Source organism: Hemiscyllium ocellatum, chromosome 41 (genome assembly GCF_020745735.1).
Source record: "Hemiscyllium ocellatum isolate sHemOce1 chromosome 41, sHemOce1.pat.X.cur, whole genome shotgun sequence".
In the NCBI taxonomy this organism is placed as follows: Eukaryota; Metazoa; Chordata; class Chondrichthyes; order Orectolobiformes; family Hemiscylliidae; genus Hemiscyllium; species Hemiscyllium ocellatum.
Genome location: NC_083441.1, coordinates 6,523,715 through 6,595,803, shown reverse-complemented (window position 1 = coordinate 6,595,803; position 72,089 = coordinate 6,523,715). Strand labels below are relative to the sequence as shown.

Below are 72,089 nucleotides of genomic sequence, written 5' to 3'. Positions count from 1 at the left end.
CAAAGTAATCGATGAAGGAAGAACACAGAAACCTCTCTGTAATCTCACAGCGGCAGTTGGCGATAACAGGCAGTCTGACAAGAGAGTTTTGGGAACAGACATTCCATATTTTATCGTTTAGCAAGAATTAAATAGGAAAGTATGATCTCACAATGAGACACACTCTTTGGGGAAATGGAGTCTTGAGAAATTAAGCAATGCAATCTCTGCCCAAGGTAAGAGCTTTGCTCCAATTAGTTTAATACAAAGGTCTGTAGTTAATGGAGAGGAAGCCTCATCCCGTTAACATTGGGGACAAATAGGGAAGCAGATGACCTCAAAAGCTTGAATTAGAGATAAAATAAATAACGGGAGCTTCCCAACCAAAATTATCATTCTTCCATCCAACGATCGCAGTGGCTCCGTGGTTACCATTACTGCCTCACAGCACCAGGGGCTTGGGTTCAATTCCAACCTCGGCCGACTGTCTGTGTTGGTTTTCTGCAGATGCTGTGTTTTCCTTCCATAGTCGAAAGATATGGGAAGATTGCCTGTGCTAAATTGCCGAGAGTGTCCAGGGATGTGCAGACTAGGGTGGAGTGGACGTGTCAAATTGACCCACTTATCTAAGGATGTGCAGGTTAGGGTGGATTAGCCGTGTGTAGTTGTCCTGTCATGTCGAGGGATGTGTTCGTTAAGGTGGATTGGCCGTGGGAAATTGCCCCGTAGTGTCCAGTGATGTGCATGTTCGGGAGGATTGGCCAATGGAAGTTGCCCCGTAATGCCCAGGGAGGCCCAGTTTAGGGTGGATTGGCAATGATAAATTACACATGGTGCCCAAGCATGCGCAGGTTAGCGTACATTGGCCGTGATAAGATTCGCGGGAATTGGCTGTGCTAAATTGTCCCACAATATCTAGGGAAGTGGAGGTGAGAATCGATTGGCCGTGCTAAATTGTCCAGTAGTATCCAGTGATGCACAGGTACAGCAGCATTGGCAGTGCTAAACTATCCCTGAATGTCCAGGGTTATTGGAGTTTGGATGGATTGGCATGTTGAATTGTCCCGGAGGTTCCAGGAATGTGTAGGTCAGTATGGATTGGCCATGGAAGACTGCCTCTGCAGTCTAGTGATATGCAGTTTAAGGTGGATTAGCCATGCCAAATTGCCCGCAGTTCTGAAGACTGTGCATGTTAGGATGAATTGGCCACGCTAAATTGTCCCATAGAGCCTGGAAATGTATAGGCTCAGAGGATTAACCATGAGAAATGCAAGGCTTGGGTGGGATGTTCTTCTGAGCGCCAGCGTGGACACAATGGGCTCATTGGCCTGTTTGCACACAAAGGGGTTCTGAGATATTGTGTGCAGTTCTGTTCGCCACACTTACTGGGAGGCTGTGGACAGATTGAAAAAGAGGTTTAACAGTATGGTGCCTGGATTGGAGTGTATTAGTGAGAAGGAGAGATCGGACAGACCTGGGTTATTGATGCTAGTGTAATGAAGGCTGAGTGGCGATGAGATAGTGTACATCAAATAATGAGGTACATGGATAGAACATAGAACATAGAAAGTAGAGCATAGAACATGCACTTTGGCCCAAGATGTTGTGCCGAGATTTAATCCTAATGTAAAATATAGTACCAACCTACACACCCTTCAACTAACTGTTATCCATGTGCATGCCCAGAAGTCGCTTAAATATCGCTAATGACTCTGCTTCCACCACCACCGCTGGTAACGCATTCCATGCATTCACAACACTCTGTGTTAAAGAAAACTACCTCTGACGTCTCCTTTATACCTTCCTCCTAATATTTTCAAACTATGACTTCTAGCACCAGTCAATCCTGCCCTGGGGAAAAGTTTCTGGTTATTGACTCTATCTATTCCTCTCATTATTTTGTACACCTCGATCAGGTCTCCTCTCTACCTCCTTCTCTTCAGAGAGAAACGTCCGAGCCTATTCAACCTTTCTTCAACAGGCAAGCCCTCCTGTCCAGGGAGCATCCCGGTAAATCCCGGTAAATGTGTTGACATTGCATTTAGCATGCGCTTTCCCTTATCCTTCTAGTCGGGGTAGAGATGGCCGGATTAGAAAGTACTCTCGGCGAAACCTTGGCTGTGTGTCTTGTCTACAGGACACACTGCTGCTGCTGTGCTTTGGAGGGAGTGTTTGTGAAGATGGAGATCAGAATCTCGATCTAGCAGGCGAGGAGGCATCTTTTGTACTGCATTGTGTTGAGCGTCTTCAGTGTTGTCAGATCTTCCCCCATCCAGGCAAGTAGGGAGAATTTCATCAAACCCCTGGATCATGCCTTGTCGACAGCGGGAGAGGCTTTCAGGGAGTGGGAGGGGAATTTTAAGGGAATTACTCGCTGTAGGATTCCCAGCCACTGATCTGCTCTTGTAGCCACAGGATTGACATAGGGTTGGATCTGGTTCAAATTCCGCTCAATGCTAACCACCAGGATGTTGATAGTGGGGAGAGGGGGGTTTCAGTTATGGTAACGCCATTGAACGTCAAGGGGATGGTGGTTAGATTCTCTCTCAGTGGTTCTCCCAAGAGGTTGAAAGTTGCAGGCGATTCAGTGGTAGTAAAACTATTGAAAGTCAAGAGAATGATGGTTAGTTTCTCTCCCAATGGTAACACCGAGGGTGTTGTTCGTGTGTAGATTCAGTGATGCACATTGCATTTTACAACAAGTGACCATAGTTTGATTCTCTCTCAATGGCTAATGACAGATTTTGATGCTGGGGCAATCAGTGATCGGGAAAACATTGAACATATTGGGATGAAGCTTGTATCACACAGTTCTGATTAATAGTCCCACACTGCTCACCCCCACCCCAAATTGCATACTCAGCTCTTTCAGAGAGTTTTAAGTTTTACAATGTGGTCTTACTGATTAAAAAGTAAGTCATTTTACTTCCCACAGAGAATCAAATGGTTTTCTTTTATATGTGTTTGTGTACTTGTTTCAGCCACCACCAGCAATGAATGAACAATAGATCCCATTCAGGAAGCATGGAATCACGTGTTCTTGTGTACTCCACGCCAGATCTATGGAGGGTTGACCTCCGCTCCTCAGAGATTCGCGACATTTCCTACCCTCAGTGACCCTCACAACACCGCCTCCAGACCGACTGAGTTAACTTTCAACAGAAGTGTGTTAGAATTAAAAACAAAATGCAAGCTTGTTAAGGTGTTAAGAAGGGCTGAAGAAGGGCTTATGCCCGAAACGTCGAATCTCCTGTTCCTTGGATGCTGCCTGACCTGCTGCGCTTTTCCAGCAACACATTTTCAGTTCATAAGGTGTTAACCAAGTCTGTTTGTTTCAATGACTGGAATTAATCCCAATCCCTGCGGATCCTAACTGTGCCTTTGGAGAGTTCACAGCCTGGTTTATGTTAGCAATATCTTTCAATGGTCGAGCAAATATTGTCAACAGGAACATCACGTCGGACATTAACAGGGATCATCTTTTAGAGAGAAGGAGCGAGAGCCCGATCCGACAGTAATAGACTGAAGTGTTCTCTCAATGGAGTCAAACCTGAGATCAATGGGAGTCAAACCTGAGATCAATGGGAATCTCACAGCAATGGGACGGAGTATATCCTGGGCGTACTATATGCTTGAACATTACTTTGGCTTCTTCCCATTATCCTTATCCGATCGAATATATTACATACTGCAGATCGCTCAAGCTGGCTACTATCCTATCCTGGCTGCAATTGGAGTTCCTGGTGAGTATATCTGCCTCCACTATCAACACTGGAAATTATTCAAAAATGTATGAAAGTGTTGAAATTAAATATGTTCTGTATACTGCTGTCACTTTCTCGTGACAAAGCACACCTCTATACCCAAGTGTTCACAGCATTGACATTCACTTTCTGTATGATGGTCTCAATGTGACCCTGAGGTCAAGTAAATTCTCCCATTCTCATGATCGAGTTATGTGGTGCTCCTTAATTGCGGATTTTTCGGATCCCAAAATGTAAAGTTTAATTTATGGAAAATTTTATTCCAATGCATTGTCTCCCATCTGCAGCCAATGGACAGATTCAGGCATGTCAGGGCTGGATAAAGTAAAGTGTTTCAAAATGTCAACGATGACTCTATCAAACTGGTAAGCTTGCACTGATTCTGAATGTATATCAATATTGTGCTTTCTCGTTCCTCACAGTTAACGTCCTGACGATTCTCATTATGTCTCGGGGAAAGTGTGGTCTCTCGAAGTGTATCACTCACTATTTGTTGGCCATGGCAGTTGCGGATCTTCTGGTCGTCATACTGGATCTGATCTTGAGACAGATCCCTGTTGTATTTCGGGAACGCTTCTCCTTCCTGTTTCATATCCCCGTGTGCAATATACACGCTGTCCTGCTTTATGCAGTCACTGACTGTTCTGTCTGGTTCACTGTCACTTTCACCTTTGACAGATTTGTGGCCATTTGTTGCCAGAAGCTAAAAACTAAATATTGCACTGAGAAAACAGCCACAGTTGTTCTGTTAATAGTGACTGCACTGAGCTGTTTGAAGAACATTTTCTGGTATTTCATGTTAACAGAATGGTATCAACTTCAGAACATGCCTTGGTTCTGCTATGTTGTAACTGATGTCAGGTATTCAGAGGCTTGGATTGCTATTGAATTTCTCCATCACATTCTAACGCCATGTGTCCCATTTGTCCTCATCCTGATGCTCAATGCATTCACCGTCAGGTACATTTTGGTGAGTAGCAGAGCCCGTATGAGACTCCGGAATCGCAGCAACGGGGAGGGTCCTAGAGACCAAGAGATGGAGAATCGAAGGAAATCCATCATTCTACTCTTTGTTATCTCTGCTAATTTCATCCTGTTATGGTCAATGCTGATGCTGATTTCTATATATACCCGCATGACATTTGTGACACGGGTGGCTATATATATACCAGACTTTGTGCAAGAATTGGGATTCATGTTGCAGTTACTGAGTTGCTGCACCAACACTGCAATTTATGCAGTGACCCAGACTATGTTCAGAAGGGAATTGAAGAATGTGGTGAAATATCCCTTCGTTCTGATTGTGAATGTCATGAAACGATAAGGAGGCAAATGTATTTGCATCAGCGGAGCACAAGACCCCCATTATTCCTCTGATTGCAGAGATAAGCCAATTCTATATTTGTTTGTGATGACCGTAAGCTGCAGAACCGCTGAGCTCCCAGACTGACACCTGGTTTCATCGAGCGCATTTTGTATTCCTTTTGGTCTTCACTGAGATGACTCTGAATGAAACAGTCAGACAATGCGGATCAATTAAACCATGCTGCGAAGTTTATTGACAAATTAAATTAAGTTAAACAGTTAAAGCAAATCCATCCTATTTAGATATTAGTTTGAAGACATTCAGAGACAGATTTGAATAAAATCTCATTGAGGCTTGAGCACAGGACACAAAACACCCACCAAGACTGTACCCAAAACAACTATCGCACAACACGTATCGTTGAATCTGTGTATCAATACCTCAGTAGGTATAACTCATTTGTGTTTTCAACTTTTCAATACAAATTTAGACAGCTTTTTTCTCCATATTGTACACATGACCGTCAATGTATTCAGTTCTAAAAGGTGATCTCTCAGGGTTTAACTCAACGCTTCTGTTGATGACAACCAGCAACTCTTCAGTAGATGTTGATTAATTAATGAATTATCTTTATTGTCACATGTACTCAAATGCACTCCGGTGAGAAGTTTATGAGTCACTGGATACAGTGCCACAATGCATACTTACACCGGTACTGAGGAACATCTTTCCTCAGTGATAACATTAGTAACTGAAATCGGGTATTACAGGAACAATGTTCATGTTTCGAGTTTGCTGAAAACCAGTTTGTTGAAAAAAAATGCGTGCTTTTCTCTGCAATTGCATGTAACAGAAATATTAGCAAAACTAACCGCAGGCATGAAACGTCTGTTATATAAGTCAATGGACAAGTGCTGTGCTAAGAGGAGAGAGAACCTAGATTCTGTAGGTAACTGGGACAACTGTGCCTGTCATGGTAACATACTGTTCCTGTTGTTGTAAGTAGTGGTATGATAACAGCGAATCATCTTGCTTCAGCTTGTTGCCGATGGGAATATGTTGTGACTGACCAAGGACTGGAACAGCCTGAGAAACATTAAGAGGAAAAGCATTAATGTAATCGAACCTACATGCTTTGCCAGGTCAAAGGTATAAAAGAATGATGATTGTTGGACTTGGGGAGATTGGCTGGTTGGAATACAAATCTTCGGGTGACCGTGCATCTCCCCAGAGGATTTTGGGTAATAAGCGGTGTTTTGACTTGCTCTAAATTTGCGTCTTGAGTAATTTTTGCCACCAACATTTTCAGTGTGACAATGTCATCAGCACATAGTGCCATTCCCAGATTCCGTGTTCAAGGTTAAAGTAAAGAATTGTTGCTCAGCTACAAGTTGCGGTTGTTCTGGGTATGCTCGCCGAGCTGGGAATTTGGTTTACAAACGCTGCATCCCCTTTCGAGGTGACACACTGAATGCTGTGGAGCCTCCCGTGAAGCGCTGCGGTACTCTGTCATTTGGAACTTATTTGGTTGCATTCCTACTGCTTCCACTTGCCGATTCCAAATGTTCATGGCAGTGTTTGATATGTTGGGTCTGAGCCAATGAGTATATTGTTGGGGAACGTGGGTGAGTGGTTTGCTTCTGGAAATTCCATGGCTGTCCTCTGTTTGGCCCGTCCTATTGTTGCAACGCTGTCCCAGTCAAATTTGCGACACTTGCCCTCTGTGTGGACAGCCAATAGGGACAGCTGGTTGTGGTCCCGAGTCGCTAGTTGAATAGCATGAAGTCACTTTGAAATCAACAAATGCAAATTTAGTTATCTGACTCTAACAGTGAGCAACTTAACTAAGCTGTTAACAAACCAAATAAATAGTTGTCCAATGAGTGGCTATTTCGGAATAAAACAAGATTCTAATGATATGCTGTTCCAATAAGCACAAGTCCCACTCATGCACCAAAAGTAGGATTCAGTCTCTCGAAATTACAGCATCCACGGAGCAGGAGAATCGATGTTTCGGGCATAAGTCCTTCTTCAAGAATGAGGAGAGTGTGCCAAGCAGGCTGAGATAAAAGGTAAGGAGGAGGGACTTGGGGAAAGGGCGTTGGAAATGCGATAGATGGAAGGGTATTAAGGTGAGGATGATAGGCCGTAGTGGGGGTGGGGGAGGAGAGGTCAGGAAGAAGATTGCAGGTTAGGAACGTGGTGCTGAGTTCGAGGGTTGGGACTGAGACATGTTGGGGGGGACGGGAAAGGAGGGAACTTGAGAAATCTGAGTTCATCTCTTGTTGTTAGAGGGTTCCTAGGCAGAAGATGAGGTGCTCTGCCTCCAGCCATCGTGTTGCTATGGTCTGGCGATGGAGGAGTCCAAGGACCTGCATGTCCTTGGTGGAGTGGGAGGGGGCGTTGAAGTGTTGAGCCATGTGGTGGTTGGGTTGGTTGGTTGGTCCGGGTGTCCCAGAGGTGTTCTCTGAAACAATCCGCAAGTAGTCGGCCTGTCTCTCCAATATAGAGGAGGCTGCATCGGGTGCAGCGGATGCAGTAAATGATGTGTGTGGAGGTGCACGTAAATTAGTGGCAGATATGGAAGGATCCCTTGGAGCCTTGGAGGGAAGTAAGTGGGAGGTGTGGGCACATGTTTTGCATTTCTTGCAAAAGGGGAAGTTGCTGGGAGTGGAGGTTGGGTTGGTGGGGTGGGGGGTTGTGGACCTGACAAGGGAGTCACGGAGCGAGTGGTCTTTTCGGAACGCTGATAGGGGAGGGGAGGGAAATATATCCTTGCTGGTGGGGTCCGTTTGGAGGTGGCGGAAATGACGACGGATGATATGATGCTTGTGGAGGTTGGTGGGGTCGTAGGTGAGGACCAGTGGGGTTATGTCCTGGTGGCGGTTGGGGGAGGTGGGGCTCAAGGGCAGAGGAACGGGAAGTGGAGGAGATGCTGTGGAGAGCATCGTCGATCACGTCTGGGGTGGAAACTGTGGTCTTTGAAGATGGAGGCCATCTGAGTTGTTTGGTATTGGAACTGGTCCTCCTGGGAGCAGATGCGGTGGAAACGAAGGAATTGGGAATATGGGATGGCGTTTTTACAGGGGGCATTCCAACGCCCCTCCCCCAAGTCCTTCCTCCCTACTTTTTATCTTAACCTGCTTGGCACACTCTCCTCATGCCTGAAGAAGGGCTTATGCCCAAAACTTCGATTCTCCTGCTCCTTGGATGCTGTCTGACCTGCTGAGCTTTTTCAGCAACACATTTTCAGCTCTGATCTCCAGCATCTGCAGTCCTCATTTTTTTCTGGAAATTACAGCCAGGTTATGTGTCTTCCAGAATGTACTGTCCCTTCTACATCGTTAATCCCGTTGTTATTTAACTGATGCTTTCTCCAAGACAGAGAGGAAGCTGTCCGAGTCAACGATTCTCTCCTGAGAGCTCAGGGCTCTGAGCTCAAGCAAACGACAGTTAGCTCTGGGGTCTTCCTTCAACTGTCTCCATTTTTTATACGCGCAATGACGTATTTATATTTCCTCCAATGAGATTTGTCCTACGGAATCAAAACCATCAGATTGAAATTTACTCGGGTATTGGTACCTTAGTAGCTGGTTCAAACTACTCTGCAGGAAATAGAATGAAAGCCTTGCAAAATCCAATTTGTTTTCTTCCTGGAGTTGTTGTGAGCTACGGCGCTTCATTGACAGGGAGGAGACTCGATAAATTGAGGGTGTGACCTCAAAATAAGAAAACTTGATAAAGAGACGATGAGGGATTTTTAATCTCTGTAAAAGTCAGTCTCTGGGATTCTTTTCTGCAGAGATCTGAGAGAGCAGGAACAGAGAGAGAGAGAGAAAGAGAGAGAGAAGGGGAGCGGCGGGGTGGAGGGGGGCGGGGAGAGAAAGAGAGATAAAAGATAAAGAGAGAGAGATAAACGGCACAGGGGGAGAAAGACAGGAGAACGGAATTGAGGATGATCAGGTCAGCCATTTTCTCACTGGATGATGAAGCAGACTCGGTGGGCTCGAGGGTATCCTAATGCTCCTTGTGATCTGTTAGAGTTGACAATAATGCGCTATTATTAGGTATGAAATGGAAATAAGAGAGAATGCAAATCAGGTCAGATGGATGAACTGAGCGTAATAACAATTTAACTGAATCAAAGGTCTGTGGATCATTCTTTATAAAGTATTCAGAAGAAGTAACCAGTGGAATGTTCACAGTTGAACTGTCAATTGACAGGTTCCTGATTGATTGAACTTCCTCTATCCCATTCTATATTGATTGACTGACTGGATTCCAGCACTCAGAGCAGGATGCTTCTTTCCCTGCCGTGCAGGTGTGATTAGTAGACGCTGATTCAACGACACTGGCAGCCAGGCCAGCACGCAAGATTGTCCCAGCTTGGGAGTGCACATAGCCAGGTTTGAGGTGGACTTTAACACTGGACCTTGTGGTATCTTGAAAGGGAGCAGGCGCAGCGGTAAGGATGTGGGAAATAGGTGGCATTGCTGGAATCGAAATCCAAAGGAGTGACGTGAAGGAAATCATCTCAAATCATCCTGAGGCTACTGCTGAGAGTTAAATTTAAGATAGGGAGCCTGATGTGATGAAACGTTTGAGTCTATGCTTTTACACACCAGTGCAAGCAGATGAGTTGAGGGTGTTGGTAGTTTGAGGTAATGTCTCAATGATATTGTTGGTGGAGGGTATAGACAAGCGTCTCAATAGCTGGGGATGCACAATCTTCAGCTGAGAAGGGAAGTGCATAAAGGGGGTGGGCGAAGCAACCACAATGTCATGTGATATGAGTAGAACACAACACAGAGGGCAACTGCGTTGATGGGCGTGTTCTATAAACGCTGATGCAGTCACGAAGTCAAAGCAGGACACACATGTTGGCAAATCACAGAGAAATGTAAAACTAGTTGGGTAATAATTCTAGGATATTTCGAAGTCCCCGGATGTAATTGGGATGCACAAAGGGTAAAACACTCAGTGGGCATGGAATTCTTAAAACAAATGTGTCCTGCAGAGAGTTTTAAGTCAGCTTGGAGAAAGTCCTTCAGAGTCAAAGGGTGGGGCTGGATTTGACTTTGAAGATGCGAAATTGGTCATTTTGGAACTGACAACAAAGGAACAGAACGTTATTCGAAGGAAGAAATCTGGAGCACAGAAGGAATTGTGTGAAACACGGAGAGCTAGCACACAGTGTCAGCAGGAAAGCACACGGAATGTTGGTTTTTATTTCAAGGAGTAGGGAAGTCTTCCTGCAAGACTGGGTGGAGTTTTATTTAGTAAACTGTGAGGTTCAGCATTTTGGAAATGCATATTTGGTAAGGACTAATACACTTAATGGGAGTATTTTGGGGAGTGTTGCTGAACAAAGAGAGCTTCGAGCTCACGATCATAGTTCCGTGAAGGTTTAGTTATAGGTCGACATGGTGGTGAAGAATTATTTTGGTGAACTTAACATTTTTTTTTGTACGATGAGTATAGGAGTTGGGATGTCATGCTGCAGCTGTACATTGGGTGGGCCACTTTTGTGCTTTCAGTTCTGCTCCCCCGTTGTTGGAAATGTGTTGCTAAACTTGAAAGTGTTCAGAAAAGATTTACAAGAAAGTTGGAGAGTTTGAGCTTCAGGGAGAGGCTGAACAGACCGGGGATGCTTTCACTGGAGCGTCTGAGGCTGAGGGGTGACCTTTCGAGATTCACAAAATCATGAGAAGTACAGACAGGGTGAAGAGACAACGTCTTTTTCCCTCGGGTAGGGAAGTCCAAAATTAGATGGCACAGGTTTAAGGTGAGATGAGGAAGATTTAAAAGGGACCTGAGGGGCAATGTTTTCTCGCAGAGGGTGTTGTCTGCATGAAATGGGCTGCCAGAGGAAGCGGTGGAGGCTGATACAATAACAAAATTTAACTGGAATCTGGTTGGGGGCATGAATAGGAAGGGTTTTTAGGGATTTAGGCCAAATGCTGGCAAATGGGATGAGACTAATTTAGGATACCTGGTCGGCACAGATATTTTGTACTGAACACTCAGTTCCATGCTGTAAAACTCTAAAACTCTAAGACTTTATGAAGTGTTCGTACATGAAATCTGGAGTACTGTGAATAGTTTTGGTAATCTTTTTAAAGTAAAGATACGTCATTAGGGGTAGTACAGGGAAGACTCACTCGTGTAATCTCTGATGTGGAGGGAATCTCTTATGAACAGCTCGGGACTCTCCTCCATGGAGTTTCGAAGAAGTGAGAAGTAATCTCATTGGAACGGCCAAGTTTCTCAAGGGGCTTCTCAGGGCCAATGCTGAGAGAGTGTGTCCCCTCAGGAGAGAATCTAAGAAGAGAGGACACAGTCTCAGAATACAAAGTATTAATTTAACATTGAGAGGAGGAAGAATTTCTTCTCTCGAGGGTTGTCATTCTTCAGAACTCCTTGGTACAGAAAGCCGTGGGGCAGAGTCATTTCGTCTTTTTAATAGAGTGTTGATCAGCAGGGGAAATTAAGTGTTGTACGGAATGGGGGGGGGGGGGGGAAGTATCCGCGAGAAATGTTGGATCGTTAATTATCCTGGGCAATGCCGAAACAGACAGGAGGGTCCGAATGGCCCCTTCTTGCTCACCTTGTGTATTCCCAAATGGTGTTTCACAATGCCCCTGCATTTTTCTGTACACTGACTGGTGTCTCTGTTTTCCCTCTCTCAGGGAGCTGGCTGTGCACTGATCATTGTTTCTCAGTGCCCTCTCTCTTTTCAGGGCGATATGTGTGCACTGATCGGTGCCTCTCGGTCCTACCTCTATATCACAGGGCATATATGTACACTGGTTCTTTTTCCTCTATCGGTTCTTTTCCCTATGGTCTTCTGGACCTTATGCATTCTGAACACTGGCAAATAAAAGTAGAAATTATAAACTTATGCTCAGTCGAACCAAAACCTCTTCTTCAACATCCACGCACGCATACAAATGGTCACATAATTGTGAAACATCCATGTTCTAGTTTTAAGAGATATGTTGGGGAATCACAGTTGAATAGTACAGTTCCCCAAACTTCGATCAAGTGTCCCCCTTTTGTGGATATGACTCCTTCTAATCCTTAATCTACGTGTTTCCATATTGTTTCAGCTCCTTGAAGAACGCATGAGGAAATGGATATCATCATTACTCGGTCCTCCAGCCATTCGCTATTACCAACTGCAAAAAGGGAGAGTGAGAGTAGCTGGATCTCTGTCAGCTACTGCGCAGCAGAGAAAACCTACCTATTCAGCAAGTGCACACAACATCTGTAGCTGCCCAATAATGCAGCAGAGAAGTCTTCTGTGATGAATATGTTGTGCCGAACCTCTGCTCCTTTGTGAAAAATCATCACCTGCCTGCCCCACCGGGAGACACTTGCCCTGAACGATTTCTCGCACATCCCTCACCACTACAGGGTCTCAAACATCTTTCCCCACTGTGCCAATCAAGCAACAGTGTAAACTCAACTCACAATGAGCTCCACGTCCTTATTCTTTAGGTGGCATCAACTTTGCAGGTTTATGTTTTCGAGAGCATTTCAGGGTAAAATTTGGTAAGTGATGTTCCAGCTGTTTTAAACTTCAGTGAGTCCACATTTGGAGCATTGTGCGCGTTTTTGATCGTCAGACCATAGAATAGAATTTAAGGAATGATGCTTCTTTATCAAGGTTATAATGTGATTGATTTCTTTTCAAAGAGGTCGTAAAAGACACAGATTCTCAAATGTCTGAATCGACGGTTTTAAGGCCAGTTTGGGTATAGCTCACTGCCTCAGGACAAAGGCATTCAGGTCTTTTGTGAAAAAAATCCACTTGCACAATGGAAGGAGACTGGCCAGTCCTCTAAGCTCAGCCTCACTCTGGTTTGGTTTGGTTTTAGCACAGCGGTGTTCTGAAACTGCTGAACTCAAACAAGCAGGCTCAGGCTGGGAATTTCCCTCTCTCTCTCACACACACACACACTGTCTAGCTCTCTCTGTCTACCTCTCTTTCATTTCTCTCTCATTTATCTCTCTCTCTCTTTCTCTGTCTTTCTCTCTCTGTCTCTCTCTCCTCTCTCTCTAACTCTCTCTGTCTCTCTCGTCTCACTCTCCGCTCCTCTCCTCTCCTCTCTCTTTCTCTCTAACGTCTCCACTGTTAGACCCTGGGTTTGATTATACCGTTTGTGGCAAGCGGTATTCATGGGAATTGTGTCTCTCACTCTCCTCTCCCGATCTCTCAGGGCGAGATCTGTACACTGACTGGTGTCTCTCAATTCTCTCTCTTTCTCTCTCTCTGATTCTCTCCTGTCAGATCCTGGACTTTCATTTCCCTTTTCTTTCAAGGAGATTTTTGCGAGTATTTGGAAGAACATCGGTACATTGGTGTGCTCTGTCCGGTTTTCGGATCGGGTCGTAATTCTGTTTTTTTTATTGTGTTGCATTCTGTAATCTTGTGAATAAATTCTGTTTTGCTTGAAGCTACGTGGTTTGATCAGCTGCATCTCTCGTGGAATATCCCCCCTGCACCTACGTAAAACTACAAGCAAATTTGGGTCCCGTCTATTTTCTAGAAACGTTTAAGAGGGTTTTTCCTTGTCCACAACAGACTTGGGACTCCTTGAGAAGGGATCAAGTTGGTAGTATTAGTGTCCTTTGCTCTGGGTCTTGAGTTGGATTGTTTTCAGCAGTGCTTGGGATAACAATGGCTCTTTACGTCACCCAGGGTTTTCTGGTGGTGGAAGAAATGACTTTGAGGGTTTTGCGAAAGGCAATGAAGGCCAAGCTGCTGGAATTAGCCATCAAACTGGAGCTGGAGCTGCCTCCTCCCCTGAAAAAAGGAGAGATAATTGCAGCAACAGACGAGAATTGTGAGTTGTTGGGAACGCCATCAGAATCTTTATTGATGGCCAAAATGCAAATTGAAAAGAAAGCATCTTGAGTTGGAGGAGCAAGGCAAGGTGTTACGGATAAAGGCAGAGGAAAGAGAACGAGATGGAGAGAAGAGCGAGAAAGAGAGAGAGAAGTGATTGAAAAAGAGAAGGAGGAAAGGACAAAAAGAGAGGGTCTTAAACATCAGAAATTGGCGGTTAGACAGGAAAGTCACCTGAAAAGGTTGGAAATGAAGGATGAAGTTTAGCTGAGCGAGAATGAAGAAACCCAGGGTAGCCAAAGCCCTGGTGAGAAATGTTTCATGCTAGTCAAAAGGCCTTTTGAGAAACCCTTTAAATATATTCAAGCATTGCCTAAATTTGACGAAAACGATCTGGAAGTATTTTTAATGTCATTTGAAAAGGTGTCCAAACAAATGCCGTGGCCAGAGACCATGGGGGTGTTGTTTGTCCAAACAAAATATGTAGGCAGAGCTAGTGAGGCCCTCGCATTACTCTCACATGAGGTATCTGGGGTATATGAGGAGGGGAAGAAAGCCATCTTAAGTGCACATGAACTTGTGCCAGAAGCCTATGCATAACTTTTCAGTAATCTAATTATGGACCCTGGTCAAACAGACACTGAATTTGAAAGGATCAAACAAAGTAATTTGAAAAGCTGGATAAGTGTATAAATTATAGCGTTAACCTTTGACACTTTTAGAGAGACGATTCTTTTGGAGTAGTTCAAAAGTGCACTACCTGAAGTTGTGAGACCTGACGTGGAAGAGCAGAGAGTTAAAACGGCAAGATTAGCAGCTGAAGGGGCTGATGGTTATGAGTTGGTCCATAAATCAAAAGATAGGCTTCCGAAATCAACTTCAATCCATGAGCGAGAATGAGAAATGCACGCGTGGAAAGGGAAAGGTAGATTTTTATTGATGATCATCAGGATGACTGATCACAGGGTAAAAGGAAACCGTTTGAGGGGAAAGAGAAGGTAAAATGCTCCGGTGTTTTCACTGCAATACAGGAAAGGCACATGAAATGACAATTTTGGTCGGCTCAGAAAGGGACTGGGAAGCCAGATGGAGGAAAACAGGATCAGACAGTGAACTTTGTAGGAAAGCACAGTGGAGGTTACAAAGCTGCATCAGAATGTTCAAGCTGGTCGGAGGTTGGTCAAGGAGGAAGTGCAAGATCTTCTAAATCCAAATAGTAGCCAAGGTACAATGTATTCACATAGGCCAGGAGCAGCAGCTGCAGAGGTTACAATAGTAAGAGACACAGGATGCTCTCAATCTGTGCTGTTGAAAGATGAGGAGGTATGCACCTCAGAACGACTATTGGCAGAAAATGTGCTAGCAATGGGAACTCACGGTGAGACAAGAAGTGCTCAATTATGTGAAGTGAGGCTCGTGTGCCTAGTGTACAGTGGAGAAGTCTGGGTAGGAGCACTGGACAAACTCGCACCTCCAGGAGTTCAATCTGCCCTTGGTAATGATACAGGAGGAAGTGTGGAGTGCAGGTGCAAGAGATCAGAGTCGAGAATTTGTCAATGCGAAATGAACAGCAGGTCAAGCAGCATCCGAGGAGCAGGAGAATCGAAGTTTCGGGCATAGGCCTTTCATCAGGAATGGCAATGATACAGCGAATTCATCGGTAGGTGTGCTGCTGACTGTGATCGAAAAGCCAGTGGGAATTTAGACAATTGAATTATTGCAGGCCACGTATCCTGGGATTTCTCCGGAATGTGTGGCAAGGAGGTTGCAAAGTCAGAAAATTGCTTTTGGCGGGATGTTACTCATGTACTCCTACACATTATCAGCACAGAGGTGGAACGAATGGAGAGTGTCAAGCTCCTGGGAGTGGTCATCCACAACAAGCTTTCTTGGACTCTTCATGTGGTTACAAATGCCCATCAGCGCCTCTTCCTCCTCAGGCAGCTGAGGAAATTTGGCATGATGGTGAATACCCTTGTCAGCTTTTAAATGTGCGCCATTGTGGACATTCTGTCTGGGTGTACCATTCCCTGGTATGGCATCTGTACATTCAAGATTGTGGATGGTTACAGAGAGTGGTGAACTCGGCCCAGACAATCACAAAGTCCAACCTCCCATCTATAGAATCCATCCACCAGGCTGGCTGTCAAGGAAAGACACCAGCATTCCCAAAGATCCATCCTACCCAGGCAATACTTTTCTACAGACTCTACCATCAGGGCGAAGGTACAGAAGCCTGAACACACGCATCATCCGGTTTCATTAAAAAAAATCCAACCTACTCTTGTTGGAATACTGAATGTACTCATAAACTGTAAGCATTTGCCTGTACCTATGTTTTTGTTTTTCCCGCTGTTTACCCATTATTAAATTATCTACGCTACTTAAATCCGTGATCTGCCGATATTGCTCACAAGACGTAGCTTTTCACTGTGCCTCAGTACCCGTGACAATAAACACAATTCAATTCAACTCAACCAGATGAAACAGGAAAGGTCAAAGAGCACAGAAAAGGAAATTGAAGTGGAATTTTCACATACTCTTTTTGATCAAATGGATGACACAGGCATGAGAGGTAAATGACACAGCAGACATCTTTAGCTCAGAGAAATTAACTGAGTTACAGCAGAAAGATGAAAATTGAAAACAACTGTGTGCAAAATATAGTCTTTGTGGACAAGCCAATTTTCCATAAATCCTGGGGAAGTAAACACGTTGTTGTGCTTTCTTGAACATTGAGTCGATGTGAGTGTAAACACGGTTAAAACTGAACCAAAGATCTTCGGACGGTTCTTCATTCACTAAGAGTGAATAGCAGAACATGAGCAGTTGAACTCTCGATTCGTGAGTGAATTTCTGGTGTTCTTTTCCCTTTTCACTGACTGGCTAGCTGCCAGCATTCAGAGCGAGCCGCCTCTTCACCTGCAATGCAAAGGGTGACTTGAGCACGTTGAGTCAACCACGTCTCAATCCCAGAGTAGTACACGTGAACAGTTCGACAGCAGGAGTGCAGTGAGGTGAGATATCCAATAGATTTTGATTGTGGATTTTGACTAGATTTTTTAAAGGGGACACATGCTGTGGGAAGAATGTGGTAACGAGGTGACATTCCTGGACTCGAAATCCAAAGATTCCAGACTGAGGAAATGGGTTCACATTCGACCGAGGGAGCTGCTGAGAATTAGTCTGAAGATAGAAACAGCCATTCATATTATCCTTATTGGGCTAGTGGTGCATTGAAATTGATGATGAAAAAAAAAAATTTTAGCTGCACTAACCGAATTTGTTTGTTGAATTCAGAACTAGAGTGAAATCATTCGTTAGGCCGACGGTAGCTTTCAGAATGAGATTAACTCAAAGTCATTGATTAAGGAAGAACACAGAAACTTCCCTGTAATCTCACAGCGGCAGTTGGCGATAACAGGCAGTCTGATAAGAGCTTTGGGAATAGACATTCCATATTTTATCGTTTAGCAAGAATTAAATAGGAAACTTTGATCTCACAATGAGACACACTCTTTGGGAAAATGGAGTCTTGAGAAATTAAGCAATGCAATCTCTGCCCAAGGTAAGAGATTTGCTCCAATTAGTTTAATACAAAGGGCAGTAGTTAATGGAGAGAAATCCTCATCCCGTTAACATTGGGGACAAATAGGGAAGCAGATGACCTCAAAAGGTTGAATTAGATATAAAATAAACAACGAGAGCTTCCCAACCAAAATTATCATTCTTGCATCCAATGATCGCAGTGGCTCCGTGGTTACCACTACTGCCTCACAGCACCAGGGGCTTGGGTTCAATGCCAACCTCGGCCGACTGACTGTGTGCGGTTTGCACATTTTCCCTATGTCTGTGTTGGTTTTCTGCAGATGCTGTGTTTTCCTTCCATAGTCGAAAGATATGGGAAGATTGCCTGTGCTAAATTGCCGAAAGTGTCGAGGGATGTGCAGACTAGGGTGGAGTGGACGTGTCAAATTGACCCACTTATCTAAGGATGTGCACGTTAGGGTGGATTAGCCGTGTGTAGTTGTCCTGTCGTGTCGAGGGATGTGTTCGTTAAGGTGGATTGGCCGTGGGAAATTGCCCCGTAGTGTCCAGTGATGTGCATGTTCGGGAGGATTGGCCAATGGAAGTTGCTCCGTAATGCCCAGGGAGGCCCAGTTTAGGGTGGATTGGCAATGATAAATTACACATGGTGCCCAAGCATGCGCAGGTTAGCGAACGTTGGCCGTGATAAGTTGTCTCATAGTGCCTAGTGCAGCGCAGGTTCGCGGGAATTGGCTGTGCTAAATTGTCCCACAATATCTAGGGAAGCGGAGGTGAGAATCGATTGGCCATGCTAAATTGTCCAGTAGTATCCAGTGATGCACAGGTTCAGCAGCATTGGCAGTGCTAAATTATCCCTGAATGTCCAGGGTCATGGGAGTTAGGATGGATTGTCATGTTGAATTGTCCCGGAGGTTCCAGGAATGTGTAGGTTAGTATGGATTGGCCATGGAAGACTGCCTCTGCAGTCTAGTGATATGCAGTTTAAGGTGGATTAACCATGCCAAATTGTCTGCAGTTCTGAAGACTGTGCATGTTAGGATGAATTGGCCACGCTAAATTGTCCCATAGAGCCTGGAAATGTATAGGCTCAGAGGATTAAACATGAGAAATGCAGGGCTTGGGTGGGATGTTCTTCTGAGCGCCAGCGTGGACACAATGGGATCATTGGCCTGTTTGCACACAAAGGGGTTCTGAGATATTGTGTGCAGTTCTGTTCGCCACACTTACTGGGAGGCTGTGGACAGATTGATAAAGAGGTTTAACAGGATGGTGCCTGGATTGGAGTGTATTAGTTAGAAGGAGAGATCGGACAGACCTGGGTTTTTGATGCTAGTGTAATGAAGGCTGAGTGGAGACGAGATAGTGTACATCAAATAATGAGGTACATGGATAGAACATAGAACATAGAAAGTAGAGCACAGAACATGCACTTTGGCCCAAGATGTTGTGCCGAGGTTTAATCATAATGTTAAATATAGTACCAACCTACACACCCTTGAACTAACTGTTATCCATGTGCATGCCCAGAAGTCGCTTAAATATCGCTAATGACTCTGCTTCCACCACCACCGCTGGTAACGCATTCCATGCATTCACAACACTCTGTGTTAAAGAAAACTACCTCTGACGTCTCCTTTATACCTTCCTCCTAATATTTTCAAACCATGACTTCTCTCACCAGTCAATCCTGCCCTGGGGAAAGGTTTCTGGTTATTGGCTCTATCTATTTCTCTCATTATTTTGTACACCTATATCAGGTCTCCTCTCTTCCTCCTTCTCTTCAGAGAGAAACGTCCGAGCCTATTCAACCTTTCTTCATCAGGCATGCCCTCCAGTCCAGGCAGAATCCTGGTAAACCTTCTTTGCACACTCTCCAAAGCCTCTGTACTTTTCCTATAGTAGGGAGACCAGACTGGACACAATATTCCAAGTGTGGCCTCACCCAGGGACTTGAAGAGCTGCAGCAAAACCTCACAGCTCCTAAAACTCTACCCTCCCCTGTTGATGAAAGCCCAAACACCATATGCTTTCTAACAACCCTATCCACTTGGGTGACAACTTTGATGGATCTATGTAATTGCACACCTAGGTCCCCCTGTTTCTCCACACTGCCAAGAATCATATCTTTAATCCTATATTAAGCATTCGAGTTCAACCTTCCAAAATGCATCACTTCGCATTTATCCAAATTGAACTCCATCTGCCATTTCTCAGCCCAGCTCTGCATCCTGTCTGTGTCGCTCTGCAGCCTGCAGTAGCCCACTATACTATCGACGACACCTCCAACCTTTGTGTCATCTGCAAATTTACTAACCCACCCCTCAACCTCCTCATCCAAGTCATTTATAATAACTACAAAGAGCAGAGGCCCATGTATAGAGCCCCGCGGGACCCCACTCAACACTGTCCTCCAGGCAGAATACTTTCCATCTGCAAACACTCTCTGCCTTCTGTCAGCCAGCTAATTCTGAATTCAGATAGCCAAATCTCCCTATATTCCATGCTTCCTGACTTTATGAATGAGGCTACCATGGAGAACCCTATCTAATGCCTTACTGAAATCCATATGCACCACATCCACTGCTCAACCGTCGTTGATTTGTCTTGACACATTCTCAAAGAACTCAATTAGATTTATGAGACATGACCTGCCCCTCACAAAGCCATGCTGACTGTCTTTAATCATACTATGCTTTACCAAATAGCCATAAATCCTATCCCTCAGATTTCTTTCCAAAACTTTGCTGACCACAGACGTAAGACTGACTGGTCTGTAATTGCCAGCGATTTCCCTATTACCTTTCTTGAAAAGAGGAACAACATTCGCCTCCTTCCAATCCTCCGGTACGATAATCGCAGTCTTTTTTCCAGGGTGGTAATACCAAAGGTTATCAGTGGAAAAAAATTGGAGAATGAAAAAAAGAATTGATCACCCGTGACGGAAACGCAGAGCAGACTTAATGGACCGAATGGGCTAATTTCCGCTTTCATGCCTTGTCTTAGCATATCTCATCTCAACTTATCTTAACTTATATTACATTACCTCATCCATGTTCCCGTCCTAAACGTTTGCAGTCCCTTGTGTGTGGTGTAGGGACACTCAATGCAGTGTCGTTAGGGAGGGATATACCCATGAAAATGTGTTGCTGGAAAAGCACAGCAGGTCAGGCAGCATCCAAGGAGCAGGAATCCAGAAGAAGGGCTCATGCCCGAAAGGTAAATTTTCCTGCTCCATGGATGCTGTCTGACCTGCTGCGCTTTTCCAGCAACACATTTGCAGCTCTGATCTCCAGCATCTGCAGTCCTCACTTTCTCCCAGGGATATCCCGTTGTTTGACTCCGGAGACACTGAAGGAACAACTGACATTGCGCCAAATCGGGATGGTGTGGTATTGATCGCAGGGGGACTTGCAGAAGGTGATGTTCCCTTCTGTTTGCTGCCCTTGTTCTTCTCGATTGAAGTAGCCTTTTATTCAGAAGAGCCTTGTTGAATTTCCAACGTGAATTCTGTGGATAGTACGCACACTACTGCAACTGAACATTGACTGTGCAGGGAGTATGTGCTGACATTGCGTTTCGCATGCGCTTTCCCTCAGCCTTCTCTTCGGGGGAGAGATGGCCGGATTGGAAAGTACTCTTGACGAAACCTTGGCAGTGTGTCTTGTCGACAGGACACACTGCTGGCGCTGTGCCTCGGTTGGTGGAGGGAGTGTTTGTGAAGATGGAGATCAGAGTCTCGATCTAGCAGGGGCGGAGGCATCTTTTGTACTGCATTGTGTTGAGTGCCTTCAGTGTTGTCAGAGCTGCCCCCATCCAGGCAAGTGGGGAGAATTTCATCAAACTCCTGGCTCATGCCTTGTCGATAGCGGGAGAGGCTTTCAGGGAGTGAGAGGAGGAATTTTAAGGGAATTACTCGCTGTAGGATTCCCAGCCACTGATCTGCTCTTGTAGCCAAAGGATTGACATCGGGTTGGATCCAGTTCAGATTCCACTCAATACTAACCACCAGGATGTTGATAGTGGGGAGAGGGGGATTTCAGTTATGGTAACGCCATTGAACGTCAAGGGGATGGTGGTTAGATTCTCTCTCAGTGGTTCTCCCAAGAGGTTGAAAGTTGCAGGCGATTCAGTGGTGGTAAAACTATTGAAAGTCAAGAGAGTGATGGTTAGTTTCTCTCCCAATGGTAACACCGAGGGTGTTGTTCGTGTGTAGATTCAGTGATGCACATTGCATTTTACAAGAAGTGACCATAGTTTGATTCTCTCTCAATGGCAAATGACAGATTTTGATGCTGGGGCAATCAGTGATCGGGAAAACATTGAACATATTGGGATGAAGCTTGTATCACACAGTTCTGATTAACACTCCCACACCGCGCAACCCCACCCCAAAATGCATACTCAGCTCTTTCAGAGAGTTTTAAGTTTTACAATGTGGTCTTACTGATTAAAAAGTAAGTCATTTTACTTCCCACAGAGAATCAAATGATTTTCTTTTATATGTGTTTGTATACTTGTTTCAGCCACCACCAGCAATGAATGAACAAGAGATCCCATTCAGGAAGCATGGAATCACGTGTTCTTGTGTACTCTGAGCCAGATCTAAGGAGGGTTGACCTCCGCTCCTCAGAGATTCGCGACATTTCCTACCCTCAGTGACCCTCACACCACCGCCTCCAGACCGACTGAGTTAACTTTCAACATAAGTGTGTGAGAATTAAAAACAAAATGCAAGCTTCTTAAGGTGTTAAGTAGGGCTGAAGAAGGGCTTATGCCCGAAACGTCGAATCTCCTGTTCCTTTGATGCTGCCTGACCTGCTGCGCTTTTCCAGCAAAACAGTTTCAGTTCATAAGGTGTTAACCAAGTCTGTTTGTTTCAATGACTGGAATTAATCCCAATCCCTGCGGATCCTAACTGTGCCTTTGGAGAGTTCACAGCCTGGTTTATGTTAGCAATATCTTTCAATGGTCGAGCAAATATTGTCAACAGGAACATCACGTCGGACATTAACAGGGATCATCTTTTAGAGAGAAGGAGCGAGAGCCCGATCCGACAGTAATAGACTGAAGTGTTCTCTCAATGGAGTCAAACCTGAGATAAATGGGAGTCAAACCTGAGATCAATGGGAATCTCACAGCAATGGGACGGAGTATATCCTGGGCGTACTATATGCTTGAACATTACTTTGGCTTCTTCCCATTATCCTTATCCGATCGAATATATTACATACTGCAGATCGCTCAAGCTGGCTACTATCCTATCCTGGCTGCAATTGGAGTTCCTGGTGAGTATATCTGCCTCCACTATCAACACTGGAAATTATTCAAAAATGTATGAAAGGTGTTGAAATTAAATATGTTCTGTATACTGCTGTCACTTTCTCGTGACAAAGCACACCTCTATACCCAAGTGTTCACTGCATTGACATTCACTTTCTGTATGATGGTCTCAATGTGACCCTGAGGTCGAGTAAATTCTCCCATTCTCATGATCGAGTTATGTGATGCTCCTTAATTGCGGATTTTTCGGATCCCAAAATGTAAAGTTTAATTTATGGAAAATTTTATTCCAATGCATTGTCTCCCATCTGCAGCCAATGGACAGATTCAGGCATGTCAGGGCTGGATAGAGTAAAGTGTTTCAAAATGTCAACGATGACTCTATCAAACTGGTAAGCTTGCACTGATTCTGAATGTATATCAATATTGTGCTTTCTCGTTCCTCACAGTTAACGTCCTGACGATTCTCATTATGTCTCGGGGAAAGTGTGGTCTCTCGAAGTGTATCACTCACTATTTGTTGGCCATGGCAGTTGCGGATCTTCTGGTCGTCATACTGGATCTGATCTTGAGACAGATCCCTGTTGTATTTCGGGAACGCTTCTCCTTCCTGTTTCACATCCCCGTGTGCAATATACACGCTGTCCTGCTTTATGCAGTCACTGACTGTTCTGTCTGGTTCACTGTCACTTTCACCTTTGACAGATTTGTGGCCATTTGTTGCCAGAAGCTAAAAACTAAATATTGCACTGAGAAAACAGCCACAGTTGTTCTGTTAATAGTGACTGCACTGAGCTGTTTGAAGAACATTTTCTGGTATTTCATGTTGACAGAATGGTATCAACTTCAGAACATGCCTTGGTTCTGCCATGTTGTAACTGATGTCAGGTATTCAGAGGCTTGGATTGCTATTGAATTTCTCCATCACATTCTAACGCCATGTGTCCCATTTGTCCTCATCCTGATGCTCAATGCATTCACCGTCAGGTACATTTTGGTGAGTAGCAGAGCCCGTATGAGACTCCGGAATCACAGCAACGGGGAGAGTCCCAAAGACCCAGAGATGGAGAGTCGAAGGAAATCCATCATTCTACTCTTTGTTATCTCTGCTAATTTCATCCTGTTATGGTCAATGCTGATGCTGATTTCTATATATACCCGCATGACATTTGTGACACGGGTGGCTATATATATACCAGACTTTGTGCAAGAATTGGGATTCATGTTGCAGTTACTGAGTTGCTGCACCAACACTGCAATTTATGCAGTGACCCAGACTATGTTCAGAAGGGAATTGAAGAATGTGGTGAAATATCCCTTCGTTCTGATTGTCAATGTCATGAAACGATAAGGAGGCAAATGTATTTGCATCAGCGGAGCACAAGACCCCCATTATTCCTCTGATTCCAGAGATAAGCCAATTCTATATTTGTTTGTGATGACCGTAAGCTGCAGAACCGCTCAGCTCCCAGACTGACTCCTGGTTTCATCGAGCGCATTTCGAATTGCTTTTGGTCTTCACTGAGATGACTCTGAATGAAACAGTCAGACAATGCGGATCAATTAAACCATGCTGCGAAGTTTATTGACAAATTAAATTAAGTTAAACAGTTAAAGCAAATCCATCCTATTTAGATATTAGTTTGAAGACATTCAGAGACAGATTTGAATAAAATCTCATTGAGGCTTGAGCACAGGACACAAAACACCCACCAAGACTGTACCCAAAACAACTATCGCACAACACGTATCGTTGAATCTGTGTATCAATACCTCAGTAGGTATAACTCATTTGTGTTTTCAACTTTTCAATACAAATTTAGACAGCTTTTTTCTCCATATTGTACACATGACCGTCAATGTATTCAGTTCTAAAAGGTGATCTCTCAGGGTTTAACTCAACGCTTCTGTTGATGACAACCAGCAACTCTTCAGTAGATGTTGAGTAATTAATGAATTATCTTTATTGTCACATGTACTCAAATGCACTCCGGTGAGAAGTTTATGAGTCACCGCATACAGCGCCACATGCATACTTACACCGGTACTGAGGGACAGCTTCTCTCAGTGATAACATTAGTTACTGAAATCGGGCATTATGGGAACAATGTTCATGTTACGTGTGTATTTTGGGATACTTAACCAAAACCAGTTTGCTGAAAAAAATGTGTGCTTCCCTCTGTAATTGCATGTAACAGAAATATTAGCAAAACTAACCGCAGGCAGGAAATCTCTGTTATGTAAGTCAATGGACAAGTGCTGTGCTGAGAGGAGAGAGAACCTTGATTCTGTAGGTAGCTGGGACAACTGTGCCTGTCATGGTAAGATACTGTTCCTGTTGTTGTGAATAGTGGTATGACAGCAGCGAATCATCTTGTTTCAGCTTGTTGCCGATGGGCATATGTTGTGACTGACCAAGGACTGGAACAGCCTGAGAAACATCAAGAGGAAAAGCATTAACGTCATCAAAAGTATATGCTTTGCCTGGTAAAAGGTATAAAAGAATGATGATTGTTGTACTTGGGGAGACTGGCTGGTTGGAATACTACTCTTCGTGTGACCGTGCATCTCCCCAGAGGTTTGTGGGTAATAAGCGGTGTTTTGACTTGCTCTAAATTTGCGTCTTGACTAATTTTTGCCACCAACATTTTCAGTCTGACAATGTCACCAGCATATAGTTAAAGTAAAGATTTGTCGCTCAGCTATAAGTTGCAGTTGTTCTGGGTAAGCTCACTGAGCTGGGAATTTGGTTTACAAACGCTGCATCCCCTTTCTAGGTGACACACTCAGTGCTCTTGAGCCTCCCGTGAAGCGCTGCGGTTCTCTGTCATTTGGAACTTATTTGGTTTCATTCCCACTGCTTCCACTTGCCGACTCCATTTGTTCATTGCAGTATTTGATATGTTGGGTCTGAGCCAATGAGTATATTGATGGAGAACGTGGGTGAGTGGTTTGCTTCTGGAAATTCTATGGCTGTCCTCTGTTTGGCCCGTCCTATTGTTGCAACGCTGTCCCAGTCAAATTTGCGATCCTTGCCCACTCTGTGTACAGCCAGTAGCGACGGCTGGTTGTGGTCCTGACTTGCTAGTTGAATAGCATGAAGTCACTTCGAAATCAACAAATGCAAATTTAGTTATCTGACTCTAACAGTGAGCCTCTTAACTAAGCTGTTAACAAACCAAATAAATAGTTGTCCAATAAGTGACTATTTCGGAATAAAACAAGATTCTAATGATATGCTGTTCCAATAAGCACAAGTCCCACTCATGCACCAAAAGTAGGATTCAGTGTCTCGAAATTACAGCATCGAAGGAGCAGGAGAATCGATATTCCGGGCATGAGCTCTTCTTCAGGAATGAGGAGAGTGTGCCAAGCAGGCTGAGATAAAAGGTAGGGAGGAGGGACTTGGGAGGTGCATTGGAAATGCGATAGGTGGAAGGGCGTTAAGGTGAGGGAGATAGGCCAGAGTGGGGATGGGGGCGGAGAGGTCAGGAAGAAGATTGCAGGTTAGGAAGGTGGTGCTGAGTTCGAGGGTTGGGACTGAGACAAGGTGGGGGAGGGGAAATGAGGAAACTGGAGAAATCTGAGTTCACCCCTTGTTGTTGGAGGGTTCCGAGGCAGAAGATGAGGAGCTCTTCCTCCAGCCGTCGTGTTGCTATAGTCTGGCGATGGAGGAGTCCAAGGACTTGCATGTCCTTGGTGGAGTGGGAGGGGGAGTTGAAGTGAAGAGCCACGGGGTGGTTGCGTTGGTCGGTCCGGGGGTCCCAGAGGTGTTCTCTGAAACGTTCTGCATGTAGGCGGCCTGTCTCCCCAGTATTGAGGAGGCCACATCGGGTGCAGCGGATTCAGTAAATGATGTGTGTGGAGGTGCAGGTAAATTTGTGGCAGATATAGAAGGATCCCTTGGGGCCTTGGAGGGAAGTCAGGGGGGAGGTGTGGGTGCAAGTTTTGCATTTCTTGCAAAAGGTGAAGGTGCCGGGAGTGGAGGTTGGGTTGGTGGGGGGTGTGGACCTGACAAAGGAGTTACGGAGGGAGTGGTCTTTCCGGAACGCTGATAGGGGAGCAGAGGGAAATATATCCTTGGTGATGGGCTCTGTTTGGAGGTGGCGGAAATGACGACGGAGGATACGCTGTGTATGGAGGTTGGTGGGGTGGTAGGTGAGGACCAGTGGGGTTCTGTCCTGGTGGCGATTGGAGGGGCGGGGCTCAAGGATGGAGGAGCGGGAAGTGGAGGAGATGCGGTGGACAGCTTCGTCGATCACGTCTGGGTGGAAACTGCGGTCTTTGAAGAAGGAGGCCATCTGGGTTTTTCAGTATTGGAACTGGTCCTCCTGGGAGTAGATGCGGTGGAGACGAAGGAATCGGGAATATGGGATGGCGTTTTTACAGGGGGCAGGGTGGGAGGAGGTGTAGTCTCGGTAGCTATGGGAGTCGGTCGGTCTATAGTAACCTCCTTCCACTTATTGCATTTCTAACGCCCCTCCCCCAAGTCCCTCCTCCCTACCTTTTATTTTAACCTGCTTGGCACACTGTCCTCATTCCTGAAGAAGGGCTTATGCCCGAAACGTCGATTTTCCTGCTCCTTGGATGCTGCCTGACCTGCTGCGCTTTTCCAGCAACACATTTTCAGCTCTGATCTCCAGCATCTTCAGTCCTCACTTTTTTTCTCGAACTTTCAGCCAGGTGATGTGTCTTCCAGAGCACAGCAGTTCTGGTAGCATCCAAAGTGCTGCTGTGCTCTTCCAGCACCACTAATCCAGAAGCTGGTTTCCAGCATCTGCAGTCATTGTTTTTACCTATGTGTCTTCCAGAATGTTCTGTCCCTTCTACATGGTTAGTCCCGTTATTATTTAACTGGTGCTTTCTCCAGGACATAGAGGAAGCTGTCTGAACCAACGGTTCTCTCCTGAGAGCTCAGGGCTTGGAGCTCAAGCAAACAAAAGTTAGCTCTAGGGTCTTTCTTCAACAGTCCCCATCTTTTATTCACGTAATGACGTATTTACATTTCCTCTGATGAGATTTGTCCTATGAAATCAAAACCATCAGATTGAAATTTACTCGTGTATTGATACCTCCGTAGCTGGTTCAATCTGTTTGGTTGAATTGAAATGTCTGTTGGCTTAGTAAACACTGCTCCTTGGCCTGCTAACTGTCCAGCTTTTGGAGGAATTGTTTCAGTTCGGAGTTTGTATGTAGTTGCATTTAGCTTCCCGGCGTGGGAAAACTGTACGGCCTTTGGATAACAGGTATCAGTTTGGTGTTTGATTGCTGTTGCATTTTAATTTCTAAGCATGGGAAAAACACCATCTTATAAAATGCTTTCCTCCGCAGCACTTTACAGTTTCATGAACTCCAAATTCTAACTTCCGGCCTCCAAATCGACAATTACTCTATCCAGTTTCACAACAAGAGGTACCATCTTCCTACTCTGCAGGAAATAGAATGAAAGCCTTGCAAAATCCAATTTGTTCTCCTCCCTGGAGTTGTTGTGAGCTACGGCGCTTCACTCTCAGGGAGGAGACTCGATAAATTGAGGGTGTGACCTCAAAATAAGAAAACTTGATCAAGAGACGATGAGGGATTTTTTATCTCTGTAGAAGTCAGTCTCTGGGATTCTTTTCCGCAGAGGTCTGAGAGAGCAGGAACAGAGAGAGTGAGAGAGAGAAGGGGAGTGGGGGGGTGGGGAGAGGGGGAGAGAGAGAGAGAGAGAGAGAGATAAAAGATAAAGAGAGAGAGAGAGAGTGATAAAGGGCACAGGGGGAGAAAGACAGGAGAACGGAATTGAGGATGATCAGGTCAGCCGTGTTCTCACTGGATGATGAAGCAGACTCGATGGGCTCGAGGGTATCCTAATGCCCCCTGTGATCTGTTAGAGTTGACAATAATGCGCTATTATTAGGTATGAAATGGAAATAAGAGAGAACGCAAATCAGGTCAGATGGATGAAATGAGCGTAATAACAATTTAACTGAATCAAAGGTCTGTGGATCATTCTTTATAAAGTATTCGGAAGAAGTAACCAGTGGAACTTTCACAGTTGAACTGTCAATTGACAGATTCCTGATTGATTGAACTTCCTCTATCCCCTTCTGTATTGATGGACTGACTGGATTCCAGCACTCAGAGCAGGATGCTTCTTTCCCTGCCATGCAGGTGTGATTAGTGGACGCTGATTCAACGACACGTACAGCCAGGCCAGCACGCACGATTGTCCCAGCTTGGGAGTGCACATAGCCAGGTTTGAGGTGGATTTTGACACCGGACCTTGTCGTATCTTGAAAGGGAGCAGGCGCAGCGGTAAAGATGTGGGAAATAGGTGGCATTGCTGGAATCGAAATCCAAAGGAGTGACGTGAAGGAAATCATCTCAAATCATCCTGAGGCAACTGCTGAGAGTTAAATTAAAGATAGGGAGCCTGATGTGATGAAACGTTTGAGGCTATGTTTTACACACCAGTGCAAGCAGATGAGTTGAGGGTGTTGGTAGTTTGAGGTAATGTCTCAATGATATTGTTGGTGGAGGGTATAGACAAGCGTCTCAATAGCTGGGGATGCACAATCTTTAACTGAGAAGGGAAGTGCATAAAGGGGGTGGGCGGAGCAACCACAATGTCATATGATATGAGTAGAACACAACACAGAGGGCAACTGCGTTGATGGGCGTGTTCTATAAACGCTGATACAGTCACGAAGTCAAAGCAGGACACATATGTTGGCAAATCACATAGAAATGTAAAACTAGTTGGGTAATAATTCTGGGACATTTCGAAGTCCCCGGATGTAATTGGGATGCACAAAGGGTGAAACACTCAGTGGGCATGGGATTCTTAAAACAAATGTGTCCTGCAGAGAGTTTCAAGTCAGCTTGGAGAAAGTCCTTCAGAGTCAAAGGGTGGGGCTGGATTTGACTTTGAAGATGCGAAGTTGGTAATTTTGGAACTGACAACAAAGGAACAGAATGTTATTCGAAGGAAGAAATCTGGAGCACGGAAGGAATTGTGTGAAACACGGAGAGCCAGCACACAGTGTCAGCAGGAAAGCACACGGAATGTTGGTTTTTATTTCAAGGAGTAGGGAAGTCTTCCAGCAAGACTGGGGGGAGTTTTATTTAGTAAACTGTGAGGTTCTGCATTTTGGAAATGCATACTTGGTAAGGACTAATACACTTAATGGAGTATTTTGGGGAGTGTTGCTGAACAAAGAGAGCTTCGAGCTCACGATCATAGTTCCGTGAAGGTTTAGTTATAGGTCGACATGGTGGTGAAGAACTATTTTGGTGAACTTAACATTTTTTTTTGTACGATGAGTATAGGAGTTGGGATGTCATGCTGCAGCTGTACATTGGGTGGGCCACTTTTGTGCTTTCAGTTCTGCTCCCCCGTTGTTGGAAATGTGTTGCTAAACTTGAAAGTGTTCAGAAAAGGTTTACAAGAAAGTTGGAGGGTTTGATCTTCATGGAGAGGCTGAACAGACCGGGGATGCTTTCACTGGAGCGTCCGAGGCTGAGGGGTGACCTTTCGACGTTCACAAAATCATGAGAAGTACAGACAAGGTGAAGAGACAACGTTTTTTTCCCTCGGGCAGGGAAGTCCAAAAGTAGTTGGCACAGGTTTAAGGTGAGATGGGAAAGATTTAAAAGGGACCTAAGGGGCAATGTTTTCACGCAGAGGGTGATGTCTGCATGAAATGGGCTGCCAGAGGAAGTGGTGGAGGCTGATACAATAACAAAATTTAACTGGAATCTGGTTGGGGGCATGAATAGGAAGGGTTTTGAAGGATTTAGGCCAAATGCTGGCAAATGGGATGAGACCAATTGAGGATATTTGGTCGGCACAGATATTTTGGACTGAAGACTCAGTTCCGTGGTGTAAAACTCTCAGAGTTTATAAAGTGTTCGCATATGAAATCTGGAGTACTGTGAGCAGTTTTGTTCCCTTTTTAAAGTAAAGATACGTCATTGTGGGTAGTTCAGGGAAGACTCACTAGTGTAATCTCTGATGTGGAGAGAATGTCTTATGAACATCTCGGAACTCTGCTCCCCGGAGTTTCGAAAAAATGAGAAGTAATCTCATTGGAACGGCCAAGTTTCTCAACGGGCTTCTCAGGGCCAATGCTGAGAGAGTGTGTCCCCTCAGGAGAGATTCTGATGTGAGAAAGAGAGAGAGAAGAGAGAGAAAAAGAGAAGGAGGAAAGGACAAAAAGAGAGGGTCTTAAACATCAGAAATTGGCGCTGAGACAGGAAAGTCACCTGAAAAGGATGGAAATGAAGTATGAAGGTTAGCTGAGCGAGAATGAAGAAACCCAGGGTAGCCAAAGCCCCGGTGAGAACCGTTCAATGCTACTCAAAAGGCCTTTTGACAAACCCTTTAAATATATTCAAGCATTGCCTAAATTTGACGAAAACGATGTGGAAGCATTTTTAATGTCATTTGAAAAGGTCTTTAAACAAATTCCGTGGCCAGAGACCATGGGGGTGTTGTTTGTCCAAACAAAATCTATTGGTAGAGCTAGGGAGGCCCTCGCATCACTCTCAGATGAGGTATCTGGGGTTTATGAGGAGGGGAAGAAAGCCATCTTAAGTGCTCATTAACTTGTGTCAGAAGCCTATACACAATGTTTCAGTAACCGAATTAAGGACCCTGGTCAAACAGACATTGAATTTGAAAGGATCAAACAAAGTATTTTGAACAGGTGGATAAGTGCATAAATTATAGCGTTAACCTTTGACACTTTTAGAGAGACGATTCTTTTGGTCTCAAAAATGCACTTCCTGAAGTAGTGAGACCTCACGTGGGAGAGCAGAGAGTTAAAGCGGCAAGATTAGCAGCTGAAAGGGCTGATGGTTATGAGTTGGTCCATAAATCAAAAGATTGGCTTCCGAAATCAACTTCAACCCATGAGCGAGAATGAAAAATGCACGCGTGGAAAGGGAAAGGTAGATTTTTAGTGATGATCAACAGGATGACGGATCACAGGGTAAAAGGAAACCGTTTGAGGGGAAAGAGAAGGTAAAATGCTCCGGTGTTTTCACTGCAATACAGGAAAGGCAGATGAAATGACAATTTTGGTCGGCTCAGAAAGGGACTGGGAAGCCAGATGGAGGAAAACAGGATCAGACAGTGAACTTTGTTGGAAAGCACAGTAGAGATTACAAAGCTGCATCAGAATGTTCAAGCTAGTCGGAGGTTGGTCAAGGAGGAAGTGCAAGATCTTCTAAATCCAAATAGTAGCCAAGGTACAATGTATTCACATAGGCCAGGAGCAGCAGCTGCAGAGGTTACAATAGTAAGAGACACAGGATGCTCTCAATCTGTGCTGTTGAAAGATGAGGAGTTATGCAATTCAGAACGACTATTGGCAGAAAATGTGCTAGCAATGGGAACCCACGGTGAGACAAGAAGTGCTCAATTATGTGAAGTGAGGCTCGTGTGCCGAGTGTACAGTGGAGAAGTCTGGGTAGGAGCACTGGACAAACTCGCACCTCCAGGAGTTCAATCTGTCCTTGGTAATGATACAGGAGGAAGTGTGGAGTGCAGGTGCTAGAGATCAGAGTCGAGAATTTGACGATGCGAAATGAACAGCAGGTCAGGCAGCATCCGAGGAGCAGGAGAATCGACGTTTCGGGCATAGGCCTTTCATCAGGAATGGCAATGATACAGCCGATTCATCGGTAGGTATGCTGCTGACCGTGATTGAAAATCCAGTGGGAATTCAGACAACAGAATTATTGCAGGCCACATATCCTGGGATTTCTCCGGAATGTGTGGCAAGGAGTTTGCAAAGTCACAAAATCGTTACTCATGTCCACCTACACATTATCAGCACAGAGGTGGAACGAATGGGGAGTGTCAAGCTCCTGGGAGTGGTCATCCACAACAAGCTTTCTCGGGCTCTCCATGTGGTCGCACTGGTTACAAAGGCCCATCAGCGCCTCTTCTTCCTCAGGCAGCTGAGGAAATTTGGCATGATGGTGAATACCCTTGTCAGCTTTTAAATGTGCGCCATTGTGGACATTCTGTCTGGGTGTACCATTCCCTGGTACGGCATCTGTACCATTCAAGATTGTGGATGGTTACAGAGAGTGGTGAACTCGGCCCAGACAATCACAAAGTCCAACCTCCCATCTATAGAATCCATCTACCAGGCTGGCTGTCAAGGAAAGACACCAGCATTCCCAAAGATCCATCCTACTCTGGCAATACTTTTCTACAGACTCTACCATGGGGGTGAAGGTACAGAAGCCTGAACAAGTGCACCAGTCGGTTTCATTAAAAAAATCCAACTCTTGTTGGAATACTGAATGTACTCATAAACTGTAAGCATTCGCCTGTACCTATGTTTTTGTTTTTGCCGCTGTTTACCTATTATTTTCTTATCTAAGCTACTTAAATCTGTGATCTGCCGATATTGCTCACAAGACACAGCTTTTCCCTATCCCTCGGTACCCGTGACAATCAACACAATTCAATTCAACTCAACCAGATGAAACAGGAAAGGTCAAAGAGCACAGAAAAGGAAATTAAAATGGAATTTTCACATACCCTTTTTGATTCAATGGATGACACAAGCATGAGAGATAAATGACACAGCAGACATCTTTAGCTCAGAGAAATTAACTGAGTTACAGCAGAAAGATGAAAATTTAAAACATCTGCATCAAAATGCATAACCAGAAAAATAATCTGAATGTATCCCTCAAAGTTGTTATCGTAAAAATGACGTCTTAACTAGGAATGGAGAGCATCACATATTCAGGCAGATGAGAAATAGGCAGATATTCATCAAATCGAATTGCCATTTATTTATAGAAAGGAGGTGTTGCAAATAGCGCACAAGCTGACTCTATGTGGTCATTTAGGAATGAGAAAAAATCTGAAGCTAAAATCCAAGAACATTTTCACTGGCCTGGATGGCACAAGAATATAGTTGTTATTTTTTTGCCAAACATAGAAGGTATAAAAAGAATAGAATTCCTACAGCGTGGAAACAGTCCATTCGGCCCACGGCGTCCACTCTGACCCTCTGAAGAGAAATCCAAACTTTCTCCCTATTCTTTATTTCGTGAGTGGGCGTGGAGAAAGAGGAAACCAGGGAGCTGTCGGGAAAGAAAATTCCTCATTTAAAAACTAACCAGAATGCAGAGGATTCTGGGAGATTTTTCTGCCCACGACAGGGATACAAGTTGGGTGTTGGCTAAACCCGAGACCCCATACCTTTTAGGCCTTCCTACAAACGCCTCCTTTATCCTTTCATCACTCGAGGGAAATCAGGTCCGCTTTTATTGCTGTCATTTCATACCGAGGGAAGTTAGAAGGGTTGGAAGTGCAGGCAGTGTAATCTTCCGCCGAAGGGAGATGTGAGGTGAGGGGCACCATTAGCGTGCCAGCTATGTGCACCTTCAGGAAGCGCAGCTCCTTGGAGACAGAGTTAGCGTATTGGAGCTGGAAGTGGATAAACTCAGAATCATTAGGGAGGCATAAACAGTTACCAATAAAAGCTCCAGGGAAGTAGTTATCCTAGAATTGACGGTAATTGTGTGACTGTTAGAAACAGTAAGAAGCAATTCATGCAGGGATCTCCTGTGGCCGTTCCCCTGTATCACAAGTATACCATTTCGGATATTGTTGGAAGCTGGGACTTACCAAGATTAAGCCATGGGATATAGTTTTCTGGCACAGAGTCTGTCTCTGATGCTCGGAAGGGAAAGTGTTAGGGGGGAGAGCAGTAGAGCATTAACCATTGTGGAGATCATAATTATGAGGACAGATAAGAGATTCTATGGGAATGAGAGAGGCCCGCGGTTGGTGTGTTGCCTCCCAGATTCCAGGATCCGTGATGTCTCGGATCGCATTTTTGGGATCCTTAAGTTGGAGAAGGAGCAGCCCCAAGCCGTGGTCCACACAGCCACCAACCACATATATCAGAAAAAGGATGGAGTTGTAAGGCAAATGTTCAAGGAGCTCGAACAAACAGCGTTGTTATCTTTGGTTTGTTACCCGTGCAACGTGCTACCGAGGAGAGGAAGAGGGAGAGGCAGCAGTCCAACACGTGGCGACAAGGACGGTGTGGAAGGGAGGATTCAGATACTTGGATAATTGGGGTTCATTCAGATGAGGTTGCGACCTATACAAACAGGATGGTCTACACCTGAATCATAGGGGTATCAATATCCTGAGAGGGAAATGTTCTAATGCTCTTCTGGAGGCTTTAAACTAATTCACCAGGGGGATGGTAACCTGAATTGTAGCTCCAGTGTACAGGAGGAGGTCGAGAGGAGTTAGGTTATGATTAAGGTTGTAGGAGTGCACTGGCAGACAGGAAGCGGGGGGGGGGGGGTTGAGTGCATCTACTTCAACGCCAGGAGCATCCGGAATAAGGTGGGTGATCTTGCATCATGGTTGCTACCTGGGGCTTCAATGTTGTGGCTATTTCAGAGATTTGGATAGAGCAGGCATAGGAATGGTTGTTGCAGTTTCCCGGGATTTTGATGTTTGAGTAAGAACAGGGAAGATGGTCAAAGAGGGGGAGGTGTGGTATTGGTATTCAAGGACAGTATTACGGTTGTAGAACAGACATCTGAAAAAATGCCCACTGCGGTAGGATCGACTGAGTCAGAAACCAGAAAAGAGAGGTCACCCTGATGGAAGTTGTCTCTGGGCCTCCAAAAAGTTGGACGGACGAAGAGGAGAAGCTTGTAAAGCTCATTCTGGACAGGGAGTGAAAGTAACAGGGAATTTGCGATGGAGGCTTAAGCTTTCCAAATATTGATTGAAAACGCATTAGTTTGAGTCCTTTAATTGTGTCAGTTTTTGTCCAATGCGTGCTGTAGTGTTTCCTGACTCAGTATGCAGATAGGCCAACAAGAGGCGAGGCCACATTGGATTTGGTACTGGGTAATGAGACAGACCAGGTGTTAGAGTTGGAGGAGGTGAGCACAATTGGATAGTGATAATTTGGTTATGTTTACTTCAGTGATAGAAAAAGCTACGTATGTACTGCAGGGCAAGAGTTCTGGCTGGGGCGAAGGCAATTATGATGGGATTAGGCAAGATGCACAGGATGGGGAGGGAACAAAGTAGGGAATAGACACAAACTAAAATGTGGAGCTTGTTCTAGGAACAGCTACGGCATTTCCTTGTCAAGTATGTACCTGTCAGGCATGGAGGAAGTGGTCAAGCGAGGGAACCGTGGTCTACTGATGAAGCTCTTCTCAAGAGGAAGAAGGAGGCACATGTAAAGATGAGACACGAGGTCTCAGTTAGGGCGCTTGTGAGATACAAGTTAGTGATGAAGAACTGAAAGAGAGAGCTAAGAAGAGGTGGCGGGGACATGAGAAATATTTGGCAGGCAGGACCATGGAAAGCAGTAAAACTCTCTCTCGGTCTGTCAGGGGAAATCAATGACTCGAATCTGGTTAAGGCCATTCAAGGGCAGTAGTGGGAAGTTGTGCATGGTGTCCGAAGAGATAGTAGAGGCATTAAATGAACATTTTTTCATCAGTATTCACACAGGAAAAAGACTACATTATCAAGAAAACTGAGATGCAGGTCATTGCACTCGAGCGGATTGAGATTCACGAGGAGCAAGTGCTAGCAATTTTGGAAAGTGTGAAAATAAATGAATCCACTGGGCTGGGTGGGATTTATCTTTGGATTCCTTGGGCAGACAGGAGGTGATTACAGAGACTCTGGCTTTGATGATTATGTCGTCATTGCTGCAGAAATAGTGCCAGTAGCCTGGAGGACAGCAAATGTTGTCCCCTTGTTCAAGAAGGAGAAAGTGAGGACTGCAGATGCTGGAGATCAGAGTCGAAAGTGTGTTGCTGGGAAAACACAGACGGTCAGGAAGCATCCGAGGAGCAGGAGAATCGACGTTTCGGGCATAAGTCCTTCATCAGGAAGGATGAAGAACTTTTGCCCTAAACTTCAATTCTACTGCTCCTCGTATGCTGTCTAACCTGCTGTGTTTTCCCAGGAACACGCTCTCTACGTTGTTCAAGAAGAGGAGTAGAGACAACCCTGGTACTTATAGACCAGAGAGCCTTACTTCGGTTGTGGGTAAAGTGCTGGTAAGGACTGTAAGTGGTAGGATTTATAATCATCAGTAAAGGAATGATTTGATTAGGGATGGTCAACATGGTTTCGTGAAGGGTAGGTCGTGTCTCACGAACCTTATTGAGTTCTTTGAGAAGTTGACCAAACAGGTGGATGAGCGCACTGCAGTCGGTGAGGTGTATATGGATTTCAGTGAAGCGTTTGATAAGATCCCCCATGGGAGGCTACTGTCCAAAATATGGAGGCATGGGATTAAGGGTGATTTTGCGCTTTGGATCAGACGTTGGCGAGCTGTAAGGAGACAGATGGTGGTGGTTGATTGGAAATGCTCATTCTGGCTTTCAGGCACTAGTGATATACCGCAAGGACTTGTTTTGGAGCCACTGCTGGTCTTCATCTTTTATAAATGACCTGGATGAGGGCGCAAAATTATGGGTTCGTCAATTTACGGATGACATTAATATTGGTGGATTTGCAGATATTGCGGATGGATGTTGTATGTTACAGAGGGATACAGATAAACTAAAGAGCTGGGTGAGAGTTGGAAAAGTGTGAGGTGAATCACTTTGGAAGGAGTAACAGAAAGACAGAGTACAGGGCTAACGGCAAGATTCTTAGCAATGTGAATGAACAGTAATGTCGGTGTCAATGTGGATAGATTCGTGAAAGTTGCAACCCAGGTCGATAGCGTTGATAAGAAGGAATAAGGTGTGTTAGCTTTTATTGGCCGAGGGATTGAGTTTCGGAACCATGAGGTCATGTTGCTGTTGTACAAAACTCTGGTGTGGCCGCGTGATAGGAAATATATCAAAGCATTGGAAAGGATGCAGAGGACATTTACCAGAATTCTGCCTGATATTTGGTGGGGGGCGGGGGGGGATTAGATTAGATTAGATTACTTACAGTGTGGAAACAGGCCCTTCGGCCCAACAAGTCCACACCGACCCGCTGAAGCGAAACCCACCCATACCCCTACATTTACCCCTTACCTAACACTACGGGCAATTTAGCATAGTCAATTCGCCTGACCCGCACATCTTTGGACTGTGGGAGGAAACCGGAGCACCCGGAGGAAACCCACGCAGACACGGGGAGAACGTGCAAACTCCACACAGTCAGTCGCCTGAGGCGGGAATTGAACCCAGGTCTCTGGCGCTGTGAGGCAGCAGTGCTAACCACTGTGCCACCGTGCCGCCCTAATGTTCTTATGAGGAAAGGCTGAGAGACTTGAGTGCTGCTTTCGTAAGAGAGAAGAGATAAAGTGGTGACTTGATAGAGATGTACAAGGTGATCAGAGGATTAGATCGGTTGGACAATTATATCGTTTTTGCCATCTGGTATGTCTAGCATAAGGGGACATAGCTTTAAAATGAGGTGTGATAAATATAGGGCAGATGTCAGAGTAGGTTCTAACCTCAGAGAGTAGTAAGGACGTGGAATGCCCTGCCTGTAGCACTATTATACTCACCAACATTAAGGGTGTTCAAATGGTCATGATGTGAACATCTGGATGATGATGCAATAGTGTTGGATAGATGGGTTTCAGATTGGTTCCACAGTTCAACACAACATTGAGGTCGAAAGGGCTTGGACTACGCTGTAATCTCAATGTTCTCTATTCTATCTATGTTCTACAATTATCCCTGAATAATGCACCTGAACACTATGGCCAATTCACCCGGACCTGCACATGTTTGGATTGTGGGAGGAAACCGGAGCATATAGAGAAATGAGGCGCATTGGTGATCACAGATTATTTCCCAGAGTGGTAAGGTCAAGTATGAGGGGCATTGGTTGAAGTGAAGAGGGAGAATTGTTTTAAAGGAAATGTACAAGATAAGTTGTTTTATTACGCAGCGAGTGGAAGGTGCCTGGAAGGTGCTGCCAGGGATGGTAATAGAAGCTGATACAGGAACAACATTTGAAGGGGATTTAGGCAGCTGCTTGAATAGGTTTGGATTAAAGAGTTATGGACCAAAAACGAGCATAGTCTGCACAGGCATGATGAGCCGAAGGGACTGTCCCTTTGCTGTACTGTTCGATGTCCTATACAAGTGTCCTTTCTTCCTCATTAAGACACACAAACTAATGCACAGTGATCTGCGTAAATTATCACGTGCAACTCATCCTTGAGATGTGTCTGATGGATGTCCTTTTTCACATATATCGCTGACAGGACGTGTGCGTCATTTTCTGGCCTCACCATTTATTGTCTTTCTCCTTGGCACGATGGTGGCGAGCCACCTATATGAAGATAATGCAAAGATAGGTGAAGGGACGGATAGTGTTGAGGAGGCAGGGAGATTCAGGTAGAATTAGACATGCTGGGAGAGTGGGCAATGAATGGTAGATGGAATACAACATGGGCAAATGGGAGGTCACGCACTTTGGTTCCAAAAATAGACTCATGTATGATTTTCAGAATAGGAATATACTTCAAAAATATGAAGTACAAAAGGACTTGGGACTCTTCGCTCAGGTTTCTGTTAAGATTAATTTGAAGTTTGAAACGGTAGATCGGAAGGGAACTGCAATGTCGTCAAGCAGCCCAAGAGGATGTGACTATAAAAACAGAGATGTACTTCTGAGGCTTTGCAAAGCTCTGATCAGGCCAGACTAAGAGCTTTGTGGACATTTAATCACACTCCTGGCTTTTGCCGTGTCGAGAGTTGGACAGGTGTTGTGAAGGTGGGGCGTGGTCGGGGAGGGTAATTCTTTTCTACAGGATTTCCCACCTTATGTGTTCTTGTAGCCGCAGGATTGATATGTCTGGCTCTACTTCAGTTCCTTTTCAATGGTAATCGCCAGGATGTTGATTGCTGATGTGAGTCAAACCCATTGAACGTCAAGGGGCAATTGTTAGATTATCTCTCAACTTAAACCTCAAAGATGTTGAGGTGCATCAGTGACGGTAACACCTATGAAAGTTCAGTGGGCCGTGGTTTGATTCCTTCTCAATGGTAACGCCCAGGATATTGAATTTGAGGCTTTTCAGTAATGGTGGTGACACCTTTGAATGTCAAGGGAATGATGGTTCTATCCTCTCTCAATGGGAACCCCGGGATGTTGCCAGTGCAGGCATTAAGTGATGGCAACATCATTGAAGGTCAAGGGCTCGCTACTGATTTTCTCTCTCAAAGGTAACATTGAGGTTGTTGTTCATGTGGGGATTTAGTGATGCTTAGTCCATTGTACATCAGGGGCCTGAGTTAGATTCTCTCTCATTGATAAACCACAGATTTTGATGCTGTCGGTTTCATTGAGAGGGAAAACATTGATCATAATGGTATGATGGCTGTCTCACCTGTTATCAAATTATCATGGAGCCTGAGCTGATTAACACACCCTTTTGAAATGTATACAAAGTCCTATCAGAGTTTCACACATCACACATCACAATGCGGTCTTGCTGATCCATAATTAACCCATTTTATTTCCCATCAAGAATGAAATGGCTCATTTTTTATATATTTGTCGATATATTTGTTCGTGCAATCCTCCCCAGACACTAGTAGCAATGACTGAATTTTCGATACAGAGTAAGTCCTCTCCCATTGATCTTTTGCCCTCTCTGTCAGATTAAGAAAGATTGACCTGGGTTCTTCAGAGATTAGTGGGCGGCACAGTGGTGAGTACTGCTGCCTCACATCGCCAGAGACCTGGGTTCATTTCCCGCCTCAGGCGACTGACTGTGTGGGGTTTGCACGTTCTCCCTGTGTCTGCGTGGGTTTCCTCTGGGTGCTCCGGTTTCCTCCCACAGTCCAAGAATGTGCAGGTTAGGTGATTTGGACAAATCAATTTGCCCGTAGTGTTTGGTGCAGGGGTAAATGTAAGGGAATGGGATGGTGGGTGCGCTTCGGCGGATTGGTGTGGGCCGAAGGGCCTGTTTCCACACTGTAATTAATCTAATCTAATGATTCTGTTCTGTCCCTTCCCTCAGTGATACTCAGACACCACCCCCACCTGCGACTCAGTTAACTTTAAACGTAATTATGTCAGACTTAAAAAAACAGACTTAACATGAGTTTACAAAACTTGTTTGTTTCAGTGACTGGAATTAATTTCAATCCCTGCAGATCCTAAGCGTTTCTCTGGAGAGGTCACAGCCCTCTATATATGAGCAACAGCCTTGGCTGTAGGAGTGCATATCGTCAATGGAAACATCACATCGGGCATTACCAGGGAACATCAGTTGGAAAAGGAGAGGTGAGAAAGCAAACAGAGAGAAATGGATGGAAGTGTTCCCACAATGGAGTCAAACCTGAGATCAATAGTTGGCAATCTCACAGCAATGGGGCGCGGTATATCATGGGCGTATTATATGCTTGAACATTATAATGGCTTCCTCCCATTATCCTTATCGGATCGGATATATTACATACTGCAGATCGCTCAAGCTGGCTACTATCCTGTCCTGGCTGTGATTGGAATTCCTGGTGAGTATATCTGACTCCACTATTAACACTGGAAGGTAATCAGAAATTTCTGGGTGGTATCAAAATTAAGTGCCTCAGTTTACTGCTGTCATTTTTTCAAGAATAGGCAGATCTCTGCACACAGCATTGACTTTTATGTTAGCTCTGTAAATTGGTCTCAGTTAAACCCAGAGGACTGTTTAGGATCAGGTTAATTACTCCATTCTCACAATTGTGTTATGAGCAGCTCCTTATTTCTGGATGTATGGGATCCAAAAATGTCACGTTTAATTTATGGTCAATTTCATTCCAACGTATTGACTCCAATCTCCATCAAACTGACAGACTCATTCACTTCAGGGCGAGAGAGAATAACGTGTTTCCAAATGCCACATGTTACTCCATCAAAATGGTAAGCTTGCACTCAGTCTGAATGTATATCAACATTGTGTGTTCACATTCCTCACAGTCAATGTACTGACTATTGTTGTCCTGTGTCGGGGAAAGTGTGGTCTCTCTAAGTGTATCACTCGCTACCTGGTGGCCATGGCAGTGGCGGATCTTCTGGTCGTTATACTTGACCTGATATTGAGACACATTCCTGTTGTTTTTCGGGAACACTTCTCCTTTCTGACCAATCTCCCCGTGTGCAATATACATGCTGTCCTGCTTTATGCAGTCACTGACTGTTCTGTCTGGTTCACCGTCACATTCACCTTTGACAGATTTGTGGCGATTTGTATCCAGAAGCTGAAAAGTAGATATTGTACTGAGAAAACTGTGGTCGTGGTTCTCTTAACAGTGACTGCACTGAGCTGTTCAAAGAAAATTTTCTGGTATTTCATGTTAACAGAATGGTATCAACTTCAGAACATGCCTTGGTTCTGCCATGTTGTGTCTGATACCAGGTATTCAAAGGCTTGGGTTGCAATTGAATTTCTCCATCACATTGTAACACCATGTCTCCCATTTGTCATCATCCTGATCCTCAACGCATTCACTGTCAGACATATTTTAGTGACTAGCAGAGCCCGGAAGAGACTCCGGAATCACAGCAACGGGGAGAATCCCAGAGACCCAGAGATGGAGAGTCGAAGGAGATCCGTCATTCTACTATTTGTCATCTCTGCTAATTTCATCATATTATGGTCAATGTTAATGCTGATTTCAATATATAGCCGTATGATGTATGTGGCAGCTTTGATTATATATATTCCAGACTTTGTGCAAGAATTGGGATTCATGTTGCAGTTGCTGAGCTGTTGCACCAACACTGCAATTTATGCCGTGACTCAGACTATGTTCAGAAGGAAGTTGAAGAATGTGATGAAATACCCCTTCGTCCTGATTGTGAACACCATGAAATGATGAGGAGGGCATTGCATTTGCATCAGCACAACACATTCCTGGTTAGAGAAGACCCCCAAATTTGCTCTGATTCCAGAGAAATTCCCAATTCAGTGTTTTACTGCGACGGCCTTGAATAATGGAACCAGTCAACACCAAGACGGAAATCTGTCTTGTAAGGTGACATTTTGAGTTGGTTTGTTTTCAATGAGGTGACTCTGACAGAAACAGAAAAACAGTGCACGTTTTGTTTTGACAATGCAACAAAGATTGACCAATTACACGAAGTTAAGTAGTCGAAACAAATACATCCTATTAAAACACTTGTATGTAACATGTGTTTCAATAAAAAAAATCAATCCAGCTTCAGAACACAAACAATGCCAGCACTTTATCCGAAACAATGCTCACGCAACACTCAGAGCAGAAACTCTGTACCAACAGCTCAGTTGCTTTAACTCTTTCGTGTTTTCAACTTATGGATTATAAATGTAGATCGCTTCTTTCTGTGTATTATACCCCGAATCATAAACATACTAAGTTCTAAATGATGTGTTCAGAATTAGTTGGAGATTGAAGAAATGAAGAACTAAAAACCAAGTTAGATACAGGAACACACAGGTCAGAAAAACAAGGAACAATGTTAAATAGACAAACATCACAGTCTGTCCGCAAAGGCTCCATTTCTGTCGAAGGAGCATGCGCATATACAGCCACACTCACCTAAATATTTCACTGGACTGCCTCAAATTTCATAGTCGAAATTAATATTAAATCCTCTCTTCAAGGCTTATTGCAAATCATGTTTCAAGAGTTTTCTTTAAAGTCTGTTCTATTTATTTAATTACAAATGAAATGGCACGAAGGAATGTGTGGAAAAGTACATTTGGCTGGCAGCTAGTCGAGTCCGGTCCTGTTTAGTCTTCACTCATGGAATAACCCCTCCCATAAAGGATCGTGAGATTGGTCTGTGGAGTGAGGACCTGTTGTTGATAACAAAGGGCTTAAAATTCTCAAAGTGATGTGATTGACTCTGAGGCAGCTGAAGAATTTTTGACTCTAGACAATAATGTCAGAACCATTTATACATCTGAAAGCAGAATGTTAGAAAGCGGCAGGTGACCACCCCTTTGAGAAGTGAAAAAGAAACATCACCAAACATGTCCGCTGTATATTCGATAAACCGTGTGTGAAAAGTGGTGTAACCTGCTTCTCGTGATTAAGTGAAATAAATCCCTGACACTCACTTTAAAATGAAGAAATAACAATTAATTTATCTGGCTGGAACAGTGAGCAACGTAATTAAACGATTAGCAACTGGAAAAAAAATCCATTTTAACTTCTTACTATTCCTGAATGAAACAGGATTCGAATGGAATGCTGCTCCAATCAAACGAGTGATGCTGGAAAAGCGCAGCCAGCCAGGAAGCATCCCAGGAACAGGGGAATCGACGTCTCGGGCATAAGCCCTTCTTCAGGAACAACTGAAGAAGGGCTTATATGCCCGAAACGTCGATTCCTCTGCTCCTCGGATGCTGGCTGGCCTGCTGCGCTTTTCCAGCACCACATTTTTCAACTCTGGTCTCCAGCATCTGCAGTCCTCACTCTCTCCAATAAAAAGAGTCCCACTTATATAACAGAAAATAGAATGTAGCTTCTAAAAATAACAGTCAGATTATGTGTGTTGTGATATGTTTTATTCCTTTGCCTCTGCTTGCTTGTGGTTTACTTATATATGCTACTTTTAACTGTGTGATCTGCCTGTATTACTCTCAAGGCAAAGACTTCACTGTGCCTCAGTACACGTGACGATAATTTAGTTCAATTCAATTCTCCATCCATTGTTCGGTCAGGAACACCTTCTCTGTCATTGGCTCTGTTGTTATTTCTCGAAGACACACAGGAGCCTGTGAGAGTCAGTGAGTCTCTGTTGAGAGTTGAGGGCCATTACTTCCAGTGAATGGCAGTTCGCACTGGGATTTTTTTTCCAACTGGCCCATTCTCATATGCCCTTGATGACGTATCAATACTTCTGACAATAAGATTGGTCCTACGTTGTCAAAACCATCAGATTTAAATTTAATAGGGTTATTGTGTCTACGTGACTGGTTCAAATTGATTGGTTGAATTCAAATATCTGCTGATGTTGGTCAGAACTGCTCCTTGGCCTATTAAGTGTACGGCCTTTTTGGTACAAATGTTTTTGTTCAGGCTTCCTATGTAGAAGCATTTTAAAATGCTAAGCATGGAAAATGAAAACACTATCTTTTAAAATGCTTCCCACCCAGCAGTTTACAATTTTGCAACATCAACTTCTAACCTCCTGCTTCCACATTTGCACATACACTACCCAACTTCACAACAGAAGGTACCATCTTTCTACTCTGCAGGAAATACAATGAAAGACTGATGAGACCTAATTGACAAACATACGATGAATGGCCGAGGATCCTGGGATTGTATTCATTACAGTTTAGAAGATTGAGGTGAGGTCTAATACAAACTTATAAGATAGTGCATGGCTTAGAAAGGGTGGAGTCTGGGAAATTGTTTCTGCCAGGTGGGGATACTAGAACTCGTGGGCACAGCCTGAGATTAGAGGTGTTCAATTTAGAATGGAAAAAAAGGAGACGTTCCTTCAGCTGGAGTGTGGTGGGCCTGTGGAATTCATTGCCATGGAGTGCAGTGGAGGCCGGGATGTTAAATGTCTTCAAGGCAGAGATTGATAAATTCTTAATCTCGCAAGGAATTATAGGATACCGGAAGGGTGCAGGCAAGTGGCGTTGAAATGCCCATCAGCTATGATTGAATGGCAGAATGGAGTGGATGGGCCCAATGGCCTTACTTCCTCTCCTATTTCTTATGTTCTTATGAAGTTTCTCCTGCCAGATGCTGCAAGCTGCAGCTGTTAATCGACAGGTAGGAGATGAGATGAATTGAGGGTCATTAAGGTGCTGCAAATTTAAACCAGCAACGAGGAGAAATTCCTTATCTCTGTGGGTAGTGAATTCTTTCCCTACAGAAGTCTGTTGAAGCTCGCTCTTTCAGTAGAGAACATAGAACGTTTATAGAGCATTACAGGACCTTCGGCCCTCGATATTGCACTGATCTGTGAAACCAATCTGAAGCCCATCCAACCTAAAGTATTCCACTTTCATCCATATGTTTATCCAATGACCATTTAACTGCTCTTGAAGTTGTCGAGACAACTATTTCGAGACATAGAGAAAGGGAGACAGGGAGAGAGAGATAGAGAGAGAATTTTGATCGGAAGGGAATAATGGGTTAAGGGGGAGAAAAGGTAGGAGAATGCAATTGAGGAAATTAGTTCAGCCATGTTCTCGGTGAAAGGCGAAGCAGACTTGATGGTCTCGAAGGTGTCCTTCTCCACTTGTGTTCTGTCAGAGTTGACCAAAAATTCGCGTTTATGAGATATTAAAAGAAAATGAGAGAGAACACAAAACCGATCACAAGGACACAATGAGTGTAATAGCAGTTAAACTGAATTAACGTTCTGTACATCATTCTTTAGATTGATTTTGGGAAGAATAAACAGTGGAACGTTGTCACTTGAACCGACAATGTACAGATTCCTGATTGACTGAAGTTCCTTTTTCTCCTTCCATATAAATGGACTGCCTGGATTCCAGCACTTAGCCAAAGATGCTTCTTTACCGATAATGCAGGGGTGTATAGTGCATGCTTATTCGACTAACACTCAAATCCAGGCCAGTATGCACGAAGGTCTCGGCTTGTGTATGCACACAAACTGTGCAGTAGATCATTGGTTAATACTGTTGCCTTGGAGCGCCAAGGGCCTACGTTCGATTCCAGCCTCGGCTGACCATCCGTGTGGAGCTTGCACGTGTCGGCGTGGGTTTTCTCCGGGTGCTCCAGTTTCCTCCCACAATCTGAAGATGTGCAGCTTCGGTGAATTGGCCAAACTAAATCGCCCATCGTGTTCAGATTAGGTGCATCAGTCAGTGGTAAATGCAGAGTAAAGGGGAAAGGGTCTGGGTGGCTTACTGCTTGGCAGATCGGTGTGGATCTGTTGGACTAAATGGTCTGTTTCCGCTCTGAAGGCGCGATATGAATCTGTGAATATCACATTGAACACGCTGATATCAAATCACATAACTAACTCTCTCATCTAATCTCGTTTCACTGTAGCATGAAAGAAGCATTGCCACAAACATTTCACCGCATCAGGAATATTTTCTTCATTTTAACTCTCAGTAATTGTCTTGGAACGAGTTGAAATAATTTCCTCAGCCTGGACACTTTGGATGTCGGTCCCATAATATCTCTTCTACCCCACACCCTTCCCGTTGCACCTGCTCCCTGTCAAAAATCCACAAGAACTGTCTTCAAAATCCAAGTTAAGCCTGGTCTGTATTGAATTGTCGAATTCTTACAGTGTGGAACAGTCCTTTTGGCCGAACAAGCCCACACCCATCCTCTAGGAGAAAGTGAGGACCGCAGATGCTGGAGATCAGAGCTGAAAATGTGTTGCTGGAAAAGCGCAGCAGGTCAGGCAGCATCCAAGGAGCAGGAGAATGGACGTTTCGGGCATGAGCCCTTCTTCAGGAAAGAAGGGCTTCCTGAAGAAGGGCTCACGCCCGAAATGTCGATTCTCCTGCTCCTTGGATGCTGGCTAGCCTGCTGCGCTTTTCCAGCAACACATTTTCAGCTCACCCACCCGCTGAAGAGTAGCCCAAACGAACCCATTCTCTGACTCTGTTGTTCTCCATCTCCCCTGACTTGCACACGATAGGTAATTTAGCATGTCCAATTCATTTACAATGCACAACCTTTGGTCAATGGGAGGAAATCAGGCCAGAGGAAACCAACGAAGACAAAAAGGAGAACGGGGAACACTGACTGATGCCTCTCAGTCCTCCGTCTCTCTCGTGTAGATTAGGTTAGATTACTTACAGTGTGGAAACAGGCCCTTTGGCCCAACAAGTCCACACTGACCCACCGAAGCACAACCCACCCATTCCCCGACATATCTGGACACCGACATGTGTGTGTCACTCACCTCTCACTATCTCTCAGAAAGATATCAGGACATTGACATGTGTCTCTCAATGTCCCCTCTCTCAGAGTGATATCTAAATACGAACTGGACTCTCTCATTTTCCTCTCTCTCTCTCTCTGTCTCTTAGGGAGATATCTGTACACTGACCGGTGTCCCTCTGTTCTCTCTCTCTCTCTCTCTCTCTCGGGGTGATACCCGTGCACTGACAGCTGTCTCTCAGTCCTCTCTTTCGCTGGCTCTCTCGCGCTCTCTCTCTGTCAAGGGCGCATCTATACACTGACTGGTGTCACTCAGTCCGTCATTTCACAAGGTTTGAAATTCAGAGGCAGAGTTGTCTTCCTGCAGGTATGCCGGCTCTTAGTGAGATTACTCCCGGCATCGTGTGCAGTTTTGTTAACCCTCCCTTGATATTCTTGTCCAAGGCAGATATAGAGGGGGTTCCATCGGCTGATACCAGGGGTGGTTGGATGTTCTCCTGAGGCCGGGTGGGTTCGCAAGTGCCTGTGTTCACTGGAGTTCAGAAGGAAAAGAAAGAAAATGTGAATTTTACTGATCTCGGCCTAGTAAAAACTGAGCTGGGGGGAAATGGAGCCTACTGGCCATTAGGTCGGATGTGTACACATTGTATCCCAAACGCACTTCCCAAAGCGTGGGCTTGACAAGGTCAACAATGCGGAAAACCACACTACACCGAGTTATCGTTCAACAGGCTCATTTGAGTAGGTCAAATGAACTGGTAGTAGACCATTCTGCCCGTCAAACCTGCTGCCTCATTCAAGATGGTCAGTGCTGCTACATCCATCTCTGTTCCCAGTTGTTTTGCACGTCCCTTGATCATTGTTCATTGATCTGCCAGGAATATTCCCAGTGTCCCAGCCTCCCCAGCTTTCTGTGGGTCAGACATCTCAGACTGACCATCCTCGGAGAGAAGAAATGTCTCCTCATCTCAGGCCGACCTCATATCCTGAGAGCACGTACACCCATGGCCGAAGGTCCCCCGAAAAGAGGGGAAACATCCTCCCTGCCTCTAGTCTGTAGAATTCTGTTGCAATCATGTCCAATTAAATCAGGACCCCCTCTCATCTTTCTGAACTGCAGTGAACACAGCCACGGGTAAACCTACCCCGCCTCGTGGAAATAACCTTCCCTGGTAACAGCCTGGTGAACATCCTCGGGACGTTGTCTGTGATAATGATATCATGTTTCAGCTTGGGACATCAAACTTCACACACTACTCCAGGAATGGTCTCATCCAGGCTCTGCATTGCTGCAAAAAGGTATCTGTACTCCAAATCTCTTCCAAAAAAGAAAGCACCATTCAAAGAGAGAGAGAGAGAGAGAGAGAGAGAGAGAGAGAGAGGCAGAGATAGAGAGAGAGAGAAAGAGAAAGAGAGAGAGAGACAGAGAAAGAGAGAGAGAGAGAGAGAGAGAGAGAGAGAGGGAGAGAGCGGGGAGACAGAGAGAGGGCTGAGATATACCAGTATATAATCAGTGTATAGATATCTCTCTGACTGAGAGAGAGAGCGACAGAGAGAGAGAGAAAACCAAATCACCAGTCAGTGTGCAGATATCTCCCTAAATAGAGAGAGGGGGGCGAGAGACACCAGTCAGTGTACGGACAAGTCCCTGACAGACAGATAGACACGGGGCTGCGATACAATCAGAGTTGGTGGGAGGGGGGACTGAGACACACCAGTCATTGTACAGATATCTCACTGAGAGAGAGGGTTGACAGGAAACTGCCTGTCGTAGAGAATGTAAACAGAGCAATTGGCCCAAACAATGCGTGCTGAACCCAGAATCACGATGGAAACCAATCCCATCAGCCCCTGCGTGGCAGTCATCCCTCCAAACTTGCCTCTTCATGCACATGTATTCAAACACGTTTACAGTTTGTGACTGTACCGACATCCACCACATCCTCTGGACGTCGAGACCACACATAATCCAACCACTGTGCAAACAAAACCCCTGAAGGTATTTTTAAATCTCTCTCCTCTCAACTGTAAACTCTTCCCCAAAGAGAGACAAAAATCCCACACCCAAGGGAAAAGAAGCAATTCAATGTACAGATATGTATCTCGGCGGGTGAGGAGGGGATGTTGCAGTGCGACAGCAGTCAGTGTATACATACCTTCCTGCAAGAGACACAGAGAGAGAGAGAGAGATAGAGAGAGAGAGAGAAGGAGAGATGGTTGGAGACTGAGGCAGAGACAGAGAGAGGATTTCACCATGGCATAGAATGGCGGAAGGAGAATGTGTCAGTGTACAGGCATCTCACTGATGGAGGGCGAGGGGTAGCTGAGAGACACCAGGCAGTGTACAGATATCTTACAGAAGGAGGGGGGATTCAAGTCACCAGTCAGTGTGCACATGTCCTCCAGAGAAAGAGAGAAGGACTGAGAGACCACCGTCAGGGAACAGACACTACCTTGAGAGAGAGGTGTCGGAGAGACACATTTCTGTGTACAGATATATTGCTGGGTCAGAGGGTATACTGAGACACACCAGTCAGTGTGCAGATATCTCCCTAATAGAGAGAAACGGGGCTGTGAGAGAGGGTTGACAGGAAACTGCCTGTCGTAGAGAATGTACCAGAGCAAATGGCCCAAACAATGCATGCTGGATCCAGACTCCCGATGGAAACCAATCCCATCAGCCCCGGCGTGGCAGTTATCCCTCCAAACTTGCCTATTCATGCACATGTATTCAAACACGTTTACAATTTGGAATTGTACCCACATCCACCACATCCTCTGGACGTTGAGATCACATATGGACCAACCACTGTACAAACAAAACTCCTGAAGTTATTTTTAAATCTTTCTCCCATCGAATCCAAACCATTCCCCAAAGAGCTAAACTCCCCTATCCAAGGGAAATGAAACAAGTCAATGCCAAGGCATGGCCGAGAGAGAGAAAGAGAGAGAGAGAGAGAGAGAGAGAGAGAGAGAGAGAGAGAGAGAGAGAGAGAGAGAGAGAGATCAAGACAGAGACAAAGACAAAGACAGAGAGAAAGACAAAGAGAGGACCGCGAGGCACCAGACAGTATATACATATTTCCATGAGATAGAGATGGAGGAACGTGAGTCACCAGAAAGAGCTCATGTATCTCCCTAAGAGAGAGAGAGCGATCCTGAGACACCAGTCAGTGTACAGATATCACCTTGAGAGAGGGTGTGCTGAGACACACCAGTAAGTGTATACATACACCCCCGAGAGTGTGTGGGGAATCAGAGACACCAAACAGTGGACAGTTATTTCCTCGAGATAAAGAGAGGGGGTACTGATACACAGCAGTCCCTGTACAGATATCTCATTGAGAGTGAGGGTTGATGGGAAACTGCCTGAGAGCACTCAAGATTCATAGAGTATGCAAAAAGAACATTCGGCCACAACAATCCATGCTGACCCCAGAATCCCAACGTAAAACAGTCCCAGCAACGCCTGATTGGCACATATCCAACCAAACATGCCTATTAATGCACTTTTATTGAAACACATTTGCACGTTGTAACTGTGTCAACATTCACCACTTCCTCTGAAGTTATTTTTAAATCTTTTTCCTATCAATTCCAAACCAAACGCCAAAGAGCTAAACTCCCCTATCCAAGGGAAAAGAAACAGGCCAGTGCCCAATATGGCCCTGAGAGAAAGAGGGCACTGCGAGACACCGATCAGTGTGCAAATATGTCCCTGAGAGAGAGAGAGGGGGTGGGGGGTTCTGAGAGACACCAGTCAGTGTCCAGATAGCTCCCTGTGAGAGACGGGGGTGTTGACAGACACCAGCTATCTCCTTAAAGGAGAGTGGAGGGACTGAGAGACACCAGTCATTGCACAGATATGTCCGAGAGAGAGAGAAGTTTGGGAGTCACCAGTCAGTGTACGGACGTCTGTCTGAGAGACAGGGAAATGAGAGTAGGAGACACTGTTTAGAGTACAGATATTTTCCTGACTGCGAGACAGTGAACTGAGAAACACCAGTCAGTGTACAGATACCTCCCTGAGAAACAACACTTACTCAGGGAGACCTGTCAAACCTGACTGGCGTTTCTCAGTACCCCCTTTCTCTCCAGGTGATATGCCCTTCGACCGAAAAGGTTCCCCCAACCCTAGTTAGAAAAACTCACCTGACAACAATGGCCATTTAGCATGGCTAATTCAGACTAGCGTGCAAAATTTGGATTGTCGGTGGAAACTTGGCATCTGAAATAAACTCATACAGAGACGGGGAGAATGTGTAATCTCCACACTGACAGTTGCCCGAGGTGGGAATTAAACTGGTCTGTCTGTCTGTCTGTCTGTCTCTCTCTCTGTCTCTCTCTTTCTCTCTTTCTCTCTCTCTCTTTCTCTCTCTCTCTTTCTCTCTTTCTCTCTCTTTCTCTCTCTTTCTCTCTCTCTCTCTCTGTCTCTTTGTCTCTCTGTCTCTGTCTCTCTCTCTCTCTCTCAGAGAGTTATCTGCACACTGACTAATGTCTCTCGGTTCCCCGCCCCTTCTCTCTTTCAGCGAGATATGTTTATACTGACTGGTTATTGTCATCCTCACTCCCTGCCTCTCTCTCAGAGAGACAGCTGTACACTGACTGGTGTCTCTCAGAATGCTCTCTTTCTCTCTCTCAGGGATATATCTGTACACTGACCGGTGTCCCTCACTATCCTCTCCCTCTAACTCGCAGGGAGATATCTCTACCATGACTAATTTCTCTTGGTTCCCCGACCCCCTTCTCTGTCTCAGCGTGATATGTTTACACTGACTGGTGTCTCTCACTATCCTCTCTCTCTCTAACTCTCTCAGGGAAATGTCTGTACACTGACCAGTGTCCCTCACTATCCTTTCTCTCTATCCCCCAGACAGATATCAGAACACTGCAGTATGCAGAAGCCAGTACACACGTATCAGCAAACATGCAGAGAGTTGTGTATGCATGGAATGCATTGCCAGCGGTGCTGATGGAAGCTCAGTCATTCGTAACATTTAAGCGACTGCTGGTCATGCATATGGTCAGCAGTGTATTGAGGGGTACTTAGGTTAGGTTATTTCATTTTAGACGGGGAATAATTCTTGTCATAGCATCGTGGGACCAATGGCCTTTCCGGTCCTGTACTTTTCTATGTTCTATGTTCTATCTCCTTGACGGAGAGAAGTTGCACTGAGAGACACCATCAGGCTGCACATATCCCACTGAGAAAGAGATTTTGAGGATTGAAAGACACCTGTCAGTGTCCAGATATACCCTTGAGAAAGAGAGAGAGGGGAGTGAGAGACACCTCTCAGTGTACAGATATCTCCCTGAGGGGTTGCTGTCTGAGAGAAGCCAGTCATTGTACAAACATTCCCGAAGAAGAGAGAGAGGGGATGGAAAGACACCAGTCAGTGTAAATATATTTCCCTGAGTGGGGTGGGGGGGGGGGGGGGGTGGAGAGAGAGAGAGAGAGAGAGAGAGAGAGAGAGAGAGAGAGAGAGAGAGATAGAGAGAGAAAGAGTACGGGGAACTGAGGGACACCAGTCGGGATTCAGAAATCTCCCTGAGAGAGAATGAGAGGACCGAAAGACAACAGCCAGCGTACAGATATTTCCCTGAAAGAGAGAGGATTGCGAGAGATGCCAGTCAGTGTACAGATATCTTTCAGCGAGAGAGAGAATGAGGAGAGTGAGAGACACCAGTCAGTGCACAGATATCGCCCTGAGTGAGAGAGGGTGGGGTCGGCCATAAACCACTTCAGTGTTCAGTGGGGATGTGGTGTTTTGTGAGGTGTAGCAGCTTCTCTTGTGGTTGGTGGTTTCGTTTGGAGAATGCAACACCTCTGGCCATGTTTCAGTGCAGCTCTGACATTTCTTTATCAGTTCAGTTCATCACATATTTACCACTGTTTTCTGAAATTGCAACACTCCGTCAGTCAGATGCCTGCGGTGCATGTCTTCCTGCTATTGACAACAAATGGCAATTTTCAAATTGTGTAGCATCCTATCCCTTCCATCCCATACCCACCGATGTTCCGTAACATCAGGTCTTCCAGTCTGCAAGACTCACTGCAGAAACTCACCAGAGATCCTCAGACATGACCTTCCAAACCCCACAACCACTTTCATCTCGAAGGCCAAGGGTCAACAGATGCAGTGGAACACCACACCCCCGGGACGTTTCCCCTCTGCCTCACTCTCCCCCACTCAATATCATATCGGCTGTTCCCTCAGTGTTACTGGGCCAGAATCCTGGGATTTCCCTTCTTCAGGTGTATTGTGGGTCTACCCCACAGTGCAGAGACTGCTGCCGTTCAAGATTGCAGCTCACCCCTACCTTCTCAAGTGGGGCAACTAGGGATGGCAAAGTAAATGCTGGGCCCAGACAGCGACGCTCACATACAAACACAATCAAACTCTACCTTTTTCCTCTGCTTGGGAGTAGGTGTGAATGTAAAGGTGTTTGTGTCCATTGGGGTAGTGTGGGGTGAGAGTGAATGGGAACAGGTATGAGTCCATTCAGAGCGTGTCGAGCGGGAGAGTACAGGAAGGATTTTGGGTCCATTGGGATAGTGCAGTGTAGGACTGAACTGGAACGTGTTTGGGGTACATTGGGATGATGTAGAGTGGGAGTGAATGGAAATGAGTTTGGGTCAATTTGGACGGTGTAGATTGTGAGTGAACGGGAAGGTCTTGGGCGACATCAGGATGGTGTAGAGCTGATGTAAATGGGGAGAGCTTTGGGTCCATTAGATGGCGTAGAGTGGGACTGAAGAGTTTTGAGTTCCATAGGAATGGGGGTAGAGTGGGAGTGAATAGGCAGCAGTTTGGATCCATTGTGACGGTGTAGAGCAGGAGTGAAGACCAAGGGCTTTGGGTTCATTGCACGGTGTGGAGCGGCAGTCAATGTCATAGGGTTTGTGTCCATTGTAATTGCATGGAATGGGAGTGGGAAAGGAGGGGTTTGGGTGCATTGGGAAGGCGGAGAGTGGGAGCGCTCAGGAAAGGGTTTGAGTCCATTGGGAGTCAGTGGAGTGATAATGAATGGGAACTGGTTTGGGTTCATTGGGATGGTGTAGAACGCAGGTGAACAGGCAGGGGTTTGGGGAACATTGCGGTGGTGTAGAGTGGGAGTGAATGAGATCGGGTTTGTATACATTGGAATTGTATAGAGAAAGAGTGATTGGGAAGAGGTTTGGATCCATTGAGATGGCATCGATTGGGAATGGGATAGATTTCGAATCCATTTGGATGGTTGAGAGTGTGACTGAATGGGGAGGCTATTGGGGAACATTGCGATGCTGTCGAGTGGAAGTGAACAGGAAGGGTTTTGGATATGTTGGGATGATACAGAGTGGGAATGAACAGGAAGGGGTTTGGATCCATTGGGATGGTGGAGAGTGGGAGTGAACGGAAAGGGTTTTGGATCCATTTGGATGGTTGTTGTCCTACTGAAACCGCAAGTTCTCCGTTCCTCACAGTTCCAGTTAGCTCTCCCTTGTCTCCCTGCACTTCGCTGCGCCCTATCTTTAGCGGCTGCCACCTTGAACCGCTGCAATCTCCGTGCTGTTTGGTAGACCCACAATGCCCCTGAGGAGGGTAATTCGCAGGAATCTGAAGCAGTGCAACTGATGGAACAGCCGATATGTTACTGAGTGGGGGACGGTGAGGGGTCGGAAGGGGAACTTTCCGGGCACAGTCTGGGAGATGAAAGGCGAGAGATGGAAAGACAAAATGTAGCAGAAGAGTTGCACAAGCCTTGTGATGGACAGTGTGCTGAGAGGTTTTGACACTCTGCTGTACAACAGACCTCATCCTGTGGAGATATGACACTTACTGTCACACCAGACCAACGTGACAGCACTCAAGCATGAGGTTTAGGCTGGGGCCCAGTGGGATGTTTCAGACAACATAAAACACAGGCAACGCTGTCCTCCACACTCTCTCAGACACGGCTGGTGTGAGGTCGGAGAGAAGCAGCAGGTAACACTGCACTGAGGTAAGTGCAAACTGAGCACTGCATGAAATTGGGACAATGTATGGGTACAACACTCAGAGGAAAGTTATCAGCAGCTCAGGATAGGTTTCAAGTTACAGAGAGATGAAGCAGTTTTTTTGGTCTGGTGCTATACAGAGTAACTGGTACCGGGACTGAGTTACAGATGGGAACCAAATCTAGGGGTTTCCAATGTTTTATGCTTATACAATAGCAAATACCTGGGAGTGGGTTGCAGTTTGGTATCTAGCCAAAATCTTCAGAGTAATTTACTTCCAAAACAACAGAAACTCCGGAGTGACCTACAGACTGGACTCTAATCGGAGGGTTCGGGGTGGTTTATTCCGAGAATAGCAGACACCCGGGAATGAGTTACGGAGTGGAATCTAAGTATAGGTTTCAGATTGTTTATATAAAGAATATGCGAAATCTGAAAGTGAGGTTCAGACGCAGAATATAATCAAGGGATTTGCGGTGATTTATGCGTAGAATACGTTATATGTGGAATACCCATGTGCTAGTTACAAACTGGAATCAAGTCGAGGTATGCAGGGTCGTTAATGTGAAGAATAACATGCAGTTGAGAGTGAGTTCCAGAACTGGAATATAATCGAAGGGTTCAGTGTGGTTGATAAAGAGAATAACAGTTAACTAGAATTTAATTACAGACTGGAATTTTATTGAAGCATTTAGGATAATTTAAACATGGAATAACATACCCGGGAATGATTTACACACTAAAATCTAATCCAGGAATTTTGTTTTTTTATATGTGCAGAATACCCGGGAGTAAGTTACAGACTGGAATGTAATCGAGAGTTTTGGGTGGTTTTTATACGAAATAATAAATACCCGAGAAGGATTTACAGACCGGAATTTAATAGAGTGGTTTGAGTTGGTTTAGAGATGGAATAAAAGATATGTAGGGATGAGTGACAGGCTTGACTTTAATCGTGGTGTTCACTGAGGTTTATAGATAAAAGAACAGATACCCAAGAGTGGGCTATAGCCTGCAATCTATTTTAATTGGTCAAGGTGGTTTTTATGTATAACAACAGACACACAGGAGTGAGATACAGACTTGAATCTATTTCAAGTTTTTATGGTGGCTTTTGGATGGAAGAACAGGCATCCAGGAGTGAGTTTCAGACGGGATTTTGATCGAGGGATTCAGATTGGATTCTGCCCAGAATAATCTGGTAGTGAGTTACCAATTGGCATCTAGTCATGAATTTCAGGGTGATTTATATATAGAATAATAGGAGTCTGAGAGTGAGTTCCAGACTGGAATCCAATCGAGGGTCTCAGGATGGTTTAAACATAAAATCACCCGTATCTCGGAATGACTTATAGACTAATATAATCGAGGGATAAAAATGGATTAACACATAACTCGAAATGATTTACAGAGTGGAATCTAATCCAGGGTTTGTCCCGTTTTATACAAAGAATAAGAGATAATTGGAGTGAGTTACAGACTGGAATCTAATCAAAAGGATTAGTGTGGTTTATGTACAGAATAACAGATAGCCAGGATGTAGTTACAGACTGGATTCGAATCGAGGGCTTTTAGGTGTTTATGTGCAGATCAACATATACCTGGGTGTGAGTTGCAGACTGGAATGTAATCGATGGGTCCAAGGAGTTTTCAATACAGAATAAGAGATATCCAGAATTGAGTTACCGACTGAAAACCATTCGAAGTGTTCAGGGTGGATTACATATAGAATAACACATACCTGGGAAGGAATTACAGACTGAAATCGAGTCACAGAAGTAGTTATTTCTATCAAATAATGGGGAACCAGGAGTGAGCTACTGACAGGAATGTAATTGAGGATTCGCGGTGGTAGATTCTTGGGAGTGAGTTACAGACTGGAATCTAATCGAGGGTTACAGATGTCTCATATCAAGAATATGAGATACCTGGGAATGTGGTGCAGACCCGGAATACAATTGAAGGTTTTCTTTTGGTTTCTACGTAGAGTAAGGGGTATCCAGGTGTGAGTTACCGACTGGAACCCAGTCGAGATCTTTAGAGTCATTGACGTATAGAATAGCAGGTAACTGAGCGTTAGTCACATACTGGAAACTAATCAACGGAATCAGGATGGTTTATACAGAGAATAACATATACCTAGGAGTGAATTACAGACTGGAATTTAATTGAGGCGTTTAGGGTACTTAAGCATGTAATAACAAATACCCGGGAATAATTCTAGACTGGAAAAAATAGAATAACACATACCTGGGAAGGAATTACAGACTGAAATCGAGTCACAGGAGTAGTTATTTCTATCAAATAATGGGGAACTAGGAGTGAGCTACTGACTGGAATGTAATCGAGGATTCGCGGTGGTAGATTCCTGGGAGTGAGTTACAGATTGGAATATAATTGAAGTGTTCAGGATGGTTTTGAAACAGAATTAAAGATACCCAGGTGTGAGACATAGACTCGAATTTAGTTCAGGATTTGGGGTGGATTGTGTACAGAATTATAGATACCCAGGTGTACGTTACAGACTGGCATCTAATCGAGGGCTTGGGTGAACAATAACAGGTTCCCAGGGTTACAGACTTCAATCCAATTCATGTTTCAGGATGGTTTTGGATGGAAGAACAGGTATCCAGGATTGAGTTCCAGGCTGGAATTTAATCGTGGGTTTCATGTTGGTTTATGTACTGAACAAAGCATATCTAGGAGTGAGTTGCTCACTGGAATCTAGTTAAGAGTTTCAGGGTGGTTTATACAACGAATAATAGGTTTCTCGGAGTGAGTAACAAACTGAACTCCAATCGGGAAGTTCAGAGTGGTATAAACTTAAAGTCACACATACCTGAGAGTGAGTTACAGACTAATCGAGGGATTCAGGGCTGATAGATAAGAAATAACAGTTATCTGGGAATGATTCACGGAATGGAATCTAATCCAGGGGTTTGTGGTGTTTTGTACATCGAATAACAAATGCCAGACTGGAAACTAATCGAAAGGGTTAGTGTAGTTAATGTGCACAATAACTGATAGACAGGATTTCGTTCCAGCGTGGAATAGAACAATTGGTTTAATTGGGGTTTATGTAGAGAACAACAGATACCTGAGGGTGTGTTACAGACTGGAATCTCATCAAGCAGTTCGGGGTAATATATGTATCTAATAACAGATACCTGGGGTTGTGTTATATACAGTAATCTAATTGATGGTTTTGGGTTGGTTTATATAGAGAATAAGAGATAACCAGTAGTGAGTTAGAAATTGGAATCTAATCGGGGCCTTGAAAGTAGTATCTATATAAAAATACACAAACCCATTAGTTCCTCTCATACTGGAAACTAAATGAAGGATTCAGTGCATTTTTAACATATAGTAACAGATATCTGGGAATACTTCACAGCCTGGACATCAATCCAGGGAATTGTGTTGTGTTATATACAGAATAACAGATACCCGGGAGTGAGTTACAGATTGGAATATAATTGAAGTGTTCAGAGTGGCTTTTATAAAGAATAACAGATACCCAGGAGTGAGTTACAGACTTCAATCCAATTCATGTTTTCCGGATTTTTTTATTGGATAGAAGAACAGGTATGCAGGAGTGAGTTACAGACTGGAATTTAATCGATGGGCCAGGTTGGTTTATATACAGAATAACACATATCTGGGCGTGAGCTACCCACTGGAATGCAGTCAAGAGGTTGACAGTGGTTTACAAATAGAATAATAGTGGTCTGGGAGTTAGCTAGAGACTGGAATCCAATCGAGGGGATCAGGGTGGTTTAAACACAGAATCACACATACGTAGGACAGCTTCACAGACTGAAAAGCAATCCATGGATATGTGCTGTATTATATGTAGAATAACAGATTGCGGGAGAGAGTTACAGACTGGAATCTAATCGTGGAGTTCAGGGTGGTTTATATTCAGAATAACAGAAAACCGGGAGTGAGGTACAGACTGGACTGTCACTGAGGGGTTGGACCAGGTTTATATACTGACTGCCAGATGCCTCAGAGTGAGTCACAAACTGAAATCTAATTGAGGCGTTCAGGGTTGTGTAGATATAGAATATCAGATACCTGGGAGTGAGTTACTGACAGAAATGTACTCGAGGGGGTTCGAGTATTTTGTACATCAAATAAGACATATCTGCAAGTGTTTTACAGGATCGAATCTAATTGAGGGGTTTGGTGTAGTTAAATAATGCAATTACAGATAGCTGGGAATGACTTACAGACTGGAATCTAATCCAGGGATTTGTGAAGATTTATATATAGAATAAAAGATACCTGGGACTGAGTTACAGACTGGAATCTAATAAAGGGTTTCAGTGTTGTTTATACGTAGAGTAACAGATCCACACTATTCAGTTACAGCTTGGAATTTAATCGACCCGTTCAGCATAGTTTAAAATAACACAGACTAGAAGTAAGTTACAGAATGGATTCTAACTAAAATATTTAAGATGCTTTATGTGTAGAATAACAGATACCCAGGAATGACTTATAGACTGGAATCTAATCTTGAGGTTCAGGATGTTTATATAGAATAGAAGATGGAGTGGAGTGAGTTAAAGACTGTGATCTATTCGAGGTGTTCAGGATGATCTATTTCCAGATTAGCATACACGCCAGAGTGAGTTACAAACTGGAACATAATCAATCAGTTCAAAAGATGGTTTATATGAAGAATAACAGATATCCAGGAGAGAGTTACAGACTGGAATCTAATCGAGGGGTTCAGGGTGGTGTATATAAAAAGTCGCACATACTTGGGAGTGAGTTGCAGACTGGAATCTATTCGAGGAGGTCAAGATAGTTTATATATATATAATGTCAGCTGTGTCAGAAAAAGTTATAGACTGGAATTTAATTGCGGTCTTCCAGATGACATTAAAAAAATTGAATACGACATACCTGGGAGTTGTTTACAAACTGAAATCTAATGGTGGGATTTATGATGATTTATATATCGAATAACAGATAGTTGGGATAATATCGGCTTTCAGTGTGAATAATCTAGGAGTTCAGTGAACCGAATAACAGTTAACCAGGAGTGAGTTATAGACTCTTACCTAATTGAATGGGTCAGGATGATTTATACATCAAATAACAGATACGCAGAAGTGAGTTAAAAATTGAATCTAATCGAGGGTTCGATGCAGTTTTTATATAGAATAACAGGTACCAAGAAATGAAGTACAGACTGGAACCAATGCAGTGTTTCAGGCTGATTTGTATACAGAACACCAGTTACCCCGAAGTGAGTTGCAGACTGGAATCAAATTGAGGGAAGCAGGATGGTTTATGTGCAGAATAGTAGATACCTGGCTGTGAGTTACACACTGGAATCAAATGGAAGAGTCGGTGGTGGTTTATACACAGACTAACAGATAACCGGGAGGGAGTTACAGACCGGAATCTAATCGAGGGTGCAAGGTGATTTATAGAAATAATACCAAAATCCCAAGAGTGAGTTACACACTGGAATCAAAAGGAGAGGTTCGGGGTGTATTATGCACAGACTAACAGATACCCAAGAGGGAGGTACAGACTGGAATGTATTGGAGGTGTTCAAGTTGGGCTAAGTATAGAATAACAGATACCCAGGAGTGAATTAAAGACCCTCTAAATGACATGTTCAGTGTGCTGTTCAGGGTGGTTTATACATAGAATACCAAATGGCCAGGAATAAGGTACAGTCGGGAACCCAATACAAGGCTTCTGGCTGTTTTACATACAGAATACCATTACCTGGAAGTGAGTTGCAGCTTGGGATATAATCGAGGTGTTCGGAATGGCTTACATATAGAATAACAGCTACCCACGAATAAGTTGCAGACTGGAATGGAATAGAGGCATTTATAATGATTTATATATCGAATAACAAATGTCCAGGAGCGAGTTACAGACTGGAAACCGATCGATGGGTTTGGGGTGGTTTATATGCATCACAACAGATACCCGAGAGCGAGGAACAAACTGGGATCCAATCGAGATCAGAGTTGCTAAGATATAGAATAAATGATACCTTGGTGTGAGGTAACAACCGGAATCTGATTGAGTGCTTCGGGATGGTTTAGATATAAAATAACACATGCCTGGGAGTGAGTTACAGGCTGGAATCTAATTGAGGCTTTCAAGCTGATTTGCGTATCGTATAACAGATACCCGGGAGCGAGTTGTAGACTGGAAGTTAGAAGGTGCGTTCAGGATGGTTTTAATGAGATAACAGATGTCCGGGTGCATCTTTCTTTTACTGGTAGGAAACTAATGCTGCGATTTTTGACTAGTTAAATATCGAATAACACATACCTCGGAGTGAGTTACAGACTGGAATATAACGAAGGGTCTTGTGGTGGTTTTGATGCAGAATAATAGGTCTTTGGGAGTGGGTTACAGACTGGAATCTCATCGAGGTGATCAGGTTGCCTTTTTATATCGAATAACAGACTCCAGAGAATGAGTTACAGACTGAATTACTTTCAAGGGGTTAATGGTGGTTTTCGTATTGAATAACAGCGCCCTGGCAGTGATATACAGACTGGAATCTAATGGAGGAATTTGGCATGGTTTGATGTACAGAATAACAGGTAGCCGAGAGTGATGTACAGACTGGATCTAATTGAGGGATTTGACATGGTTTATATATAGACTAACAGATACCCGAGAGTGATATACAGACTGAAATCTGTGGAAGAAGAGATAAATGCAACTGCATTACAGGCTGAAATGTAATCGAGGTGTTCAGATTGGTTTATATATAGACAGAAGACTCCCAGGAGTGAGTTCTAGATAGCAATCTAATCGACGGGTTCAAATCATATTAAACGATTTGTCTATCTACACGAAATTAAAGTTATCATTCTGTCCATAATAGTATCTAAATCTGTGAGATTTCGCAAAAAGTTTTTCAATTCACACTTAAAATGTGATAAAGCTTTGAACAGCTCATAAATCTATCAAAGTAAGCAAACTTGCTTTAAACATCCACGTGTCTCATGGAGTCATAAACATGGACAGTGCAGAAACAATATAGTCCAACTTTCCCAGGCTGACCAGATATCCGAAATAATCTCGTCCAATTTGCCAGTAATTGGCCAATATCCATCCAAACCTTTCCATTTCAATAGCCATCTAGGTGCATTTTAAATATTAAAATGATCTCATACTCCACCACTTTCACTTTCCGGGCGTGCACCCACCATCTGCGTGAAACATTTGTGCTTCAGGCCCCCTTTAAATCTTCCCCTCCCACCTTAAACTTACAAACCTCCAATTCTGGACCCCCTCACTTCCGGGAAAAGACCTTGTCTATTGATCCTATTCATGTCCCTCATGAATTTATCAAACTCTTTCAGGTCACCTTTGAGACATCTGATGCTACATGAAACATAGCCTGAGTCTGTTCAGCCTCTCCCAACAGTTTAAGCTCTACACCCCCTTTAAAAGCTCACAAAACTGTTATGGTTAGCACAAACACCTTCGAAACTCACTCACCTTAGGGTAATGCTCTTAACAGAGTCGACAGTATGGTGCTCGAAGAGAACAGTAGGTCAGGTGGCATCCGAGGAGTAGGAGAATCGACGATTCAGTCATATGCCCTCCATCAGGAGTCATTCCTTCTGAAAGATTTATTCTGAAAACTTGGATTCTCCTGCTCCTCCGATGCTGCCTGACCTGCTGTGCTTTTCCAGCACCACACTCTCCACTCTGATCTCCAGCATCTGCTGACCACACTTTCTCGTAATGTTTGTAACAGTTGATCATTTGTCATATTTAGCAAGCGTATATTCTCCATGAAGTTAAAATGCCACACTGCTCTTAGCAGCTGATAAATCTGTCAAACTGAGCAAACAGACATTGAACATCCACTCTGGAGATGTTCAATAATTGCTGGCCAGCCAGTGCTGCGGGCATCCCGTTAGTGAATTAAATAATGCTGGATAGTATTTTTTGGTAAAAGCTTATAAACCTTTCAGATCGAGTGAGCAGATCTTAATAACATAATGAAAAGCTCATAAATCTGTCAAATTAAGCAAATTAAATGCCCACTTCATAAGCACAGTAGCATTCGTCATGGTGAGAATACACATATATTCAATCCCCATTCAGCACTTTTACATCTCATAAAAATGTCCTAATACGCAAACAAAGCATGACGAGTCACCTAAAATAGCTCAGATTGAGCAAAGAATCCTTTCACTCACACAGACAATGGCGTAATACCACTATTGGCTCATAAATATGCCATATTAAGTGAACAGACGGTGTATATTTATTTAACATAGAATTCTGGTCCAAACAACTCATAAGGCTGCCACATGTTCAAAACAGATATTCTATATCGAATTAAAATAGGATAATGGATTTAGCAGTTTATAAATCTGTCAAATTAAGGAGACAGATGAAAGTCACCCACTGAAGAGTCTTGAAAAGTTCATAAATCTGTCACGTTGAGCAAAAGGAAACATTTAAGTTTACATTCTGGCCATAACAATTTACCCATGAGTCAGATTTAGCCCAAAAAAAGGACTCACCCACTTAAAATGCCATAATGCTTTAACAGCTCATGCATATGTCAAATTAAGCAAAATAAGCAATAAAATCGACCTAAGAAGCATACAATTATTCACAGCTCACGCATCTGGCATGTTTTGCACGCATCTAGCTCAAACGTCATTGAAGATAGGATAACGCACTTAACAGGTCATCAATGTTGTAGACATAGCATTCAGACGGTCATCATACATTTAATAGAAAAAAACTCTGAATTGCATATAAGGATGACAAATTAAGCATTTAGAACTTCAAAATCCACACAATACACTCATAAATAGGTCAAAAGAAGAAAACAGATTTTCAAAACCGACATGCAATAGCATATTACAACACTTCTTAGCTCAGAAATGTGTCATGTCAGCAAACAGATCTCCAACAACCATTGAAGAAGCCATGCCACTCATAAATCTGTCAAAATAAGAGTTTCACTGTTTCTCTTGCAGATTCCCATTGGGACCTACCAGGGAGCAACATGCCATCTGGGTATTCAAAACTGGGCACTGTTCTCTTTCTCTGGCTGCTCTTCCGGGGGTGGCCTCAGCGCCTGCACCACGAGGACCACCGAGTGCCACAATGCCGTCTTTGTGCTGGGGGCGCGACTGGTGGGGCAGGGCTACGACGTGGTGATGCTGCAGCCCAAGGGGGCCTTTGTCATCGATGTGAACACCTGGTGCACGGCCAATGGGAGCTGCACTCTCAATGAGCTGCTGAATGGCGTGCGCTAACGGCTGCCCGTCTCACAGGTGGACTGGTGCACCGTGAGCTCCAGCTGGCGCTCAGTCTCCAGTCAGCTTTACCGATCACCGATCAAGCTGGCAGAGTCCGCCAACTCTGCCAACACCAACAACTGGTGGGAGGACCTACCCGTGCAAACACCCAAAGCTGGTGTCAAGGTGGTGTTGGCTGGATCCCATTCCAAGATGGTGGAGTTGGTCACCACCTGCTCCCAGAGTGATCGCCAGTTTCACCACTCAACAATTCCAATGCCTCTACTACCAGTATCGGTGAAGGCCAAGCGATGGCTTCTGATTTCCATCGCTCCCTCTCTAGTCTGCCAGCCAGCAACGTCAGCAATGTCACATACCCTGAGCAGAAGCTGGTGGCCACCTACGGTACCCACTACCTCACAATGGTGGAGCTGGGCGGGCGTTACAAGAACGTGACGGCTATTCGGCCGTGATAGGCGGTGTATGAGGGCTATACTGCCGAGGAGGTGACGGACTGCCTATCGGTGGAGGCCGGTGTCATAGTGGGCCTCACAACCAAATTCTCGGAGGGCTACAAGTGATGCCAGAAGAAGGCGCGCTTCATGAAGAACAGCAACTTCCACCAGGCCTTCAGTGACCAGGAGACGTGGGTAACGGGGGGGGGGGACGGGCCTACCAGGGGGTGGAGCCCTTCTTCTCTGGGGATGGCTCGGCCTTTGCACGCTGGACCGAGAGACTGCTCACCCTCCCAGGCCTTGTGCGATATGCCCTGGCGGCGCTCCACCCCCTGCTGCCCTCCGGCGACCCCAGGCAGAAGACGCTGCAGCGCTACATCAGCAACTACATCACGGGCAAAGCCATCTCCCAGAAATTCGGTGGGGGCCCTCGGTACCCCGACCCGCGCCATCCCTGCTCCAACCTGTGCTGCGCACACAGTTGTGTGGACCGGAATTGCTGCTCCAAGGGGAAGGGGCTGGGTCGCCTGATGGTCACCATCAAGGAAGGCCGGGACCTCTTGGGGGGACGTCTTCTCGGGCACCGACGGCTACGTGGTGGTCAGGTACGGCCAGGCGCAGGCCAGGACCTCCATGATGTCAGGCAACAACAACTCCACGTGGAACGCCACACCTGGACCTGGGCGAGGTCAAGGCCTAGAGCGGGCGAAATCTGAACATCGAGGTCTGGGATGACGAAGCCAGAACAAGCAATGACGTCCTGGGCAAGTGCCAGGTCAGACTGATCTCTGGCACACATGGCAAGGTCTGCTACCCTGCTATGGCAAGGTGACCTAAGACTACACCTTCAACTGCGGCCCCCACCTGGATGGTGCCACCTGTCAAGATTACATGCCCGGCCCTGGCAGTGTTCCCTTCACCACTGCCCTGGATGCAACCGTCCGCAACTTCCTTCTCAACCCACACTTGCCCAACATCCGCTCCAAATCGCCATTCCCTATGGTCTAATTCCCCTGACGTTTATATCCGACAGTGTCTTTCCCAGACTGCATCCTTGCTATCACCATTGCAGCATTGTAAGCCGCGTTCAATGTGGCAAGCTCTATGCCATTACATCAAAACGCTTTGAAGGCTTTTTCCAACCGTGCAAGCAACTCAACGCAGAAGAAGGTGCATTTGTATAATCTTTCACTTTCGCAATAAATCTAACTGTGCATTTAGCCTGTTCCATGTGACCTGTCTGCACGGGCACACTCGATCAGCAAGCTTGTGGAGCGCTGTGGTGCTGTACATAACGGGCATGGTGGGTAAGGGGAAAAAAACAGTGTTCTGGCGCAGTTACACTCAAAAGTATAGGCAACTTTAAGAAATTGGTGACAGCGGGGGAATCTGATCACAGGACAAATTATGTTGTGATACATTGGTGCCACAGCTGGTCAGAGATCAGTTTAACTTCCCCAGGAACATAATAATATCCACGAAAAAGATAGATTGGGGAAAATGGGCAGGGGCGTGCTCCCATAGGGATTGTATAGAGAAGGTGTTTGGGTTCATTCTTATTATGCAGAATGGTAATGGATTGGAAGGGCTTCGAGTCTTTTGGGATTATGAAGAGTGGGACTGAACGGGAATGTGTTTTGGTCGATGGGAACGTGCAGAGTGGAAGTGAATAGCAAGGAGCTTTGGAATTAGGTTGAGTGATAGTTAAAGGGGATGGGGTTGCATCATGTGACATTGGGTATAGTGAGAAGGAAACCAAAGGTGTTTGGTTCCAGCAGGATTGTCTGGAACGGGTGTAAATTGGAAGGAGTTTGAGTTCATTCGGATTGTGTAGAGTAGGAGGAAACAAATTTGTGTTAGGGCCCGTTGAGATTGTGTAGAGTGGGACTTCGCTCTATTAGGATTGTTCAGAGTCAGACAGAACGGCAACGGGCTTGTGGTCCATTTGGATTATGTAGAGTGGGAGTGAATGGAAAGGGGTTATGTCCATTGGGATTGTGCAGAGTTTGTCTGAACGAGAGGACGTTCGGTTTCTTTTGTGTTGTAGAGAGTGGGAGTGAATGGGAAAGTGTTTATGTCCACTAGGATTGAATAGAGTGAGGATGAATGAGAATGGGGGTGAGTTATTTGGGACTGAGCAGAATGGGAGTGAATGGGAAGGGGTGGTGTGCCCATTAGCATTTTGTAGAGTGGGAATGAACAGGAATAGGTTTTGGCCCAATGGGATTGTGTCAATTGTGAATGATCGGAAATTATATTTTAGTCCAATGGGATTGTGTCGTGTGGGAGTTGAATGGGAAAGGGTTATTGCCGGATGGAATTGTGTAGAGTGGGAGTGAATGGGAATGGGTTATAGCCCAATGGGATTGTGTGGAGTTGCAGAAAATCGTGAGAGATTTGTGTCCATTGGGATCGTGTAGCTTTGTGGTGAATGGATCGTTATTTCACTCCTATTGGATTGCTTGGAGGAGAAGGGAATGTGAAGTGGATTAGTCCATTGACATAGTTCCAACTGGGGTGGAACTTGATGTGGTTTGTTTTCATTTGGATTGTGTAGAGTGGAAGCGAACGGAAGGGCTTTGAGTCTATTGGGACTTTGGGGACTGAGACTGAATTGAGAGGGTTTTGTGTTTATTCGGATTATGTGGAGGGGGAGTGCACTGGAAGGGGATTGGCTGCATTGACGTCGTGCAGAATGGGAGTGAATGGAAAGTGACTTGGATGCATTGGGATTGCATTAAGTGGGATTGAACGGAAATGATATTTATCCCAATGGGATCACGTGGAATTGGCGTGAACGGGACGTGATTTCTGTCCATTGGGTTGGTGCAGAGTGGGAGTAGGCAGGAAGGGGTTTGGGTCCATTGGAAATGTGTAGAATTGGAGTGAATGGGGATGTGTCTCGGATCATTTGGATTATGTAGAATGGAGTGAATGAGAAGGGGGTTCGGATCATTTGGATTGTTTAGAGTAGGAAAAGCATTGGAAGATGTTTGAGCCATTTGGGATTATGTGGAGTGACACTGAACGGGAATGTGTTTTAGTCCGAGTGGTATTGTGTCGTGTGGGAGTGAACTGGGAGAGATCCGGCTACATTTTCATCAAAACTGATGTTGATACCCCTCTGAGAACATGAACCGAAACAGCCAAAGAGGGAACTACCGCTCTATAATCTGTCAAAGGAGAGTGAAAGGTATTGTAGCCTGTTTGTCAGCAACTTCTAGTGGTTGAACAAAATAAATCCATCACACTCATTTTAGAATCAGCAAGTAGAAATTCATTTATCGATTTCACAATGAGTCAATGAACTATACTATTCACAAAACCGAATAAGTCCCTTCTAACTGCTAACTATTTCCGAATAACACAAGATTGTAATGGTATGCTGTGCCACCAGAACTGTATATATTTCTCCAAGTGCGGCTGCATTAGAGTTTTATGCAGCTGCAACATGATTTCTCCGAAATTCAGTCCCTCTACTAATAAAACCTAACACACCAAACGCCTTCCTAACAACCATATCAACCTAGCTGGCAACTTTCAGCACATGGACACTGAGATCTTTCTGCTCATCCACACGACCAAGCATCTTACCATTTGCCCAGTAAGCCTTATTCCTGTTACTCCTACCAAATTGAAGCATCTCACACTTTCCACATTAAACTCCATTTGCTACCATTCAGCCCAGCTCTGCAGCTTATCGATGTCACTGTGCAACCTGCAACATCCCTCCACACTCTCCACAACTCCGCCGACCTTCGTGCCATCTGTAAATTTACTAACCAATCCTTCTACGCCCTCATCCATGTCATTATATAAATAAGAAACGGCAGTAGTGCCAAAACAGATCCTTGTGGTACACCATTTGTAACTTAACTCCAGGATGAACATTTCCCACCAACGACCACCCTCTGCCTTCTTACAGTTGGCCAAAGTCTTGTCCAAACCGCTAAAGCACCCTCAATTCCATGTCCTTGTATTTTCTGCAGTAGCCTACTGTGGGAAAACGTATCAAACCCTTTACTGAAATCCATTTACACCGTATCAACTGCTTTACCCTCATCCACTTGTTTGGTCGCCTTCTCAAAGAAATCAATAACGTTTGTGAGGCACGATCCTCCCTTCACAAACATATGTTGACTATCTCTAATTAAATGATTCCTTTCTAGTTTATTAGAAATTCTATCTCTGATAACCCTTTCCAAAAATTACCCACAACTGAAGTAAGGCTCACTATTCTATAATTAACAGGTTTATCTCTACTCCCCTTCTTGAACAAGGGGGCATCATTTGCGATCCTCCAGTCTTCTGGCAGTATTCGTGAAGATTATTATGACACAAGATCAAAGCCAAAGGAACTGCATTCTCCTCCCTAGCTTCCCAGAGAACCCTAGGATACATGACATCTGGCACAAGGTATCTATTTTCTATTTTCACACCTTCCAAATTGCGTAACCACCTGTTTATGAATCTCAATCCCATCAACTCCAGTAGCATGTATCTCAGCATTGTCCGTGACAACATTGTTCTTTTCCAGTGTGAATACTGACAAACGAAATTCATTGAGCGCCTTTCCTATCTTTTTGGACTTTATGCACTACTTCTCACTATTGTCCTTGGGTCTAAACTTACTCCAGTCATTATTTTATTCCTGACGTATCTACACAAAGCTTGCAGGTTTTCCTTGATCCTACCTGCTAATGACTTCTCATGTCCCCTCCTGGCTCTTCTTAGCGCTCTCTTTACGTCCTTCCTGCCCACCTTGTATCTCTCAAGCGCCCGAGCTGAGCCTTCACGTCTTATCTTACTGTAAGCCTACTTCTTCTTCTTGACAAGGGATTCAACCCCTTCAGTCAACCACGGTTCCTTCGCTCAACCACTTGCTCCCTGCCTGACCTTTGCATACCTATCAAAGACAGACAGTAGCTGTTCCATTAGCAAGTTCCCCATTTTCATTGAACCAGACCCCTGCAGTTTCCTTTCCCTTCTTCTGCGTCCTACATAGGATCAGATTTAGTCACGGACTTGACTTTCTGATAATCAACTCAGAGTCTCCCAACTTCCCAACTTCTATATTCAATGCCCTGACAGACGTTCTCTTAAATCTTTCTCTGCATGCGGTATATCTCAGGACAATCATAAGCTGCTCTCTGAAACTCGCCTGAGTCACGGCATAAACCCCAGTGGTAGTGCAGCAACTCAATAGCTGCAGTATGAACTTTAATTCCATCAGGAAAAAAATGTGTCGATATAGTGTTTGCCAACCCAACCAGTACATGCAGAACCATATAATACAGAACATGAGTAACGATCACAACATCATGAAATTGGCCGAGATAGCCATCAGTAATAAGATGGATTTCCTTCGATTCTCCAACTCTGGATCTCTGACACTCTCCCAAATGCTGGAGGCCCGGAGTTTCCTGTGGGCTCTGCTGATCACGAGGACGTGTCTGACAATAAAAGCCTTGCACTATAGGGTCATGAGAAATGGGAAGCCTTGGGTAGAATCATGTAGAAGAACGTGGTTGCTACCCAGAATGGTGAAATGTCAAAATACAATAAAGATCAGATTATCTACAGTATGGAAGCAGACCCTTCGGCCCGACAAGTCCACACCGACCCTCCGAAGAGCAACTCATGCTGACCTATTCCCCGACATTTATCCCTGACTCATGTACCTACCAATATGAGTAATTTAGCATGGCCAATTCACATATGGATTGTGGGAGGAAACCGGAGCACCCCGCAGACACGGGGAAAATGTGCAAACTCCACACAGACAGTCACCAAAGGTGGGAATTGAACCTGGGTCCCTGGCGCCGTGAGGCAGCAGTGCTAACTGCTGAACCACCGTACCGCCCAGATAAAACCAGGTTTGGTTCATCAGCACATACCACTCCATCAACTTTAAATACCAGAAAATGTTCTTTGAACAGCTCAGCAGTTACTGTACACAGAACCACAACTGCTGTTCCCGCATTTCAATGTGTACTTTTCAGGTTCAGGCAACAGAAGGTGACAAATCAGTCAAAGGCGAAAGCGACGGTGAACCAGACTGATCAGTGAGTTACTGCATAGAGTATGACCGTGTGGATCTTACACAGAGGAATGGACTCCAGGAAATGCAAGTGTTCTTTAAAAGTAATTGGAATGTGCCTCAAAGTCAGATCCAGAAGATGACTAGCATGTCAATTACTGCCATGGCGACCAGGTCACGGGTGATGCACATATAGAGACCGCAATTTCCTTAACACAGGATCACTATCGTCACTGGATTAGCTGCGTGGAAGGAAAACATACAGGGACATCAGGAATCCTGTCGGACACAAAATAATAGTTTAACTCGGCACCAATTGACAGTTCAAAACTGCCTTCTTGCATTGGTTGTTACATTCAAATGGTCACACCCAGTACTGGCTGTGCACTTGGAGATGGCAATGGTCCTGGCAAACATCTTAGAGCATCAGAAAGCTGTAGAAATGGGTTATTTGCATTGAACAACCAGCTCAAACTTCGAAAAATAAAATGTACCAGGGACAGCAACAATATCGAGAATTGAATACAAATAAATTTGGGCAACTTCACGTAGAAATTGAATGGTAATACAAGTTGTTAACTGATATCCAGGAAAATTGTTAGACAAGAATGCATGCATCTCTGTTGTTGTGACATTCCGATGAATTGGCCTTGCATTCCATTTGCTTCCCTCCCTCTGCATCCATAGCTGACATCATGGCTCGTGGCGGAGGTGATATTCTCACTCATACCCGTACAACCGAGAGTGACTCACTAACAACGATTTACAACTCCTTCCTCGATACCAT

General features: G+C 44.7%; 1 pseudogene; it reads left to right on the top strand.

Moving 5' to 3' along the window:
- The first annotated feature begins 22,326 nt into the window (after nt 1-22,326).
- LOC132834622 (perforin-1-like) lies at nt 22,327-65,997 on the top strand (annotated as a pseudogene).
- Nucleotides 65,998-72,089: the final 6,092 nt, after the last annotated feature.